Source organism: Myotis myotis, unplaced genomic scaffold, assembly GCF_014108235.1.
Source record: "Myotis myotis isolate mMyoMyo1 unplaced genomic scaffold, mMyoMyo1.p scaffold_m19_p_3, whole genome shotgun sequence".
Classification (NCBI taxonomy): Eukaryota; Metazoa; Chordata; class Mammalia; order Chiroptera; family Vespertilionidae; genus Myotis; species Myotis myotis.
This window is the reverse complement of record NW_023416335.1, coordinates 13612750-13684838: the sequence shown is the minus strand read 5'-3', so window position 1 is coordinate 13684838 and position 72089 is coordinate 13612750. Positions and strand designations below refer to the sequence as shown.

Here is a 72089-nt window from a genome sequence, read left to right as displayed (position 1 = left end):
GCGGACTGAAAGGTCCCAAGTTCGATTCCGGTCAAGGGCACGTACGTCGGTTGCGGGCACATCCCCAGTAGGAGGTGTGCAGGAGGCGGCTGGTCGATGTTCCTCTCTCATCGATGTTTCTATCTCTCTATCCCTCTCCCTTCCTCTCTGTAAAAAAAATCAATAAAATATATATTTAAAAAAAAAGAGAGAGAGAACAGGTTAATTGGTTTTTCCAAAATCACCCAAAACATTTAGTTTAATAAAGGAACACTGTGATCTTGGGTTGACAATATTCCTTCTCGAAGTCCTATATAGGAACTGGGAGTCTAATTCAGTCACTCTTCTATGTAGACTGAATGAAGTGTTTCTTTTAATCAATGTTTTACTTGTACAAGGCAGTCTGAAGGGGAGGCATTTTAAAAGACAATTACACAAAAGCCAAGTGTAAGACAAGCTCTCTATTCCCTGTTTCCCCTTTATTACAAACTAGAGGCCCAGTGTATGAATTTGCACACGGGTGGGGTCCCTCAATCTGGCCAGCGATCGGGGCTGATGGGGGCCGGCCAGGGGGAGGGACCACAGGAGGTTGGCTGGCCGTGAGAGATTGACTGTGGGAGCACACTGACCACCAAGGGGCAGCTCCTGCATTGAGCATCTGTCCCCTGGTGGTCAGTGTGTGTCATAGCAACTGGTCAACCAGTTGTTCGGTCATTTGGTCATTCGGTCGCTTAAGCTTTTATACACACACACACACACACACACACACACACACATACTTGAGTTGTTCCTAATTAAAATGCATGGCTCTCTCTGTTTTTGCCAGGAGTGGAGAATTTATGTTATGGTGAGTTGCTTACCTTTAGTTAAACTGCAGCTTTATGCATTGCTTTATGATTTATTTATTAAGTTTCTATAGTACTTTTCCACATAAGAATTCACAGTACTGGTCATGTAATCTTTAGGATTCTATTTTTAGACATTTCTAAGCATCTTAATGTCTTGATTAACAACAGGAATGATTCAAAGTGTAACTAAAGAAAAAGACAACAGGCTTGGCCAGTGTGGCTCAGTAGTTGGGCATCAACCAATGAACTGGGAGTTCATGGTTTGATTCCCAGTCAGGTCACATGCCTCCAAGTGGAGTGTGCAGGAGACAGTCAATCAATGATTTCCTCTCATCATTGATGTTTCTGTCTCCCCCACATTCTTGCAATCTGAAATCAATAAAAATATATTTAAAAAATAAGAAAAAGACAACACAGAAATTATTAGAGTGACATGAATATGAACTATGAACATATATATGAACTACAATGGAGATATGAACTAAGGTACAAGGAGAGTACAGAGGAAGCGAAAGCTGATTCTTCCATATGAAGTAGGGGAGAGCAGAAATCAGGAAAGATCACAAAGGAAGTGATATTGGAGGAAAGTTTTAAAACATAATTAGGAGTATTAAGATAGATAGGAGTGGAAAGAACACTTATTTTTAAAGCTATCTTGAAGTATAATTGATATGTAATAAGCTGCACACATTGAAATTTCAGATTTAGTAAGTTTTGACATAAGTAGGCACCCATGAAATCATGCCACAATCAAGATTGTCACCATATATACTTCTCACTCCCCAAAATTTCCTGTGGCCCACTGTAATTCCTCCCTCCTGCCTGGCCTCACCCATCGCATGATCATCCTGTTCCCAAGCAGACATTGATATGCTTTCTTACCACATTCATTGGCATTTTCCTAGAATTGTATGTAAATGGAATCATAGAACATGTATTCTTTATACTCAGCATTAATTATTTTGCGATTGATCTATGTGAATATGTATATCAGCAGGTTATTCCTTTTTATTGTTGAGCTGTTTTCATTGAGTGGATATACCACATGGTATTCATCACCTGTTATGTATACTTGAGTTGTTCCTAGTTTTATAAAACTGCTGCAAGAACATTCATGTACAAATCTCTGTAAGGACATACACCTTCTTTTCTCTTGGATAAATACCGAGGAGTAGAATGACTGGGTCATAGGGTAGATATTAGGTCAACTTCTTAGAACCTGCCAAATTGTTTTCCATAGTTGTTGTACTATTCTACACACTCACTGGCAGTGTACACATCCCAGTTCATCCACATGACTTGGCCTGGGCAATCTTTATCATCTTCATTTTACACATGTTGTGTGTGTGCAGGGGGCACATGTTCTGTGAGTCCCTTGGGAAAAAAATCATTTGAGGCAACAGGAACATTTAAATCTCTTATTTTATACTAGAGACCCAGTGCATGGATTCGGCCTGGCCTGCAGGGATCAGGCTGAAACTGGCTCTCTGATATCTCCTGAGGAGTCCCAGATTGTGAGAGGGCGATTCCCCCAGAATCAGGCTCCCTCCTCTCTGGTTCCAGGTGCATCACCCAAGAACCGCAGCTGCCAAGTCGCCGCAGCTCGGCAGCTCCTGCATTGAGCATCTGCCCCCCTGGTGGTCAGTGTGTGTCATAGCTACCAGTCAAATGATCAGACAGTTGGATGGTCACTGAGGCTTTTATATATATAGGTTGCAAATTGTCTTCCATAAACTTCTTTATTTATTTATCCTCCTAACAAAGCTTTCATCTTACCTCTTGAAATCCTCCTTCATTTCCCTCAGAATTCCTGTACGGAAAGACCTATGTCCCATCTTTCCTATGGAGCAGTGTGTGGAGAAGGGCTTAGGGGGTGGGGGTGGGGTGTTGTTTTGTTCATTTGGATATTATCCTTAGCCTCCCTGTGGTCCCTGCATTGCCAGGTATCTCTGCAGAGGTAAGGGCCCCAGGGCACAAGGTAGGAGGAGTGGTGAGGTAGAGAGCAGGACACACAGTCTGCAGCCGGGATGGGGGGCATTGTTATGAGTGTCTAGAGTAGACCATGGGCTGTGTTCTTGCTCAAGTGTAATGAACTACTTGCTGTTCCTTTAAACTTGAATAAAAACTACAACTTTCCTTTTTCCTCTCTCAGGCACCACCTCACTATTTGTGTCACTTGTAGCTATGTTTATTTTTCATCATCTGTCTGTCTAAAATCTTTTCTGAAAAATTTGGCCCAGGGGTAAGATTAGAGGGTAATCTGCAATGGGTTTTCCAGTTTTGTGGTTCTCCGGAGGGCTATTTCCCTTTAGAAAAACAAATCACTCCTGCTTCTGTCTATTGAAGCAGTGAAGGTTTCTGCCTTTCACAGATGTTAGAGAACTTGATCGTTACTGGCACCTCACCTTGACCTTTCACTTGGCAATGGAGGCATTTCTTTTTTCCGTCAAGTATTAACCCATGATGATTCTTCACACGGACCATCTGGAGGTATGCGGAGGTTTATTTCCCTAGAAAATGACTCACCCCAATCTAAAAAGGGACTGGGCATGACAATTCCTTTTAAACCCCAGCTAGACCCAGCTGAAAACCCTGCACAAAGGACAGGGCTTCCTGGCCCAGGGGGGACTCTAATCAGAGGGAAACGGATTCGATTGAGAATTAGTATCTGCCCCTTGGTTTTGACCAGAGCCTCCATGTGGTTGGTGGTCCTGGGTGGCATCTGAGTTGGCCTTTTCTTGTGCCCTGTAGGTGTTCTGAGGGCCTTGTCTGGGGGTGAGTGGGGAGGTACCAGATAAGCTCTTAATGACTGGAAGCAACCTGGCTTTTAACTTAAAATACACGAGTGGTTAAGATCCTCTTTCTCACCACCATTCCTCTGGAACACACGCCGTAGGCTCTGTGCTCAGTTGAAGCATTTCTCCAAGAAGCGGTCTTTCTCAAAAGGACCGAATGGCTCAGAGGAGGAGAGACTACTTTTCTCCTGATGATGAGCCTGTCTGCCCTGGGCATTGGTCCTTTCTCCTTTCCTCTTCTCGCATTATCTTTCCCTTCCCCCTCTTTGGCTCTCTCTTGATTTCCACCTTTCATTAGGGCAGACATCCCCTTGTTCCAGTGCTGCCCTAAGAGTTGCCCTGTCCATAGGCATTGCCCATCCATCCCGTCTAGGTGGCCAGCCCTCAGGGGACACTGCATTTCCTTCCTGAATGGGCCCCGAAGAACAACCGTCTCTGATAAGGGTCACTGGCCAAGTTCCCAGGAAAGTTGCCTTCTCGCAGACAGAGGGTGTGAGGGAAGCAGGAAGCTGCTGTGGTCACGAACCAGTGCCCTGAGTGCCCTCCGGAAGGGGTGGTCAGGGCCGACTGCTGAGGTCAGCCCACGGGAATGTTCCCAGGTGACACCCCCTCCTTGACGAGGGCAGTGAGTCACAGGGAGAGGGGAGCCCTTCCTCCACGCGAGCAAAACTGCACACTAAGGGCAAGACCAGGGAGCAGGAGGTTAGTCACTCCTCGGCTTGGCACAGGTCCATCTACTGAATCCCTCCCATTCTCTTTCTCTAGCACAGTGGTTCTCAGCCTTCTGGCCCTTTAAATACAGTTCCTCATGTTGTGACCCAACCATAAAATTATTTTCGTTGCTACTCCATAACTGTAATGTTGCTACTGTTATGAATTGTAATGTAAATATCTGATATGCAGGATGGTTTTAGGCGACCCCTGTGAAAGGGTCATTCGGCCGCCAAGGGGGTCGCGACCCACAGGTTGAGAAGCGCTGTTAGCAAATCCGAGTTCTGGTTGCTCCTTGCATGGATGGGCTCTTCCAGGCTGTTGGGAGTGAGTGGGAGGAAGCCGCTCACCTTCCCCGGCTGCCTCCATGGGAAGGAAGAGTCCATTCAGTTGAGGACAAGGGGAGGCGGTGCCTTGCCCCTGCCACGAGCTAGAGAATCGGCAAACATTTACTCACTGAGCTGAGAAGTGGGAGTCCGCATGGCACCGCCGTCCAGAGCTCTCTCCTCCACACTCCTGTAGAATCGCATTTTCTCAGCAGAATGGATTGGGATTCAGATCAAGTCTCTCACTCAGAAATGGCACCAGTGGCCTTGGCTGGCTTGGCTCAGTGGATAGAGCGTCAGCCTGTGGACTGAAGAGTCCAGGTTCGATTCTGGCCAATGGCGCATGCCTGGGTTTGGGGCTCAATCCCCAGTGGGGGGTATATAAGAGGCAGCTGATCAGTGATTCTCTCATCATGGGTGTTTCTACCTCTTTCCTTCCTCTCTGAAATCAATAAAGAAATATATATATTTTTTTTAAAAAAAGAAAGAAATGGTACCAATGGATTCAGAACTTGCTAAGTGGGCTCTGGCAGCTGGGAGAAGACTATAGTGGCTGTAAATGTGGGCAATCACTAAGTTAGCCAATGAATGACAAGATCTGACACAATGAATGAGAAAAAGTGAGGAGAAATAATAATAACTAACACTAAAGTAGCCGTCACTATACAAGCCCATTTCTAAATATAGAACATGTATTAACTCATTGAAGCTTCATGGAAACCCCGTGAGTTGAATACTATTATGAACCCTGCTTTACAGATAGGAAGACTGAGGCACAGTGAAATAAAGAAAATAAAGAAGCAAAATATAGCTACATGCAATATAAGAATGAGTAGTCTGCATATATTATAACAGAAGGTCAGAAAAAAATAATTTACCTACGGGGTTCGGGAACATTCCCCCTTCCTCCCTCTATCCTCACCAGGGAGGGCTGCATTATATGGAGTGTCATGTCCGCTTAAGCTTGAGTGCCTCCACCTCTGGGACTCAGACCTGGACAAGTAGCAGTCTATTTACGTGAAAACCAAAACGACTCCTGGGGCAGAATAACACACACATAACACTGGTCCTGAGGGAGAGAGGGGCAGGCAGACCTGCTTCTTACAAGACGCAAGAGGGAGTGAGCCAGGAAAAGGATGGCTGTGTTGATCTTTCAGATCTGTCTCCTGGTCCCGCCCATGGACGCATGCCTGACTCTTATTTTAAACAGAATATAAGCAGAGTCGCGTAAGAAAAGGGATACAGCTGCTTCACAAGACCTGGGCACAAGCTGTCGGACCAGTTTAATGGCCCGTAACACTAAAAGGGAGTCAAGAATCCGCTCCCACTTTCCCAAGGAACATTATGCACCTCAGCGCCCTTTCCCTCTCCCAGCCCTGAGGTTTCCACACCTCAGTACCTGCTGTATGGGCTCCGGGGTGTCTTGGGCGAAAGTGAACCGTGGGAGGCAATGATGCCACGGGATGGCCTCGCAGTGCACAGTGGTGTGGCCTGGCACCCAGTACGTGCACGTGCTATCCAAGAGAGGCCGCAGGCCCCGACCAGAACCCTGCTACCAAATAAAAGCTTCTGTGGTATCTGCAGTGATGGTGGGACTTTGGAGTTAGGTAGGCAGAGCGTCCAAACAGAGCAATGGGAAAACAGAGAAATAATCTTATGTTCAGATAAACAGAAGAACAAACCCCACGGGATTCCTGAGAAATAATTGTTGCAAGAGCAATAAACACAAGTGATTGCTGTGACTATAACCTTCAATTTAAGAAAAAAATTTAAATAGCCTCATAGAGAAGTATTTGAGTTGCTTTTATTTTAACTTCGATTTTAGGCAAAATCTGTATTTTAACAGAATAACATGTTCGCCAATAATAATTTTCCTGAAGCCAAAGAATATATTTTAGGTTATCACAATATCAACCCAAAGGAGACTTATTGTTTTAAAAGGCAGTTTCTTAGGAATTCGTGCTCATTTTTGTCTTCTTAAAGTTTTGCTAACTCCTGGTGAATCTTTTCTGTTTCCTATTGTTTGAGTAACATTGGTGTTCCTGTGGACGAAATCCAAAACTCTACACGAAGAAAGTTCATGGCATTTGGATCAAGGTTTGCTACTTTTCTCTTTTCCCCCTGATGTTGATTCATTGTGGTCTTGGAGGCATGACCTTATATATTAATCTGAACGACATTCTGGTTTTTGAAAGGGCAATACTCCGAATGGCAAATAATGAAATAAAAGTATGTAATCTCTTTAGTCCACCTGTGTAGCTAGAAGACTTTATCTGAGAGGGAATATGTGTAAGCAGCGCTCTCAACTAACTCTCTAGGGATCACTTGGGTTATACCTAATGCAACAAATACTATTTAACTTCTACAAAATAAGAATTGTGTACTGTCTGGCTTGTCCTTAATTCTTCCCTAAGGGTCTATTTGGTTTAGCATCAAATATAAGATTAAGAGACTCCCAACTTCAGCTAAACAGCCACTCAAGGGATTTAGAGATGATCTCTTTACACAACAGAGAGTTAGCAGACATCTGACATCCCTGCATGGAGAACACAGGCTATGCATAGAATAAACCCACTTGTCCTAATGCTGTTTATTTGAAAGCAAAATAAAAATTACTGTTACTATCCACTCAAAAACTCAACTTCAATTGTGTAAAATTTTGGGCAAGACAAAAGTCTCTATCAATTTATACTAAGAAAGAAAATATTGACCATTACAGTGACTAGGTGATCACATAAAAATGTGTGTATCTACATGTGTGTGCGTACATGTGTATACTGGTATTTGCATATATCTTAAATTCGCAAAGCATAAGTGAAATGGGAAAGTCAAACCTCGTAACATTCTCAACAGGAATTCACGCTTGGGTCTTCTAAGACCGATTCTAGTGTTCCTTGCCTCACCCTACCAGTTGTGGGCAAACTACCGCCTGCGGGCCAGATCCGGCCCGTTTGAAATGAATAAAACTAAAAAAAAAAAAAGGCCGTACCCTTTTATGTAATGATGTTTACTTTGAATTTATATTAGTTCACACAAACACTCCATCCATGCTTTTGTTCCGGCCCTCCGGTCCAGTTTAAGAACCCATTGTGGCCCTCGAGTCAAAAAGTTTGCCCACCCCTGCCCTAGACAGTACCCAAATGGGGATAGAAACTCACAGGGCAGAGGAGAAAAAATGCAGGGGAATATGGCTCAGGCCCACCTACTGGCTAAGGATGAAGTATTTTTGCAGAAGGAGTGAACCATAATATGCATTTTTCTCATGTATTCAGACTTAATGAAATTGTTCTCAGAGTTTTTTTTTTATTTTCCTTATTGATTAAGGTATTACATATGTATCCTTATTCCTCCATTGCCCCCACACACACACTCATGCACTCACCCCCCTATTGTCTGTGTCCATTGGTTAGGCTTATATGCATGCATACAAGTCCTTCCGTTGATCTTCAGAGTTTTTTTTTAATGTATATTTTTATTGAGTTCAGAGAGAAAGGGAAAGGGAGAGAGAGATAGAAACATCAATGATGAGAGAGAATCATTGACTGGCTGGCTGCCTCCTGCATGATCCCACTGGAGATTGAACCCGCAACCAGGTATGAGCCTGCAACCGGGTATGTGCCCTGACCAGGAATCGAACCATGACCTCCTGGTTCATAGGTTGACACTCAACCACTGAGCCACACCGGCCAGGCAATTCTCATAGTTTTAAAGAGAGGAAAAGTAGAGAAACAGGGAAGGAGAAAGAGATAGATGGTAATAGAGAGAATAAAGGGATATATCTCTTTCTCTGTGTCTTTCTATCTCTGTCTCTCTTAGAGCTGCTTTTCTCCAAAGATATCATAGAACTATGTAAAGAGCTGCAAAATTCCACAGTATAGCACCACAAAGTTACAAACTGGAGAAATGGACTTAGACATGGGAATGGAGGAATGCAGTAGGAAGGTTCAGGAAGGCAGAGGCGCCTCAGCAAAGACGCCCCAAGCCCGTTGGCCAGACCTGGCTCAGTTGGAGTGGTTTCCATGTCACGATGCACTGGCAGAGCAAAGTCACTCCTGGTTTATCTGCAAATGAGAGAAAAGACATAGTTTAATATTTGCATTGTGTGTGCAGGGGCAATGCAAATATTTGTGTACAAACACGTTTAGATGACAGCGATTGATTGTTACATTTTCTAGAATTAATCATTTCATGTTCATAATGGTAGACTGCGTGGCGAATTGTTGGGTGGAGAGCACAGCTGTTGTATCCAACCCCTTCATTTACAGAGGAGGGAACGGATTTGGGTATCCCATATGGTTTGCATATGCATAGCTTATGTAAAGTGATATTTTTAAATGTGAGGGCGTAACTAAGCATTCAGAACTATTTATTTAAACTCTCTTGGCTTCCTTTGATTCTCCAGAGTCCTAAGTTTTCTACAAGTGGAATTAGAGCAGTAATCTTTGTAACAACTTCATTTCCGCAATGTCAACTCTTCCTCTAGGCAGACCTCTTGCCCTAGGAAGAAATGCTGATGGTATGGCAACAGCAACCAAATAGAAGATTAGGTGCTGCTGGGGAAAGAGTATTACTCATAAGTTGGTATACATCCTGTCAATTATTGTGCCATGATGAATAGTATGTGACGGGAAACCAGGAAGTGGCAAAAGACCTACCAACCCCATCTCTTTGACAGGGAAGGTGGAGTGGTGAGTGATTGCATACCAGGCACCTTGCCACACTCACCACAGAGCAGGGCTGGGTTCATTCATCACGAAGACTGCAGTAGACAGCCTCTGCTCTGCTACAAAGGGTAGGCATAAAAGGGTTTGACATTCAGGGCTAAGAAGATGAGCCAATGGTATAAAGAGTCCAAAATGAATATCCTGTCTCAACCCAAAATATTAGTTAAGAGTGAGGGGAGAAGAAAAATCATGCAAGCAAAAAGGGTAGCTTTGCTTCAAAAATGCATCTTTTGCCCACTGTCTTTTCCCAGTTTGTAAATAACATAATCTAACCCAGTGGTTCTCAACCTTCTGGCCCTTTAAATACAGTTCCGCATGTTGTGACCCAACCATAAAATTATTTTCGTTGCTACTTCATAATTGTAACGTTGCTACTGTTATGAATCATAATGTAAATATCTGATATGCAGGATGGTCTTAGGCGACCCCCATTAAAGGGTCGTTCGACCGCCAAAGGGGTCGCAACCCACAGGTTGAGAACCGCTGATTCTAACCAGTGTGTCACCATTAGAGAGAAAAAAAAATACTTTTTTCATATCTCTGTGTTGATGAATAGTGTGTAACTTGATTTTAGAGCAGCAGGCCCTGAATTGCAGGGATCCTGGTGGCTTTGACATGGAAGATCTCACCCAATGGAGGGACTCCTCCAATACCCCAGGGACTGACACAGATACAGTTCGTCCCTGAATGTTGCCAGTGTTACTGGCAAGTCGTGACCTACCCAGGCATGTCATTCTACCTTCAAACAGTTCTAATTATTACAAAGTCCTATATAATAGGATGAGGCTGGGTTTTAGATACTTCTAGAAGTTCACATGTCCCTCACCAAGTATATTGTGCATGAAGTAATCTGATTGGGAGCTTTGTTTGACCAAAAGAAGGAGGTAGAAAGGGAAGACAAAGAGAATAGAGACCACGCAGAGTTCCATTCTAGCCCTTTGGCCTGGTTGGAGCCCTGATAGAAGTGAGGATTAAGGGCCGGAAAATGATAAACTCTGAGCACAAGCATGCTACCAACTGGGGTCAGCTGAGAGCCTTTCCCTGCCGTTGTCATGGAGCCCAGCTCTGCTGTGAGCCTTGATGACAGGCAGCTTGGGGTTGGGGGTGGGGGGGCATTGATCAAGGGCACCTGTGCAAAGACCTTGGCCTTATTTGTGGCCCAACCCCTGTAGCAAGTACCATTGTGAAGCCTCTGACATGGAGAAGGGAGACAGACTAGGAAATGAATGCAGCAAGTGTCTTGGGGGAACTGATGTAGACAGGCTGGGTATTGGGAAAGTTCTAGAAATATTTTGGTTGGGAGTCAGGGGGACAGGAGATGTGGGTGCAGGGAACTGCCTGTGAGTAGCAGTGTGGGCAGACCGATCCCCTGGGTCACAGGTCTGAGTATCCAGGCTGGTGAGCCAGAGGAACGCTTGGACCGCATTTACAGAGAATCACAGTCGCTTCCTTTGCAACAGAAGCTAATTAAATTGCTACTCATTTACAGAGACTGTGAGGGTCGAATGTGTTATTAACTCTGAGCAGTTGTCTTTTAAGTCACAGAGTGCTTTTGTCAATAGAAATAATTAATGACTTCCATATTTTCATAATATAAAGCATACTTTAATCTCAAACAATATGAGCAGTGAGAAGCAATCAAGTTAAAAGCTGTCAGTTAAAGGAAGAATGACCATATAATATATCATCCAAACCAGGACACTTCTGAGAGTGAGAGTGTTATTATTATGCTGAGACAAGAAACAATAATATGAACTGTTCTGGGTAAACTGGGCCATATGGTTACCCTACCTCCAAGTGATTCCTGCTTGGTAAGACACATATGGGCACTGAAATCAAACTTGTATTTACCCAACCACCTGGAATGCAGCTTGAATGTGGCTAGGTCATCTTGAAGCCTTGGCATCCTCTGCCAGCTGACGCCAACCTTCTCCACCACCAACAACAAAGAAAGGGGTGGGGCGGAGGACAGAATATTCTAGAAATCTCGGAGTAATATAGATTTTTTTCTTGCAATTTTATTTTGTATTGGTTTCAGATGTAAGCTTAGTGGTTATGGAAGGAGGGTGCTGAGCTTTCATGCCTTCTTCAGTGGCCACTCTCCCCAAATCTACACCCAATGTTCATCAACTCAGAAGCTTGCCAAACCCAGTCCCTTCCGGTTTTTATGGAGGCCTCATCACATACCCATGGTTGACTAAATCATTGGCCATTGGCTGTTGATTCAACCTCCAACCCCTCTCCCTGCCCTAGATGTCAGGGTGTGGGACTGAAAGTTCCAACCTGCTAATCACATGGTTGGTTCTTTAGGCAATCAGCCCTTATCTTTAGGTGAGGTCCAAATGTCACCTCCTTAACATAACAGCACTTAGGAAATTTCAAGTTTTAGGAGCTTTATGCGAGAACCAGGGATGATGACCAAAAATATATTTCCTTTTTTTAATTTTATTTTAAATCTTTATTGTTGAAAGTATTAAATATGTCCCCTTCCTCCCTCCCCCATTGACCTCTTCTAGCCCACCTCCACCCTCTGCCCCAGCATATTTCTTATTATAAACTACTAGAGGTCCGGTCCACAAAATTCATGCACAGGTAGGATCCCTAGGCCTAGCAGGTGATCAGGGCTGTTTGGGGACTTTCTTCCCCCAGCTGCCAGCTGCTGGTCACCGGCTGGGGCCTTTTTTCATTCCACGCTGCCCCTGGTGGTCAGTACACATCATAGTGAGCAGTCAAACTCCCGGTCAGTCAAACTCCCGAGGGGACAATTTGCATATTAGCCTTTTATTATATAGGATAATAAATATCACACAATCAGGAGTAAGTGGAGGGAAAAAGCCAACTGAGGCTCTTATATTTTTTGGAGGAGGGTAAAGCTATTGATTAACTGTATATTTTTAAAAATTAAATATGCATGTTCTATTTTCTGGGTCAATACTAAAAAATGGAAACAGTGTATCACTTAAAAATACCAGAAGGAAAATATTAAGAAATGGAACAAAAACTTAGTCCAAAAGAGAGCAAGAAAGAGTATGAGGGAGAGAAACCTAGAAGGAGAGAAAAGGACAATTAGAAAATACAAACTAATAAGCACACTAAATATAAATGGGCTAATTAATATCTCCAGTTCAAAGATAAAGATAGATTAGATCTTTTCAGATATACAATTGCACTCTGTTTGCAAGAAATCAGCTTAACACTTTAGAACACAGTATGGTTGGTTAAAAAAATAGAAAAACATATGCTAGGCAAATCCTACAAGAATGAAAGTAGGATAGCTATTTAAATACAGATGAAAGAAACTTTAAAGCTGAAAACATCAATGACAATGAAGAAGATCACTACAGAGTGATAAAAATTTTAACTCACCAGGAAGATATATCAATACAAAATTTGTATAGCTTCAAAATATATAGAGCAAAGTTTGGAAGAATTACAAATTATACATCAATCACGACAGTGACAGATTCTAATATAACTCTTTAGCAACTGACAGATCAAGCAAGTAAAAAGGGGTAAGCTTGATCAAAAAGTCATTATATCTAAAAATCATATTTGAGGCCATAAAGCAAGCATAACAAATATTTTTTAAAAATCTATTTTCTATAGACAATCTCTGGCCACAGCACAATTAAATTAGACACCAGTACTAAAAAATTAATTCCACACTGCACCTCTCAAAAACCAACTTGGGGAATTGAAATAAATAATCTATGGGTTGACTTCTTAGAAAATACATAGAATTACAAAGTAAGGAAAATGCTACATCTCAACACTTCTGTGTTTTGCAGTTAAAGCAGTTCTTAGCAAACTAAAAGACTTAGTACATTTTTTAAAAGATGAAAATATATGAGCTAAGCATTCCATTTAAAAAGGTAGACAAAGAATGTCAGAATCAACCCAAATAATACAGAAGAAAAGAAATGCTAACTATTCCTTCCCTGCTATTTTATGGTTATTACGTAACATTGTGGTCCCTGTTTTAGTTTTATTGGTCTGATCTTGTTGCTTTGCATTTCATATTCATCTTGTTCATTTAGAAGTTCTGCCATCGTATTCCATTCCATTAATGGCCGGGGGGTTTTTTCTGCCCTATAAATCAGAACAAATGCCTCTATTGCTCTATTCTTTCAAAGCTATTTCTCCCACTGAGACCCACTAGTTCCCCCACTGATTTCCTCCTTCTCATTTCTCCACGTTTTGCTCACAACCTAATGGCATGAAATCTGTAGAATCCTTTCCTTTTCCCCCTTTCTTCCCTCCTCCCAATTATCCCTCCCCTCCTGATTAAACTCTGTAAGGTTTTTACTTCCTCCTGCACTCTTAGTTGTAAGGTTTTGCTGAAGTAATTAAACACGGAATTTCACTTCATGCTTGTTTGTTTGTTTGTTTGTTTGTTTTCAGGGTGCACAAGTGGATCCATTTCATGTTCTACCTCTATTCATCAATATTTAATGACATATTTATAAAATCAATGAATTATCTCCAATTCTTTCCTACTTTACCTTCCCCACCTTGAAGTCTCTGTTTTAGTTCACTGGGTCTTTGGAAAGGTCCTTTTCTCAAGTGTTTACCTCAGATGGGGAACACAATGGTTTAGTTTCTGATTAGTACATGTCTTCCAATATCTTTCACCTTAACAGATAAGCAACTGTAAATGCCTAGTGTAAGATTCTTGGGGTTTCATTCAATCACCTAAACGTAAGAGTCCACTGTCCTCTAGCTTCCTGTGTGGCAGATAAGAAATCCAATGATGCCTGGCTGGCATAGCTCAGTGGTTGAGCATTGACTTATGAACCAGGAGGTCACGGTTTGCTTCCCAGTCAGGGCACATGCCCGGGTTGTGGGCTCGATCCCCAGTGTGGGGCATGCAGGAGGCAGCCAATCGATGATTCTCTATCATTGATGTTTCCATCTCTCTCTCCCTTTCCCTTCCTCTCTGAAATCAATAAAAATGTATTTTTTTAAAAAAAAGAAAGAAAGAGAAATCCAATGACAGTCAAAAGGGAAAAGCCTGGAAACTTCTTTTACGGGATGTATGTTTGTCTCATCCATCAAGACTTCTGAGCCTTTTTACTCTGAAAGCTTACACCTTTCTTTGGCTTAGAAAAATTTCTCCTAAGTTATTTCAAATTAGTTCTTCCGCTTCATGTGCTCCTTCCTTTACTTTTAGAATGTGTTGTCCACATGACAGGCATCCTGCGCCCGTTTCCAAATCTCACCTCTTCCCTGGTGACTTCGATCTCTGCCTGCTTTGCTCTGTGATTTGTGATGCGAATGGTGGCCCATTTTCAGTCAACTCATATAGTTGTCATCTGTCACCACTCACCCTCTTGACTCACTTACTGAATTCGTCAGCTTATTAAAAAGTCTTTTTACTTTATGTGCAGTTTTATAGTTTTGTCCTTAAGTGCTCTTTTTATAAGATTTTTAAAAAATATATTTTTATTGATTTCAGAGAGGAAGGGAGAGGGAGAGAGAGATAGAAACATCAATGATGAGAGAATCATGGATCAGCTGCCTCCTGCATGCCCCCTACTGGGGATCGAGCCTAAAATCCCTGACAGAGAATCAAACCATGACCTCCTGGTTCATAGGATGATGCTCAACCACTGAGCCACACTGTCTGGGCATTAGTACTCTCTTTAATTTTTTATTTAGGAACCCATTTATCTACTCCAGCAGATCTGTTCCGTTGGGGGTGTGATCTGATCATTGTATTTATTTGTCCTCTCTTTGGCTCTGGACACCTTTGAATAGATGAATATTTTTCTCTGTTGGCCAATCGGAATTGAAACCTTTCCCTTTTTTGATACTACTCTAAAAATCAGAAAACTCTCAGACCACAGGGTCCCCTCCCTGTGAGTGTGGCATAGAGGCTGACAGCCCCTCGGAGGCACCACAGGAAGTGCCTGCTCTCAGATCACTCTGGGCTCTCCCTGCACGCGTGGCAGAAAAGATTTGTCCAAGGCCTTATGTCCCTTAAGAGATCCTGGTATAGTCAAGGAGGACAGAGTGCTACCCCAGGGAGCTACGCATCTTGATTGACAAGCCCTGACCCTTTCCCAGAGCTCATCTAGCTCAGCACCAGTTCTTTTACCAAGAAAAGATTTTTAGCCCTAACTGGTTTGGCTCAGTGGATAGAGCCTCGGCCTGCTGACTGAAGGGTCCCAGGTTCAATTCCGGTCAAGGGCATGTACCTTGGTTGTGGGCACAGCCCCAGTAGGGGTTGTGCAAGAGACAGCTGATTGATGTTTCTCTCTCAACGTTGTTTCTAACTCTCTATCCCTTTCCCTTCCTCTCTGTAAAACAAAACAAAACAAAACAAAACAAAAAAACAATAAAAATATATGTTTAAAGACATTTTTAAAAGGATGGGATGGAGAACAGTATTTACTGAGAGCCCACAGCTACTGTAGGCCCCAACTCTGTAAATGAGGAAATTGAGACTAGTGTTAGATAGTACTTACAGGCTTTTCAACTCCAATATAGTATTTGTGAATCAGATATTAAATTTAAAAAAGGGTTCATGATTATGATCATTTATGGGATTAGGAGTGTCATGCAAGAAACACTTTAGAACAAGTATTTTAAGGAAAAGACTAGTTTTTGAGTTGTAACGCTTTTATGAAAAACAAACTAATCTGGAGTCCGGAGACTGAGTTTGAAACGATGGCAAGATCCTCTGAGTTTTCAAACTTCTTCATCCTGATCCTACAGGAAAGGAAAATATTTGTTCCCATAACCTAGAACAATGCCTCTCAAACTTACTGTACATATGAATGACCTAGAGATGTCCCAACGCAGGTTCTGGTCCGGGGGAGTGCCTGAGAGTTTGCATTTCTTACCAAGAGCATGCCCTCACTGCCTGTCTGAGGCTCAGTTCAGGAGCCAGGCTTGGAATATTTGTGGCGGTGAGTAGAGACCTCTGGCGGCCAGAGTAGAAATATACAATCACGTAGTCATACAGCTATAAATTCTTTTTCTGGAAATGTTAAAAAATATATATCCCCCAAAGCCAGCAACTGATATATTTCTATCAGACATGATATAGGCAAAGCCAACATTTTATTAATTTAGACTTATTAACCTGGAATTTGGTGTCATTCCAACAGACCACACTGCTAGTGATAATCAAAGATGGAATGAATTTAGTCTATTAAGTGCTAAGGCAAATTCGTTTCTTCTTAAAAAAAAATGAAAGCAAACCAGTAGTAGCTTTTATATACAAATAATGAATGAGTTATAGATGATTGTCTTTGTTTTATTGAATTTTTTATTTTCTAAGGCTTTTAATTTGTTTCTCTTCCCCTCCCTTGTTAAGGACTGCCATAAATTACATTTCTTATAAAGTGTCCTCTGATTCAGGCCCTTTTCTGAATCAGACAAGCCTACTCTTTAATTAGGAAAAATGACAGCGGTTTCATAGTAGTTTTAAGTTTCTCAGTCTTCTGGCTCCTCTCAGTCTGTACTTCTCAACAGAACATAAAAAGTGCTCTGCTGTTTGACTAACTCTTGTCAGGGGTTCAAATTAAACAAAGAAAGATATTCAATTTGGGGAATTATTTTTTTTCTATTGTTATTTTTCTAGCTACAAATATGTTTCTTATTTTGAATGTCAATAGACATAGTCCCTGGCTTTGCCATGGTGAGCCGATAAATGTTCCAGAAATCATGCCTTCTTTCTGAGATAGCAAAGTTAGTAACACTCTAGGAAGGAAGATAAACATACTGCACGAAGGATGTGTTTATTCTCAAACGTGAAGCTGTTTCATTAACACAAGCTTGCTAGCTGATGTCAGTAGGAAGTTGATGTTGATATGAACCTCTGTCTCATGAACCAGTCACTATCGCTAGACCGGTTCATGGGACAATGCTCAATCCACTGGGCAGTTACTGAAAAATGGTCCCTTGGCTAATGGAGATTTTCCTGAGTCTGCTCATGTTCCAGTGTCCTTGCATTTGGATACTAAATGGGACCCCAAAGCAAGTCTGTTTCCCTTGCCAGCTTCCACAGGATTATCATACTCATCTATAATAATAAAAGTGTAATATGCTAATTAGACCAGACATCCTTCCGGACATCCTACCAGATGAAGCAATAGTGGTGGAGGCCAAGGCAGAGGAGGCAGAGGCAGCAGAGGCGGCAGAGGCCCCCAGCCCCCGCCACTGCTGGGGCAGAGCCCGTTGCAGGAATTTTGTGCATCAGGCCTCTAGTTTATTTATAAGAGTTATACAGATCTTTCCTATTGTAGGAAGTGATGTATGTCTATGCAACCTTTTTATCAACCAGCTTTATAACAACATCTAGAGTTGTTGCTACTAATGATCTGGACTTGGCAGTTACCAACAGAACTGCCTGTGTAGATCATTTAAAAGGTGCATATTCTGGGGTTCAGGGCTATGGGGTGCTTTCTCAGTAAAGGTTTGGTGGGAAGTGCAGGTACGTGGTGAGATGTCAGAGCAAGTATTTCTGTATTCTTAGTCTCCAAAACTACTCAAAAGTTCACATGCATCTCTGACTCAGGGATAGGCATGTGTTTCATTCGGATAACCACCCATCACCTGGCAACAGCCCCTCATTGGTTTGCTGGAGGGAAAATACCATCCCTCTGCCCTCTGCTCACCATACGTTGACAGCAGGAGTGGGGTTGTCCCCACATCCACCAATTCTCTGACACCAGCTGGTGACCTGCAGTTCAGTTCTGTCCAACACCATCTGCCTGGAACTAGTCAGATCGCACAGGTGAGAGACAGAGTCCCACCCATCGCCCCCACTTCGGATGCCAATTCCCCAGGGTGGCCCCAGCCTCTGTCGGACTTGGCTACAAATTGGGGTTCCAATGACCCTTTCCTTTGGGTTCAATAACTTGCTATGATGTCTCACAGGACTCAAGGGAATACTGACATTTACTGATTTTTCTTTTAAGAGAGAATATGATAAATGATAAATGAACAGTCAGGTGAAGAGACATATAGGGTGAGGGCCGGAAGGGTCCCAAGCATAGCAGCTTCGGTCACCATGGAATTGGGAAGTGCCAGCCTCCCAGCCATGTATCCATGAACTTGAAATCTTTTGAACACTGTGGTTTAGGGAATCTTAAGGCAGTTTCATCACAGAGGCATAATTAATTAGTAACTCAATTTCTGGTCCCTCTCCCCTGCTTGGAGGATGGGGAGTGGAGATGGAAGTTCCAAGCTTCCGACCCAGGCTTGGTCTTTCCGGTGACCAGCCCCCATCCTGACGTTATCCAGGAGCCCACAGAGCGTGACCTCATTGCGCCAAAGATGCTCCTATCACCCAGGAAAGCCCGAGGGATTGAGGAGCTCTTTGTCAGAAACTGGGGTGAAGGACTAACATTGGAACAAAAGGTTCTCCTAGCACCTTTACGGCTTACAGAGATTTGGAGAGCTCTGGTCTGGAGCCAGGAACAAAGAGCACAATATATTTATGTATTTATTATTATAACACAGTACCCCCACGAACCTTAATAGTTCATTGCATTTTAAAACCCCTGCCGTAGAGGTTAGTGGGGGACTGTTAACCAGCAGGTTTTGTTTACCTGCAGTTCCCAGCATTTCATTACCAACAGGTCGAAGGAAGGAACAGAACCTCAATCGACATCTACTAAATTCAAGACACCGATTATTTTGCATCTTAAGGTCTAATTGATTCCTTTCTTAGGTTTAATTTATTCTCCTTCTTGTCTTTCATTCTGTAGGGCTCTTTTCTACCGAGTGAGGCAGAAAGCACGAAGGTAATCATTGGAAGCGAATCGCTCTGCACGCCGGCCCTTGGCGACCACCAAAAGGAAAAGCGGAGAATCATTCCTGGTTAAAGCGAATCTATGTTTTGGTAGCAGAACACCCAAATCACACACACAAAAGAACAGAATATCTAGATCCTGTCATATCTGTGTGCCCACTATGACAACCACGGAAGTCATTTAAAACTGGAAACACTTAACGGGCTCTGTGATTTCAGAACCGAGTGAGGGAGGAGGTGAAATAATAGGCAGCTCAGGGAGATGGGACACTCCACCTTCCCGGGGGGGGGGGGGGGGCGGGGGGGGGGCGGGGGGGGGAGAAACTCACCACCTTGAGACTTCTTGGGCCCCAAATATTTTACTTTGTGTTGTTACATTTATATACTTCTTTAATAAATAAATAAATAATAAATTGATTGATTTTTTTTAGAGAGAGGGGGGGAGAAGATAGAAGCATCGATCGACTGCCTTCTGCACCCTCCCTACTGGGGATCGAGTCTGAAACTCAGGTATATGCCCTGACCAGAATCAAACCAGCAACCTTCTTGGTGCATGGGACGATGCTCAATCCGCAGGCACATTTGGAAGAGTGGGCCAGACCATTTATGTACTTCTAAAAACTAGAAATATATTTAAGATAAGCTTAAGTGTTAATTGGGTATGATTAATTCACCCGTGAGATGGAATCAATTCAACCAGATGGCTTTCTTCTACCTCTTCAGAACAGCCACGTTCAGAGGGCTCAGGAAAGAAGGTGAGTCTGAATTACAGAATTCTCCTGGGCAATCGCCCTCCTGGCGGGTGAGGCCGGCAAAGGGGCACCCTCAGTCTCTGGGCTGGGAGAGGTCAGAGGAAGGAGGCCTCTATTGCTGAAAGTTGCGCAAGGTGCAGACAGGTAATTCGGGAAAGTCAGGTCCCCAAAGGAATGCAAAGTCAGAGCCAAAACAAACCTTCTAAAGTGGGTCAGCAACCCCAGAGGCCAAATCGTGAGCGACAACTAAGATAAGACGCCAAATGGGTTAGAAAAACAAAACAAAAGAGGAGACCTGAGAAGTGGAAGGAGCAGGCAGGACCCAGGCAGGCAGCTTTTCGAGGTCAGGCTGACGGCATTTAGAATTAAAGTAGCTCAGAACTAACTCCAACCTCACCTCCCCCCGGCTTCCTCCCGTGGGGGTTCCCTAGCTTTGCCTGGTCCGCGGCTCTGAAGTCTGGATCATGCATTTCCAAGGCGATGGAGGTTCCTTGCCATTGTCACGGGGGATGTTACTGGAGCTCTTGTTGGGATCGAATGTTCAGGTAGTTTGGAGGGTGGGTTGGGTGTAGCAGGGGCCTAGGGGGCACGTGGGGATGTTTGCAGAGAGGAAGACAAGAGAGAAACTCACGGGGATGGTGGCCTCTGGCGGCTTGAAGACCCCAGTGCACCTCTGGTTTCTGACGTGTCAGGTCTGGAAGATTCTGGAGGAGCCCCAGGCGTCGTCCACTGAGATGCCCCCCTTTAGGAAGAACAGCTACCACTTTAGGGCTTAACTTTGACCCTGCACATCCTACAGCATTTTCTAGATCCTTTCTAGGTGGCACAGTGCCTCCCACTCCAGGTACTGTTAGGGTCGCCGAAGGAGGAACACATGAGGCCAAAGTGGTAAAGGATTATACATTTATCAGGTCATCTGGAACCCAGATGGGCTGGGCCCCAAAATGGCGTCAGCACCCGGGGATGGGGAGTCGGAGGTTTTAAAGGGCGCTAGGTGGGTGTTCTCTGGGCAGAGAATTGACTGCGCGGGTCCGGATTCTGGGCAGGTCCGGAGGGGAAGGATAATGGTCTTAGCAAGTGGAATGTGGTCTCAGTGGAAGGGAATGTCGATGTGAAGTGGCCTGAAGGTCAGATCCCAGGGGAGGAGGTATTGATTAGATTATTTGAACAAACCTAACAGGTCCCTGCCAGGCCTGTGGCTACCGATGGGCTACTCTCGGGGGAGGGATACAGTGGAAGCAAATGCCACTGCGCTGAGGTGAGCGCACTGGTTATTTTGGCTTCTGTTCTCTGCAGATGCTTCCTACGTGGCCCTTTCCCCAAAGTAATGTGATTACTTCTTTATGTGAGTCAAGCACAGCAATAGTGCTTGGCATGCGGTTCTCACAGGCCCTCCCAGCATCCGGGGCCCCGTGCCTCCTTCCCCAGAGCCCTCATTCTGTCCCATGGTCACCTCGTCCAGCCACGAGGCCCAGAAGTCACCTCTCGCTCAGCACCTGGGTGGCCCTGATTTGTCTAAGGGTCCTCCCTTTCCTTTCACCAGTTTCTGCTTCAGGAATGAACATGTGACCAACAAGACGTGAGGGAGACGCGCTCACGTTTCTGACAGGGTTCCCTCACTCCTGAGGAAGCCTGTTCTTTCTCTGTTCCATGTTGAACGTTGACCTACTTCCCGGAACCTGCTGCTTGCCAGAGGTCGCACACAGGGGGCTGGGTAGATGGAGATAACCACAGAGAAACGCAGCCAGGGTCCTGATAGAAGGTCCATGGAGCAGACTGCTTTTACTAGTAGCATGTGATAACAAATGTCACTGTTTACGCCGCTTTAATCAGGGCTTTCTGTGTAGTGCCTTCAAATCATCCTATGGATACAACAATATAAGTCAGATATTTTTCTCCCTGTTCTATAGATGAGGATATTGAGGCTAACTTAACATTAAGCAATGTGCCTAAGGGTCGACAGTTCTTCAGGTAGGGTAGAGATTTGAACCCAATGTGGCCCTTCTAAGACTGTTTTCTTAACACTGAGAACACAAAGCCCCTAGTTCAGTGGTCGGCAAACTGCGGCCCCTTGAGTGTGGCTCTTCCACAAAATACCACGTGTGGGTGTGCACGTACAGTGCGATTGAAACTTCGTGGCCACACTCAAGGGGCCAAAGAGCCGCATGTGGCTCGCGAGCCGCAGTTTGCCGACTACTGCCCTAGTTGATGTGATTAATCCGACGGTGGGTCAGAAGGTTATGAATGCAGAGGGCTTTGGTTCTCCCAGGGCTCCCAACCCAGGTGGCTGACACTTCCTCAGTGTACTTGTCCTGGGTTGGCCTGGTGAGGACGGTGCTTTCCAGGGATAGAACCCCGGACAGCTTGACCCAGGGATTTACCTGAGACAAAGAGAAGTTCCTGCCAAAAAATAGAAATCTCTCTGTTACATAGACTCCTTAAACACCACTTTCTCGGTGCAGGTTTTCTCCTACATCCCAGGTTTGCTCAATCACAGTGCTACATGCTCTCACCAGACCCTTGTACTTCTCCAGTTATAAGCAGGTGTCCACTATCTGTCTTCCCTGTAGACCAGTGGTTCTCAACCTTGGCTGCACATTAGAACCACCTGGGAATCTTTTTAAAATCCTGATTTCTGGGCCTCATCCTCGGGATTTTAAAAAGATTCCCAGGTGATTCTAATGTGCAGCCAAGGTTGAGAACCACTGCTGTAGACTATAGACTACCCCTTCCTTGCCCTCTGGGCTTCCTTTCCTCCACGCCCACCTCCAGCCCAGCTGTCTGTTTGATTGTCACAACAGGTGACAAGTGCATCTGCCAAACAGATAGGACATCTATGGGGACGGGACAGTCCTGAGCGCCGTGTTGCGTGTAGGCAGGGGAGTGGGTTCCGAGGTTGGGCCGCCGGGGGATGCTGCCTGCCTGCGGGTCTAGGGAGAGCGTGCCACGCTGACAGGACATAGAAAGGAGATAGAAGGAAGCTACAGGTGAACCTCATCCATTCCAGAGTTTGGCTGGAAGCTCCATACTTAGAAAAGAAGTAGTGCAGCCCTAGCCGGTTTGCTCAGTGGATAGAGTGTCAGCCTGTGGACCAAAGGAGCCCAGGTTCGATTTGGTTGCAGGCTCCTCCCTGGCCACCAATTGATGTGCTTCTCTCACATCGATATTTCTCTCTGTCTTTCCCTCTCTCCTCCACTCTGTCTAAAAATCAATAGGAAAATATCCTTGGGTGAGGATTTAAGAAAAAGAAAAGAAGTAGCGTACAACTTGTTTACCAGCAAGACAAACAGACACACACACACACACACACACACACACACACGCCTAAGGGACCTGAGCTAGTTCTTTCATTACTTCCTTCAGTTACATTTGATTTTCTGGACTGGTTTAAAAAGTTAACTGTCATTTGTAATTTAGTTCTGATTAGAAAATACTTTGAGAGTACCCCAAAATATGTACTTCATACAGACTTTCAGTAAAGTGTAACTATTGCTTTGTATTGAAGTGTGTTTTTTGGGGGGGAGAAGGGATGATTTTGGCTCCTTCTAAAGACAGATGTATTGTATGGAAACTAGTAGGTATAGGTGTTCAGTAAACAATTATTGAATTTAGGAAAGAAAGTTGATCATTAGTTATACTTTATTTCTATGCAGAAAATAAACAGAAATGAGTTTACTTTAACAAAGAGTGTGTATTACGAAGGATATTGCTGCAACCAATACTGGCTGAAGAAGACACCAAATAGGGAACCTCAAGGTTGTCAGAAGCAAAGGGAAAGTGTTAGGTGCTGTGTTCAAGGCCAGCTCAGGGCCTGCTGTTTCTTCTTCCTTCACCATGAATAGGCATCTGTTTGGCACAATGCTCCTAGTACTGCGCTGGGCACATGGGGTGCACATGAAGAGGTGTACTATTCAGTTCCCATAGGGAAGACATCGCCACAATCCCACTGATCTTGGAAAGTCAGAATACGCTCGTATTATTCTCCCACTTAAAGACATCCATTGCCTATCGTGTAGCGAGAGCAATCTCTAGCCTATGTGTGGTACCTAACTCACAAGGTATTCCCAAGTCACTCTCCTCCCATCTGTCCTACGTCCCTATTGGTCCTGCTAGCCTTTGAATTCCCAATTCTCCCATCCATACAGTTTTATCTGCCTGAAGTGGCTCCCCTCTTCCTTACAGTTAATGCCCACTCATCCCTCAGGTCAGATCAAACTATTCAGGGAGACCTTCCTGGACTCCCTAGACTGGGTCTTCATTGTGAGGCAACACTGATCAAATGAGACATAGCTATCATCCTCAAAATAAACAATGTCGTAAGCTCCACTTTCAAAGAATTGGTGGGGAGTTGGCAGGATTCAAAAGACAGCTGAGCCCAGCTGTCGTTGCTCAGTGGTTTAGTGTCGACCTACGATCCAGGAGGTCACGGTTCGATTCCCAGTCAGGGCACATGCCCAGGTTATGGGCCCAATTTCCAGTAGTGGGGTGTTCAGGAGGCAACCGATCAATGAGTCTCTCATCACTGATGTTTCTATCTCTCTCTCCAGCTCTCTTATTCTCCATGAAATCAATAGAAACTTATTTTTTTTAAAAAAAAGGATCAGGGAATGAGAGTAACCCTATGACGGTGGTTGGCAAACTGCGGCTCGCGAGCCACATGCGGCTCTTTGGCCCCTTGAGTGTGGCCACGAAGTTTCAATCGCACTGTACGTGCACACCCGCACGTGGCATTTTGTGGAAGAGCCACACTCAAGGGGCCACAGTTTGCCGACCACTGCCCTATGATAATGCAGGAAAAATAACATTCTACTAGCCTACCACTCTTTTTTGGTTTTGTTTTATTTTTTGTTTTTTGGTTTTGTTTTTCTTGCCTCTCTTGAAAATTAGTTATTTTTAGGACTTCGGAGGAGAAACCCTATATTCTACTTTCTATAGATAGAGTCAGCACTAAAGAACTTGGGTGTATCTGCTAGATTTGAATTGTACTGCAGCTAGTGAGTATGGCAGCGGGGTGCACATACCTTGCAGAAGGTGAAGCTTGGGGCCTGGTAAACATGCTTATCTGTTTTATTTCATTAGATTCTTTCATCAAAATTATCATAGATTCTCAAATCAAAACCCTCTCATCAAAGCCAACAATCACCTCTTAACCCATGGCAGTGTTTAGTGTGGTAAGTGAGACTTGAGGCAGATTCTAGGGACTGCTTCATGTAAGGAATTACAATATGATGAGTAGTTATATACAACAAATATGTGAGTAACCCAGTGTGACCCACTCCCACCAGGATCAACATTTCCCTACATGAAATATTCATGCAGTCACTTTCTAAAAGAAACATTCTATGAAGCACCTGGGAAATTATTTTGTGATTTGTCTCTCCTTTGGCCATTTATCATCTGTGGTTTTCCCGTGTTTTATATCCTTTTGTGTGCATTCTTTCTAAATTAAGGATTCTAGCAGAATTAAGTCTGATGCATGTTAATGCCATTCTCCATTGTTAGTCGTTCTCAGAAACTTATAAATATTTCATGTTGGGTATTGCCAAATGTTAGGCATCATGGTTCTACATGAATAATCTTCTGCTGATAATTGCTAGCAAGGCTTGTGGTTTACTGCCTTGCTGGGGTTCATGGAGATTTATTGACTTAGAGCTAATTAAATTGTTGCCTGCTGCTTTCGAAATTCCACCGCAGAAACACGCCTGTCATTAGGCAGCCTTTGTGCCCGAGGGCCGAGTCGGATCAAGACGCTGACTTCTTTCCTAGGTGCTTGTTGGGGTGGGCGTGGGGACACGGGGGGCTTTTCACAGGTGAAGGTTGTGTGCACACGAAAACTGACGCATGAGCACTGGTGTTCTCTGTGTGTTTGTGTTTGTTTCTGGGGTTTCTGAGCTATTGGAACTCTGTATTTAAGTTGCTACGTTTTCCTTCCAGAATCGCTTTCTGAATAGGAGGGCTAGTTGGTGGTCATACCGATTTCTTTTACCAAATTGCATTTAGGGAACATTCTAAAACCACGTGTTTTGATGCAGGATTGTGACTACATGAATCATTTGGGATCATTTTACCTCCCTGAATAGGTTTTTATTTATTTGTTTGTTTGTTTATTTTTTATTTCAGAGAGGAAAGGAGAAGGAGAGAGAGATAGAAACATGAATGATGAGAGAATCATTGACCGGCTGCCTCCTGCACGCCCCACACTGGGGATTGAGCCTGCAACCTGGTCATGTGCCCTGACCAGGAATTGAACTGTGACCTCCTGGTTCATGGGTCGATGCTCAACCACTGAGCCATGCTGGCCGAGCTAAGTTTTTCAGAAAAATGACTGAAGAAGTTTGAAGAGTAGGACTACCCATCATCTGTGGTCACATTAAATCTCTGAGGTCCCTTCACATCAAGTTTTAAGGACTAGAGCTGATGCAGAAGCCAAGCTTTGCCCTGGGGCCTTCTGACTCCTGCCACGAACCCGGCCTCTTGGTTGGTCGTGCCATTTCGTGTCCTCTGCCTCAGTTTTCCCCTCTGGGAAGTGGGGATTGTCATGTACTATCCTATAGGGTTGTTGTGAAGATGAAGAGACATATTCACATGCTTTAAAATAATAAACGGGTATTGGTTGGTACTATTTATTTTTATTTTCGTCATCGTAACTATAGTGACAAAACTCACATTTATACTGAGCCTCAGAGTTTTACAAAGTTTAAACATGTAAACCTTCACCGGATGTAAGAAAGTCGTGTAATATTTTCACCATTCCATTTTAGAGATGAGAAATCTGAGATTAGAAAGGCTAAGCATTGTTCTCCGAATCTCACAACTATGATGTGATGAAGCCAGAACTCACACCCAGCTTTGCCGAATCCCATCTGCCCCATTTCTTTCCTATTTCACTCCGCTGTCCTTCCATCCTCAGAGTTAGGACTGGAGGAGGTCTCAGAAAACATCTAGCCTGAGCCCCTCCTTACGTGGATGGGAAAATGAGCCCCCCCCCCCCCCCCATGAAGTGTTGCCCAGATCACTACTGCTTTGGAGAAGGGCCATCTTTCTTGATTAGCATCTGAAACCCTTTGCCGCCCCCAGTCATCAGATCCTAGGCATCCAGGGCAGCCCTGAGGAAGTGGTCAGAGCATTCATTCCCAGCATGAAAAACAGGGCTTCTTTTTGGTAACGTGAGCATTTTAATACCATTGCTTTCCTGCAAGCCAACTATTGTGGCATTGCAATAAAAGTTAACCAACATCCTCTCCATCAATGAGTTATTGTCATAGCCAGAGGGTCCCTTTAACTTCCGCTTGGTACGACTTTGGTTTCGGCTGCTGATAATGTGTTCCTTCCGCGGGAAAGGGGAGCCCCTTGCAGCTGCCCTTCCCCCCCCCCCCCCCCCCGCCCCGATTATTCTCGTGTTCAGCGCTGCCATGGGCCACGAGGTGTGGCTAGAACACAGGAGGTCGGCGTTCACAGGCGGCTTCTGGAAACAGAGGAGCGAGGCCGAGTCGGACCCCAGCTCCCCTGGCAGCCCCGGTGCAGGGACGTGTGCGGTGAGGCGGCGGCTCTTATGCACTTCACAGCACGGCCCAGCAAGGGCCAGCTTCGCGCAAAGAGCAGGGACCACGCTCTGTGAGGTCAGCTCCCCAGGCCTGGCCTCGTTATGGAAAACGCAGGGAGGAAGCGGCCGGAGGTAGGAAGCGTGTCTGTCCATCCCGTACCTGAGGGGGCGATTGCAGGGCCCGTCAGAATAGCGGCTCAGCGGCTGAGTGAACCGATCGGCCGCCTGTTTGATTCCTGGTCCGGGCACAGGCCCGGGTGCAGGCTGGATCCCAGTGTGGGGCGTGCAGGAGGCAGCCAATCAATATTCTCTCTCGTCATTGATGTTTCTCTCTCTCTCTCTTTCCCTTCCTCTCTGAAATCAATAAAAATATATATTTTTTAAAATAGGAACATTTCTGCCAAGGGCTTCCCGTACCAGCTCCACACCATACGCCTCTCCTCTTGGCTGCATTTCCGAAAGGCAGCTCCTGGCTCTCCCATAGGACAGGTCTCTGCCACCTCAGAGCCCTCACGCCTTCCTCTTCTCACCTGTGACTCTCCGTCCGTACCTGGCTGCCTCTCACGCTCTCAAAAACATTTTCCATACTTACCTGGCAGGGGAGATACCATGATCACAAAAACATTTTCCTCCAGCGCCGTATCGAGAAGAGGCCGCTCGGCCTGTTTCTTACAGCCACGTCCTGTGCGATTCCTGCTGGAGTCCAACCCCAGCAGGTCCAGGGGTCCCCAAAGGTGTGGATGGAGTCGGCGAAGAAGGAATGACACGGAGATAGCGCTCAGTTGATCAGCAGCCTAGCCAGGATCTCTAGCCAGGATCTCCAGCCAAGTTCTGGTCTGGATCTCCAGCGAAGTTCTGCTTAGGATCTCCAGCCAGGTTCTGTAGCCATGTTCCCTCGCTAGGTTCTCCAGCCAGGTTCTGTCCAGGTTCTCCAGCCAGGTTCAGTCACCAGGTTCTAGTCAGGTTCTCTTGCCAATTTCTGTAGTCAGGTTCAGTCCAGGATCTTTTGCCATGTTCTCTCCAGCGAAGTTCTTCTGTGTGTGTAGGTTCCTTCTTCTGAGTTCTGTCTTCTTCATTCTGTGTTCTGAGTTCTGGCTCTTGCTGTCTTGTTGCATCTGTATTTATACCAGTTGATTCAATCCTATCAATCTCTATTACAAAGGTTAGGGCGTTTCTTATCTTCATTCCAGGGAGTAAAGATTATGTAGCTTAAGCATGATTGTTCCTAGTTAAAGTGATTAATTACCCACCTGGCACTTAGTTAAGAGGTTTTATTCCCTCCCTAACTTCAGGGGAAAATCCCTACTTGGGGAAACAACCTTTCTCAGAGAGGAGACCCTGGTTAAAACACATAGTGCCAAGAAGGTGAGAAAATATTTTAAGAACAGTATGCCATATATGCCAGGTCCTTTGAAACAGCAAGCATGGACCGGCTCCCAGCAGATTCCCTGATGGCGCTGGTCACACTTTCACACGGCTTATTTGCTGCTGCCGTAAATACCCTACCCCTCCCGCTAGACCTTAAGACCCAGGAAGCTGGGCGACGTTCAACTCTCAAAGTCGGTGCCTAGAAGATGCTCAAGGTGCTGAGCACCTGTCACCTGTGCGGGCCCAACAGACTCGGCCTGTCAGCGAGGGGATGACTGAGGCCATGACTAAGGAGTTCCACTGAAGTGGAAAGTTTAGGAGGGGAAAAATCTAGCAAGGTGACAGTAAGCTGTGACAATAAAATAATGACTGGTGGTTTTAAACCCGAAAATTCATTTGTGAACATTTGTGTCATTCCAAGGTCAGAAGTAGCCTTTGGAATAAAACGGGTTTAAATCTTCTCCATGTGCCCCCACAGCTCTGAATTGTCTAGCTTGTGGGTGTCGGCACTGCGTACGCATCCTGTCCCCCCCCCCCCCCCCCGTGGCAACAATCACTCAACACCTGCTCTCCCAAACCTGCCCATTACTTCCGTGACGCTCAGCTCTCTCCTGTGAGTTATGGCCGAGGAATTTTACCAGAAATTCTAAGCTACTTTTCAAGGTATTTTTCTTAGGCAAAAAAACAGTTCCATCCCTAAGAGATAGCCTGGCGCTATGAACGTAATGCATCGCTTCACTTTGCTGCATTCGTTACGGTTCATTTGGCCGGGAGTGAAGACTCCAAGCGAAGCGGAGGTGAGCAGGTTAAGGGATTTAGCACAGGAATGCTGTGGTTCCTCATGGAACTCGGAGAACTGAATAATCGGGCCTGGGGGCAGCGTCTCAGTGAAAACACACAGCCTCTGAGGACCCCAGACAATTTCCACAGGAGGGTAATCCGCGTGAGCCGGCCAGACGCGCCCACAAGTGCCTGTGATGTGACCTGCTGAGTGCACGCGATCCGGGCCCCTCTCCTCAGAGATGGTGGTTCAGATGGGTCATGGACTCCAGACACTTTGCAGTATGCAGAGCACTTTCACACATAACCATTTTCAATTGAAAGAAAATAAACCCACAGTCATTGCTTCACTTGAACACACACACACACACACACACACACACACACTCCTACTCCATTACGACTCAAGTCAGATGTGGATGGGAGGGAGTAAGAAGTCATTAAAATTCACTTTTAAACTACTCCTGCCAGACCTAGCAGGTTTGGCTCAGTGGACAGAGCGTTGGCAGGCTGAAGGGTCCAGGGTTAGATTCTGGTCAAGGGCACGTACCTTGGTTGCAGCTTCTATCCCCAGCCCTTGTCGGGGTGCATGTGGGAGGCAGCCAATCAATGTGTCTCTCTCACATTGATGTTCCTCTCTCTGTGTCACTCCCCCTCCCTTCCACTCTCTCTAAAAATCAATGGAAAAATATCCTCAGGTGAGGGTTTACAAAAAATAAAAACACAAACTACTCATACCAGAAATTATATTAACCTTTGAAGTGATCATCTTAAAAGCCTATATATTCTAACGTTGTCATTCTTAGCATTTTTATGCATCCATTATATACCCCTGTGAGATATGTAGTAAATATTTAACTTCTATAAAATATAAAATATAGTTTTTATTTTCATTATCTTATAGAGAACTGAGGCTCGGAAAAGTTAAATAGCTCATCTAAGATTTCACGTCTAGGAAATATTAGTAAAAATGTTAATTTCCCTCTCAGTCTCTCTCAAGACTATGGTTTTTAAAAAAGTGTTCCTCTTCTAATATGGAAGATGTTTTCCTAAAATGTATATTTTTTAAAAGCTGGTTAAAAAAACACTATGGCCTTATCTAAGAGCATGTGTGTTTTTTTGTCCCTCTGAAGCTAACTGGCCCTGTTTTATCTTCAGGTGTGGCAGCACCATCTAGTGGTGAAAAAAGACATAGCCCCATTGAGTGATTTTCTTCATTGGACATCTAACCCCATTTTTAAGGGTGACAGATCAATTTGGGGCTTCCAATTAAAAATAAAATGAGAAAATGTGTTTATTTTCTTTACCTGGAAAAATTGCATTAAAACGGAGCCAATGAAAGGAAAAACTTTATTAATTCACAGAGGTAGAAAATTGGAGACAAACGCATAGGGGACAAAAGACTCGTACAAGTACTTCGAAGAAGGAAAGAGGATAGAAGGTGGTGACCTAGAACACAGGAAGTTCATGTTTTTTGTTCTCATCAAATTCAACTCCTAACAAAAGGAAAAAGAAAAAAATCAGCTCCTAACATTTCCTTTATCAGTAAGCTGCCTAATATGTACCCCACAACAGTTAAGTTTGAAGCAGAGACAGACTTACATATTTCTTTGTCATTATGAGATAAATCAAGCATCGTGCGTTTAAAGATGCAGCGAATTTGATGAAATTTCATGGTATTTGAATAATTTCTTTTTTAAAAAATATACTTTATTGATTTTTCACAGAGAGGAAGGGAGAGGGATAGAGAGTTAGAAACATGGATAAGAGAGAAACATCTATCAGCTGCCTCCTGTACACCCCCTACTGGGGATGTGCCCGCAACCAAGGTACATGCCCTTGACCAGAATCGAACCTGGGACCCTTCAGTCCCCAGGCTGACGCTCTATCCACTGAGCCAAACCGGTTAGGGCTTGAATCATTTCTTATTTAGGAAGTTGGCAGAACCATCTGTTGGTGCCCAAATGGAATAAGCGTACCTGTTGTCTTCCTTAGTAGTTACTGTTGTTTACAGAGAATTCTAGTTCATGCTGTTCCCTCCATCTAGTTCATTTCCTCCCCTCTCCACCTGATTAAACACGACTCATCTTTAAGACAGCCTAGAGTCCCCCTCCGGGAGCCTCGCATAACACTCCATTGCCACCCAACCCTCCTATAGGCTAAGTGGCCCTCTTAGAGTTTGCAGAACACCCCAGGCGAATGCCAATCACTGCACTGGCCCTGGTTTTTATCACCTCTTTCTGCATTTATCTTCCCCACTCTAATGAGAGTCGCTGAGGACAGGAACTTGGTGTTATTTATTTCTGTCGCCAAGCATCTGGTGTCATAGTAGAGGCTTATTTCACGAAGGAACACAGAGGCGTAACTGTGGCTTCACAGCAGAACTAGAAGAACACTTACAGATGCCCCAGTAGCTGGAGCTCTCCTGGCCCAGATCATTCTCAGGCTGCGGGGCCAAGGCCTGGACTGAATTTAAGATGTAAGAGCGTTGGCCCGGCCGGTGTGGCTCAGTGGTTGAGCACTGACCTATGAACCAGGAGGTCACGGTTCAATTCCCTATCAGGGCACATGACCAGGTTGCAGGATCAATCCCCAGTGTGCGGCGTGCAGGAGGCAGCCGATCAATGATTCTCCCTCATCATTGTTGTTTCTATCTCTCTCCCTCTCCCTTCCTCTCTGAAATCAATAGAAATATATTATTTTTTTAAAAAAATATGTAAGAGAGTCAGAGTGGAGTGCAGGAATGTCAGTGACACACAATCAGTAAGAGGCATAAAGAAAAAGAACACGGTGATGGAATGCTGAGGGAGTATCCTCTGGTGACCTTCCTCAGCCAAAACCAGGACCCCTCAGCAGTACCAAGCAGTAAAAGGAGAGAACTGTGTAGACTCACCACAGAGGTGCACACACGCTTAGGGCCAGAGAAATGATGAAAAGCTCCACGTGAAAATCAACTCCCGACTTTTCCTACCTGAACGCCAGTTAACTGATCTTCAGATGCGGCGGCACCACCTAGTGGCGAAAAATTCAGACACAGACCCATTGAGTGACTTGCTTTATCGGACGACTAACCCCATTTATAGGGTGACATTGATTTGGGGCTTAGGAAGTCTCAACCAGATGAGGAACAAACTAGTAAAAAAGAAGTAGTGAGGGTGACAGTGTGCTACACATCGCCTTTACAGGGTACGGTTTTAATAGCATGGAGTTTGAAATGTGGTATGTATTGATATATGTCAGTTGTTACACATTTTGGATCTGTGAAAGCTCATGGGGGGAATTTCTAGATTTATTGAGACGTTTCTACAACTGAGGAAATGTGGCAGATGGTGCTTCCTGCGGCATTGTTTTCTCCAGTTTCCTACTAATTTGGCACGAAGACACCTCCCGCAGGCCTCTTCTAAAAACAGGTCCACAGTGTAAACACAGCGCTTAGGTGACTGGGTAAGCGGTGAGACAATTTTGAACTTTGCTTTTTACACGTCCACATTATTTAATTTTATTTTAAAATGTGCAGTATTGTTGTAATTATATTAAAACAAGCCACCAACACAATCATCTAAATCAGCGTGTGGTGAGCAGTCAACCCCACCCTCCCTCTGCAGGGTGTGGCAGTGTTCTCCACTGCATCGCAAGTCCTTCTGGTGGCCAGTGGGAGGCGGGAGGGAATCTGAGCCCAGCTATTTACAAGCAAGTCCTATTTCCTCCACTTTTCTTTCTCCAGGATTGTGCAGGAAAATAGGCTGGAGTCCGACGGTTCTAAAAGCTGGCATCTCAGCCTGCAGTTGATCTTACTGGCCACCAGGTGACGCCTGTGTGCCTCTACTGGGAAAGATTTGAGTAACAATTTTTAGAAGTTTGGGACAATTGACAAGTCATGAGATGAACTCATAGAGAAAGGGAGTCTAGGTGTTTCTGGACACATTTTTATGAACAGATCAGAATCTAAGTTTCTAAAGGGCTGATAGTTGTATTTCAAATACCTCTCCGTGTTGGGCACAAGGTAAATGCTAATAAATACTTTTGGAACCAAAGATATGTGAAATTAGTAGTCTTTTATGTAAAGAGATCTAGAGTTTCTCCATTTGGCATTCTTAATTGTCATATGTTAACAATATGGTGCAGAAGTAGCATAAGAACCTGTAAAATTAAGAATGAAAATCGTGCTAGCCAGGTAGCTCAGTTGGGTTAGGGCATTGTACCAGGGTACGGGCACATACAGGTAGCAACCAATGAATGCCTGAATGGGTGGACAAATCGAGGATTTCTCTCTCAAATCAATGAATTTTAAAAAAGAATGAAAATAACCTACGGACAGACTGCATTGTCCCAATAAATACCTGGATACCTTTCACTTCATGAAATTTGTTTCCCTGCAGACCCTACTGAGCTCTTAGTTTTGAAAAGCGAACAAATTGGTGGTAACATGAAATTATCTGCTTATTTGTCTCGATAGGTGGTCATTCTATAGGTACTTATTGAGTAACTGCTATGTGCCGGGGTCCAACCCCAGCAGGTCCAGGGGTCCCCAAAGGTATAGACAGAGTCGGCGAAGAAGGAAGGACATGGAGGCAGTGTTCAGTTGATCAGCAGCCTAGCCAGGATCTCTAGCCAGGATCTCCAGCCAAGTTCGGGTCTGGATCTCCAGCGAAGTTCTGCTTAGGATCTCCAGCCAGGTTCTGTGTCCATGTTCTCTTGCTAGGTTCTCCAGGTTCTCCAGCCAGGTTCTGTAGCCATGTTCTCTTGCTAGGTTCTCCAGGTTCTCCAGCCAGGTTCTGTCCAGGTTCTCCAGCCAGGTTCAGTCACCAGGTTCTAGTCAGGTTCTCTTGCCCATTTCTGTAGTCAGGTTCAGTCCAGGATCTTTTGCCATGTTCTCTCCAGCGAAGTTCTTCTGTCTCTAGTTCTGTCTCTTGCTGTCTTATTGCATCTGTATTTATACCAGTTGATTCAATCCTATCAATCTCTATTACAAAGGTTAGGGCGTTTCTTATCTTCATTCCAGGGAGTAAAGATTATGTAGCTTAAGCATGATTGTTCCTAGTTAAAGTGATTAATTACCCACCTGGCACTAGTTAAGAGGTTTTATTCCCACCTTAACTTCAGGGGAAAATCCCTACCTGGGGAAACAACCTTTCTCAGAGAGGAGACCTTGGTTAAAACACATAGTGCCAAGAAGGTGAGCAAACATATTAAGAACAGTATGCCATATGTGCCAGGTCCCTTGAAACAGCAAGCATGGACAGGCTCCCGGCAAATTCCCCCTTTTTCATTTTTTAAAAGCAGGCATTAAAAAGAAAAACCTGAAATGCTCTCTTGTATCCATTTTAAGAGTAGGATTGGCGCTTTCCGCTATTACCTGAGTCCTGATCTATCACCCCAGGGAGAGCTTGCCAATCCTGCACTTTCCCAGGGTGGAAAGGCTGCAGTGGGGTTAAGGATAAGGCTCCTTGGGCCTACCTTCTCCCATGCCATTACATTTACCTTTCCTTCCTCAGAAAAGCATGGACATATTTCTTGTATAAAATGTTCTGTCTGACTGGGAGTAACCTTAATTCCTCTGCTAGCAAGCATATATGTTAAAAGATCAATACAGAGTCTTTTTTCTTTGGACTCAGTATGGCATATCTTCTCAATCTAAGGATCAATACAGAGTCTTCTTTCTTTGGACTCAGTATGGCACATCTTCTCAATCTAAGTTCTGTACTATCCACCTTCTTACCCTACTTATCCTCTATAGGGGGGTCTGCAGTACCCTGGTGGAGTCCTATCCGTCCTGAGTGTGGGGTTCTCAATGGGGGGGGGGGGGGGCTTACCTAGGGGAATCCTGTTCCAGGGGTTCCCAAAGGTGTGGACGGAGTCGGCGAAGACTATCCACCCTCTTCCTGCGGTGGAGTCCTATCCGTCCCGAGTGCGGGGGGACTTACCTAAGGGGTCCCTGTTCGGGCGCCAGATGCCGGGGTCCAACCCCAGCAGGTCCAGGGGTCCCCAAAGGTATAGACGGAGTCGGCGAAGAAGGAAGGACATGGAGGCAGTGTTCAGTTGATCAGCAGCCTAGCCAGGATCTCTAGCCAGGATCTCCAGCCAAGTTCTGGTCTGGATCTCCAGCGAAGTTCTGCTTAGGATCTCCAGCCAGGTTCTGTGTCCATGTTCTCTTGCTAGGTTCTCCAGGTTCTCCAGCCAGGTTCTGTAGCCATGTTCCCTCGCTAGGTTCTCCAGCCAGGTTCTGTCCAGGTTCTCCAGCCAGGTTCAGTCACCAGGTTCTAGTCAGGTTCTCTTGCCCATTTCTGTAGTCAGGTTCAGTCCAGGATCTTTTGCCATGTTCTCTCCAGCGAAGTTCTTCTGTCTCTAGTTCTGTCTCTTGCTGTCTTATTGCATCTGTATTTATACCAGTTGATTCAATCCTATCAATCTCTATTACAAAGGTTAGGGCGTTTCTTATCTTCATTCCAGGGAGTAAAGATTATGTAGCTTAAGCATGATTGTTCCTAGTTAAAGTGATTAATTACCCACCTGGCACTAGTTAAGAGGTTTTATTCCCACCTTAACTTCAGGGGAAAATCCCTACCTGGGGAAACAACCTTTCTCAGAGAGGAGACCTTGGTTAAAACACATAGTGCCAAGAAGGTGAGCAAACATATTAAGAACAGTATGCCATATGTGCCAGGTCCCTTGAAACAGCAAGCATGGACCGGCTCCCGGCAGCTATGCATATGAGGTGCTAAATCATTCCAATGCTTTGACTTGGGGTGAGAGGAGGGCCTTTATGTGTCTTGCATTTACCAGCTGGTTTACATGGACTTATGAATGTGCCTGAAGTAAAAGGTGTAACTATTTTGAGTCTGATCTGCTGATTTGTCCCTTTCCTCATTTCTGGCAACTTTATTTCTACTTACAAATCCTCCAACTCTAGAATTAATTATATCAGATGAGTTACTACAATCAATTTTAACCAGAAAATGCGTGTTCAACCAGGTCCAGTCCCAGTTGCACATGGCCTTTGCATCACAATCCGTCCGTCTGAAATGAATGCTATGCTGGTTTTCCCAGGCTGCCCCCCTTCAAACGGGGTGGCTTTAAACAGTCTACAACATGCATTCTCTCACAGCTCTGGAGACAAGAAGCCCCAAATCAGGATGTCACCAAGGTCATGCCCCCTCCAAAACCTTTAGGGGAGGGTTCTCTCTCGCCTCTTCCAGCTTCTGATACCCTCAGGCATTCGTTGGCGTGTGGACGTATCACTCAAATCTCTGCCTCCATGGCCACATGGGCTGTCTTCGGAGTCTCTGTGCTTCACATAGCATTCTGCTCTGTGTCTCTCCTCCTCCTCTCAGAAAAACATCAGTCATATTGGACTAAGGACTCACTTTACTCCAGTATGTCCTCATCTTAATTACATCTGCACCCTGGACCCTATTCCCAAATAAAGTCACAGTCTGAGGTTCCAACAGTTTAAACTTCAACATGTTCGGCGAGGGAGAGGGGGACACAGTTCAACCCATAAATTACTTAACTACATAGTGTTTCAGTTTCCTCATCTGGACAGAAATACCGACTTTATGGGATTTTCTGAGAATTAAATGTGGTGCTTACCACATTTTGAAATTAAATCTATATTCTTTTCACTACCTTAAGTTGTGACAAAAAGCTTAAGGCTACATTTATGTTGGTGACCAACCAAAAGCTATTTGGAGACAGGTATGCAAGAGAGCTCATATAACTACTAGTAAGCTGGGTCATAAATGTCTCCTCTATTTAAAAACATATATAGTGTCACCCAAAAGTGTATACACACTTTAACAGCTGATAGCTCAAATTTGAAAATTAAGTGTATTTTAATAAACACTGTCTTTATAATTATTCAACGCGTGTATACATTTTGGGGTGACACCCTGTATATTAAACACTATTTAAATGTTGGCATTTAGACATTGGCTTAGGTCTTAGGAAGAAAAATCATGTGATCCAGCCAGTAACCTCATTGCAGAGCAATGCCAGTCAACTGAGTTATTGCTGTTTGTCCCTGGTCCACCTGCCTTCTTGTTTCCCTTTCGATAGAGGAAGTTAGCCCCTAAGAAAGATTATTTTTAGTCCTTGAGCTCTGGGAAAATTACTTGTTACTTCTCTTCCTTTTTTAAACTTCTATTACAAGGACGTTAAAACTTTGTCTTCCATGTCTCAGTTTTTCCCTTCTATTTTGACTGCATTGATTTCTGCACTGTGTTCAGGAAAGCGCCCCCACTCGACTCTCCATTTATTCTTTAATTCATTCTGCGTAGCTCATCTACTTGCTTTTTATGATTCACTCATTGAATGCTTCTATGGTGTCAGGGACTATGTGAAAAGTATTGAATTCACAGATCATTTTGGAATTGCACCTTCTCAAACCTAAGGATACTGAGTTTCTGTGAAGCTATGTTCTCCTTTGGTCTCCTGTATCAGCTGTTTCCGTATCTCATAAGTTCCTCACAGCACTGGCCAATGGACAGACTTTCGGTTTCACAATGCCATCAGACTTCATTTCATTACTGTCCCTTTTTCTATTTGGGGAGGAAGGGAAGGCAAAGGTATTTGCAGTCTAATCCTCCTCATCCAATTTCCCTTCTTAACTGGCATTTATTTCAATTCTGCTCAGTGGTCAGCACATGTCTTAGAGCTCAAATCTGTCTAAATGCTGGACACTGGCCCTAGCATTTGGGAGAGGGGTTTGTATTTAATTCAGTTATCCTGTGAGTGCCAGGAGCAGAGAAGAAGGAAAATGCTATGGAGTTCAGAGTTCCCGCTGAGGGAAGGCCTCCCCGCTGGATCTTGGAGAGCAGGAAGAACTGGTGTAAAGACAGGTGTAACGGAGACAAGGGCAGCAACTAGCTACTTTGGCTTGAAAAGTCAAACTCATCATAGAACTTAGTCACTTACCGTGATAAGGAGGGAAAGTGTCAGATTCCTTTGCTCTTTCTGTAAGGATACTTTTAAAAATATATTTATTGATTTCAGAGAGGAAGGGAGAAGGAGAGATAGAAACATTAATATTGAGAGATAATCATTGATTGCCTGCCTCTTGCATGCCCCATGCTGGGGATCGAGCCCACAACCTGGACATGTACCCTGACCGGAATCGAACTGTGTCCTCCTGGTTCACTGGTCAATGCTCAACCACTGAACCATGGCTGTAATGATATTTTTTGTTTAAATCTTTAGACAGCAACTATCAGAATTTATCTATCACAAAATTAAGGTCAGATGATAAATAAAACCCATGGAATTCCTATTAGTACATGTGTATAGAGACAACTTAATGCCCATTTGTGTTGGTGTGAGCTCACATGTGTGCACTTCAGGCACACGTTACAGATGTAGACTCAAGACCATTAACTTGTACTGCCACCTGATACATATTTGAACTATACAGGTAAACTCTGCACTTCTACTGCCCAGACACCACTTAACAGCATTTAATAGTTTATTACAAAGAAGTGTAACCTACCACTTCAGAAACTATTGAGAAGGTGCTTTTGGGAAATCGCCCATTCTTTAGACAATATTTTCTGCAGAACTAATGAACATTCTCAATCAGCATAATTGAGGGGCAGCGGGTGGTCCTCAAGGCAGTCATTTCTGAGCATATTTTTTACATCAACATTCAATATTAAAAGATGTTTGGAAAATCTTAGCTGGGAAAGGGGGGGGCGAAATGGTCAAGTCCATTTAACCAAGAGAAGCCTCTAATGGGTAATATGTATTTATCCTCATCCTAAAGGGACGTGGATTTTTAAAAGGTTGAAAAATAGTGCTTTAGAGGATGGTTCTAGGGCAGTGATGGCGAACCTATGTCACCTCTGACACGCGAACTCATTTTTTTGGTTGATTTTTCTTTGTTAAATGACATTTAAATATATAAAATAAATATCAAAAATATGTCTTTGTTTTACTATGGTTGCAAATATCAAAAAATTTCTATATGTGACAGGGCACCAGAGTTAAGTTAGGGTTTTTCAAAATGCTGACACACCAACCTCAAAAGGTTCGCCATCACTGCTCTAGGGCCTTAAGCCTCCTTAAGTCACTGCATTGTTTGGTGAAAATTTGACCAAGAAAAGCACTTTGAAAGCTCGTGTTAATGTCTCACGGCACAAACAGTGAGCAAAACCCAACGGTGCCTTCACTCTGTAGTTTGATACCCCCACTGACTGTTTTTTACAACGACCTAAAATTAAGAAAAAATTGTTATGAATTTAGCTTTTATTCAAAATTAAATAAGCAAAAGCAAGTTTTTCCGAAATTTTTACAAATTACTTACATAAAAGAAAGTTAATAGGGACAGTCCTAAGTTTGCAACAAATAATTACAAAAGTGTCTAGGGCAGCATGAGTATAAACCACGTCACAGCATGGTGCTCTAATTGTCAGATGAGTAAGGCATAACTAACATTTGCACCGCGACCAGAACTGGAAAACAAAACAGACTGTAAAAGCTTAGTTCTACATTAAGCTCCTTCTCGTCCCTCAGGTCCTATAACACATCATGTCAAACTATAAATTACATAGATGGGCAGTTAATGAGAAAAGCCCCCTAAAAGGTACAAACTAACTGGTACTGAATTGCGTCAGTTCTCCATTTGCCTTTATGTACAATTAAATGTAAACCATATTTTCACAGTTTTGAGTGTTTTGTGAATAGATGCACAGTACCATGTCAGGTTTGCAAATGTTCCTGAAAACTGGCTCTAGGTTCCGCACCCCTGTCGGCCACCGGGGTGCACGTATTTACATAAATAGGAAAGTATCATAGTCAATGGTCAAGACAGTTCAGCAAGAGCAGGATCTCCAGCAGAGCGATACGCAATACCACAGTTTACACACCTGTGCAAACAGAGCATTCGGACAGAGAAATCGGAGGCAACTGCAATTCGCAAAAACTCGTTTCGCTACTGTTGTAAACTTGGGCAGTAAATGGCCCTCGGCAAGCTCTGCTCTCTATGGCTTTTTTTTTTTCTTTTAAAATCTTAAAGCCAGAGAAAATGCACACATACTACCCACACGCTCGCGCACACACACTCCACACACACACACAGTTCTCGTTTCATTTTAGAATACGGTACATAGTGCAACTTCATCACAATGTAGAGGTTTAACACACATTTGCTGTGTGTTTTCCTGTGCAAGTTCTTAGTGGTCTAAATCCTAGTTGAGGGTATTCATTTGCAGAACCACATGATTCTGGAGGTTGAGGAAATAAAATAAAATAAAAAAACAAGAGTTTCCATACATTTTTCAAACCAGCACTGGAGGTGCAAAGGCAGCAGACAACCTGGCCATCAACAGAGCCAGGTTAGGGTAACTTTAAAGGAAGATCCAAGCAGTTAGTTACTTAGACTGGTCTCTAGAAAAATAGGTCAGGATATGCTGTATCTTTGTCAACCGTTCCTTCAAAGACTTCATTGACAGAACTGACAGCTGGTATCGGGGATCCACAGGGAGAACTGCAAGAAGCCACCAACACCAGGCAGGTCCATTAGGAGTCGCCTAAAAAATAAGCAACATTTTATAGGATTAATTCAAGTGTCCATGTGATAACAGCAGTAACAAACCACCAACAAGCTAGTCTTGACTGAGCATTTCTTCCTATTAAGTCCCATCTCAAATCCTTTACACAATCATGCAAGGAAGGCTATTACTATACCCATAAAAAATGGGGAAACTGGAGCTCAGAAGTGCAATATAAATTGTCCAAGCTCTCTCAGCTCACACGTGGCAGAGCCAACATCCAAACCCAGACCTGATTCCACAGCCCACACTCTTTCCTCTGCAGGAACTGCTTAGAGCAGGGTTTCCTCACGCTCAGGTGACTGGCATTGGGGCCCAGATGATTGATTGTTATGAGAACCGTCCTGGGCATCATGGCCTGCTGAGCAGCACCCTGCCTCTGTCAGCGGCACCTCCCTAGTTGTGACATGAAGTTGTCTCCAGATATTCCCAAATGTCCCACAGGGGCAAAACTGTCCCTACTTGAGAAATGTTTTCTTAACATGCATATTTAAAACTTTTTAAAAAATATGTTTTTATTGATTTCGGAGAGGAAGGAAGAGAGAGAGATTGAAACATCAATGATGGGAGAGAATCATTGATCGGCTGGCTCTTGCACGCCCCCTACTGGGGATGGAGCCCGCAACTCAGGCCTGTGCCCTTGACCAGAATTGAACCCGGGACCCTTCAGCCCACAGGCCAACACTCTATCCACTGAGCCAAACCACTAGGGCTAAAACACTTTTTTTAAAGTTAGTTGGTATTCTGAAATATCTTCAAAGAACTGCGGACTCCTGGGAAAGCTAGAAGTCCCCCTGATGTTTTAAGGGCTGACTACTGGCTATTGAAAGAACAGGAACTTATACAAAAGAATTGTTAAGCCACCTTTACTACAATTGAACTGCTTCTTATTGGACCTGAAAGTTCAGAATGACAAAAGGAGCTATATCAGTGTTGGTCTCAATGCACTCTTAGACTCAAACTAGATTTCTATATTTATGTATTGTCTGTGCTCTACTCAGCACCACGACCACCTCCTTCTGCATTATCAGAGACATCAGAAAACTACATTCCCCAGAACCCCCTTCCCCATATGGTTCCAGGTTAGACTGGCCAATGAGAGGCACTCCTGTGTGAGATGTGTAAGTTGGAAAAGAGGAAGCCACTACCCTCTGGAGATTGTTGCCCAGTGTGGGCAGATGTGAGATTTACAGAAGCTTCCAGAGAACTCCTGAAAACCACCTGCTCCGCGGCTACAGCTGACACTGAGCAACACCGGGGCAGGCCCAGGTCTGTGGTGGCAGATTCTCTGAGCACTGACGATGTCCCCGAACTTCTCCAAGCTGGGGCGTTAGATCTACATCCTAAAGAAACCCTTCATTCCAGGAGCAGACTGAGGGGCTCTTCTTTTCCTCGCCGAATCCTGCCTCATACAGACTAACAGACGGCAGAGGCGGAGGATAGGGTAACAATGGGGGAGGGTGGTAAAGGCCACAGGAAAGCAATGCTGAATTTTTCTACAAGTTGGGTTTGTTAACACTTAAACTTTATTAATTTTGTGCTTATCAAAAGCTCTTCTATGAAATTTAATCAGATTTAGGTAGACAGGATAAAACAAACATGCTAGACACAGAGTAAGTGCTCAATTACAAGATGGTCTAATGCTGAAATTTCGAGTTCAGGTGAAGGACTCAGCTGGGATTCAGACAGACTTGTACTGACCTCTGAGCACGGACCTGAGAGGCAGTCTGCGTCACAGCGGAATCTGTTTTCTCTCCAGATTCGTATTTATTTATAGTCATTCCTTTATGAAATCTATCACCTTCTGACCACAAACATTTTCTTCTATGCAATTCAAAACACTTGTGCCTAAAAGTCAGTGCTTTGATGCATCTAAGCTCAGACTTCCCAGGCTGGGGACCCTCCTTTCTTGCCTCTCACAGTGCCTACTGCACAGATCGCTTGCCCAGAGTGCCTGCTACACATTAATTAGATTAAGCTTAAAAGCAAACCCTAAGTACCTGAGCTAGGCCATAAGGACAGCAGTTTCCAAGGAGAGTAGCATTAAACATGAAGAGACAGAAATGAATTTAATTGCCAGGCTGAAAGTTGGGAATAAAAGGTGGTGAGAAAAAAATTTTCAAAGTACAGAAAATGATACACTTCATCTCTCAACTGTCCCAGAACGACAGCTGACTGGCTCGAGGTGCAGTTGTCACAATTTACCCGATGGTACCACGTCCCATTTTGGATGTCTTACTTCTCCTTCTGAAAAGGGCCCCTCAGTTAAGGGTTTGACCTTTCCTGGACCTCACTCCTACGGGCATTGCAGTGACACCTACACACCCCTCCCACGTCAAATGCAGCGGGTACCACTGTGCTAGGGAATACAGGCACGATTCCAAAGACGGGGACAAAGGAGATGCGATGTAAACAGGACAACAACAGCAAAACCTTAAAAATCTACTCACTTGGGTTTATTTTAAAAAGTGAGACTTTTGGAAACAACATCAAAGCCATCTTACCTGAAGGTTTTCCTCCCTCCTGGGCATTGAGCCAAAGTGCTGAAGAATTTGGCTTCGAAATCTGTCTCTTAAATTCTGAAACCAGCTGCAGGCTTGAGAGTAGACCAAATTATGAAGCTGCCTGAGACTCTCTAACTCATCTTCATTCTCCACCTAGAAATACAACAGTTAGTAAGACTTCTGTGTCTAATATCACCAACCCCACAGACGTGGGAAAAATCGAAAAATAGGGACTACCTATTTCAGTGCTGGATCATAAGAGTATTATTCTTATACAATACGTATCAAATATTTCTGCCTCACATAATACAGTACTATACGACCCTCCTAACAGCCCCAATCAGGAGGAGGGGTAAGATTGTGAGGGAGTTCTTTGTCTTTATGGATCAGTGGTTTTTGAAAACAGTGGAATGAAAAGAGCAGGAGTTCAGCTACTACAATAAAAGGAAAGACAGGGAAGGGATTAAGGTGCAGATGACAGGGATAGAAAGCGGAACAGGATTTTCCACCACAGAACGGGGTCAAAAAACAAACAAAAAATTTTAGAAAATCACTTAGCATATAAAAAGGTAGAGAATAATTTATGCAGTGATGAACGTCTCCTGCTGTAAAGGCCCAAGGCTGTGGTCACCTTCATCATCCCTCCGGACACCCTGCAGACTGCTGGATCATGGCAGCACCAATTAGATGCTCAGCCTTGCAGCCTGCGATCGAGTGGTCTCACAAATGCAGGTGGAAGATGGAGCATTAACTCACCCCCTCACACTGACTGCCTTAATGCACACTTCTCTCCCACTCACTGCCTGTCAGGGAGCGCTCTAGACCACACACATGCACACATCTCAGCAAACACCAGGCTTGACTCAGCCTTTCACACTCAAGGATGACGCAAGAGAAAAACAACAGAAGAACTCTAAAAACATCTGAGCTATAAAAGGTGAGTCTACAGCACAAAAGAGACAAAAAACAAACAAACATGCTTTTTATTTTTTAGAGATGCGAAATGAAACACAAAACAAGTTTAAAAGGCATCTACTTTTGCACAACAATGAGAATACATTTAATGCCACTAAACTGTACACTTAAAAAAGGTCAACACAGAGCTGCCTCAAACAGATTGTCAAACTGCAGCGGGAAGGCCAGGGAGGGTTGGGAGGGGCAAAAGGGAGGGAGGTAGGAGATCAACTGAAGGACTTGTATGCATGCATATAAGCATAACCAATGGACATAAGACACTGGGGGGTAGGGGAGGCCAGGGGATTGTCAAGGGCAGGGGGGAAAAAAAGGACACATATGTAATACCCTTTGTAATACTTTAAGCAAAAAATAAAAATTAAAATTAAAAAGGTTAACATTCAACCCTGTTAAGTGCCTGCCTTGCCAATACACACACACACACACACACACACACACACACACACACACACACTCTCACACTCTGGGTGCTGTGCTGGCTGCTGAGCCTGGAGAAACAAAGAGTATCTAGGTCTGGTCTCCCAGGTTCTCTGGGAACTCACAATGATTAAGAACAAGATAAGAAAAAGATAAGTCAAAACTAATTTGCATAAGTATTGGTGAGGGTCTCTGAGAGGAAGAACTGTTTTATCTGCCCAGATGCCTGTACCATGCCCAGGACAGAGCACACCAAGGTGTGCTGGAAAACAACACCGTGTAATACCTTAACATCTTCCAAATATTCAATGTCTGCAGTACAATATCCATCTTTCATTCCTCTTTTTAAAACCTTAAACCGCTTTCCTCCAACAGTATCCACCACAGACCTTCCATCAGGTAAGAAGTGTACATTTCTAATTTGTAACATACAACCATAATCTGCAAAACTAAAAGAAAAATTCCAATTAACATCAAAGTTCAAGCGACAAGCACGCACGTTCTCAACAATATTCAAGGAAAGTTCCAAGGTAAATACAAATACTTAAAAGAACACAAAAAGCATACCCATTCTGCTTGTCACTGACACACATCCCAAACTGTTTCGTTCCAGTTTGTATGCTTCTTCGAATCATCAATCTATATCTTGGCTCAAATACATGAAGAGGGCAAGGCACAGTGGGGTAGGCTATAGTGCAAACAAATATTGGGACATTCTTGGTCAAGCTGAAGAAGAGAAAAGTGTCATTATTATATGTCAGAATTTATAACCAAAATGAGTAAAGCTTGCAACAGTAATAAATTCATATAAAAAAAAAAAAGAAAGCAGACCCAAATAATGTAACTTTCATTCTTGGCAAGAACAAGAATCAGTACACTCACACGGATACGTTAGCACTAAAACAGTGTTTGTGATCCTCTTATGCACACAAGTCAAGCAAGTCAATCTGTATTCGAGCTGCCAGGTTATCATATAGAGCTAAGTTTCTTTATGAATCAAAAAGAAATGGACTAGAATTCTATTCTATATTTAAAATCTGTCTAAAATATCTGTAACATGACAGAGTTAATATCCTTTCTCCGTAAAACACTCTTAGTCACTCTTAGATAACAGTAAAAAAAAAAAAGAATTCCCAGAAAAGACAAAACACAAATCATTAAAAATTCTTAGGCATTAAAAATATTTTCAAACTATCAAAATAGGTAATTCAAAAACATTTTTCCAGGTAATTAAAAAGATACATTTTCCATTGCCAGATTTGCAGAAAATAAGAGGATGCAGGCAGCGCCCAGCTTTGACAGGGCTGGGGAAGCTGGCAGTGCAGGGGGCAGACTGGAACAGGACAGCCACGCTGAAGGAGCATGTGGCAATCAATACACATCAAAAGCTTTTTTAAATGTCCACATCCTTTGAACCAACAGGCTCCCTTTTCCCCACAAGTACTGAGCATGTTCAGTGTAGCACTCTGTACAGCAGCCACAACTTAGAAGCAAAAAGAAGATAATAAATCATGACATAGCCATCACATGGTATACATTTAAATGAGAAAAGAGGTTATGGAATTATATGAATAAAATGACCCCATCTATGTTTAAAATGTATTTATATATATTAAAACATAAAAGGATATATGCCAAAATGCCAAAGGAAGCTCCCTTTGGGTTGCCCATTATGGCTTTTTTTCCCCCTGCTCACTTATATTTTCTAATTTTTCTTCAAAAAGATCATGTTACAAAAATTAATATTTAATAAAAACATGTTTAATGTACAAGTGCTAGTTACTCTACTTTTAAAACTGTGTTTTACCATCATTGTACACTCTCCTTATGAACCTGAGAACTTGGAAAAAACCCAACAGACCCATTAATTAGCAAAACTTGTAAGTCCAGAGGAGGACCCGTTCCTCAAGGACAACAGCCTCATCAGTGAGCAGCAGGTGCCCTCAAGCTTCCCTCCCTCACCTCAGCTCCCCTCCTGTTACTGCTGCTGGTCATTCACCAATTGCACTGCTCTGTGGGGGGTCGGGTGTGGCACCGTTTTAAGATTTTAAAGTATATCTGCAGCTTTCCTATAAGCAGCTTCTTGCAGTGTTGATCAAAAAGCTTCATAATCTGCACTTCCGAATATTTTCTACCATAGAACCACACAATAAACTATCAGTTCCACGAGAAGACAAATCATACCGATTTCCATAAAGATAGGAAGTCTCTCATTGACGGCCCCGGGCCCAATGAAGACATTTGGAGGGCACATACTAAAAAAAGAAGAGTCCATGCCCTAGCTGGTTTGGCTCAGTGAATAGAACGTCGGCCTGTGGACTGAAGGGTCCCAGGTTTGATTCCAGTCAAGGACACAAGCCTGGGTTGCAGGCTTGATCCCCATTAGGGCATGTGTAGGAGGCAGCAGATCAATGACTCTCATCATTGATGTTTCTCTCTCTCTCTTGCGCTCCATTCCTCTCTGAAATCAATAAATATATTTTTTTTCTTTAAAAGGCAGAATTTTAAAAAAAGAAAACGAAAGGAAAAGAGCTAAGAAATTAAAAACCTATGAAAAAAATGTAGAGACTCCAAAGACTGGTCAAAGAGGGAAAGACGTAGGTGAAGAAAAGTACAAGAAATAAAGGTTAAGAGCAACAAGACTAGGACCAGCCTCCCATCCCCAGTCGGCCATGAAGTCCTCAATAATGGTCTCTCCCACCAGCTCTCAAAGCTACCCCCAGGGCTTTCACTTTCCTGTTTCTGACTCGATTCTGCCTCAAGTCAATATTTTCATTAATTGAGAATCTGGCCCCTAAGTCACCTCCTTACCCTTTTCCAATTTCAAGACTCAACGCCCCACCTTCCAAACCTCTAATTGGCTAAACCCCCTGCCAATCCTGACCATTTGTCTCCTGCCTTCCTCCTACACTGCCTTGGTACCTGAGGGTTGCTGTTCCCAGCAACCACTGTTACTAGCTCCACCTCTCCATTCCAGATTCCACTGCCTGATGTCACTGTAAGAAACCCTCCCCCACCTAAAATGCTGCTTAAATGAGTCAATAATTCCCAGTAGAACATCTGGAAGTTACCAAATGAACTTTTAAAAAATCCTGTTTAGGACAGGGGAAGCTGACCAATATCTGTGTGAAATATGCCTTTGACTGTATGGGTTGAACTACAGGCGGGATCCAGCTTGCCACGAGAAGGCTTCTCCTATTTCCAAGGGTAGTAGTTTGTAATCTGATTGCGTTTTTATGAGAAGAAACTTACTGTGAGAGTTCAGCAGTTTCTTCATCATATATTTTTTTTCTCTCAGACAGCTCATCAGGCAGATACTTCACTATTAATTCTTCCAACAGCTGTGTGACACAGTACCTCCTATCTGCTAGATACTAAAAGACAATATTATTTTACATTCCAATTCTTTTTTCCTACAGTATAAAACAGGCAAAACAATTTAGCTGATACAGTCAAGCCCTTATTACATATTTATACAGTCTATCTGAATTAACCGAATTAGTGAGGGGAACCTTACAATGGATGATGCTAAACAGGCCACCTGTCTGAGGCTTCGCTCAAGAGCATAAAGCTGCATGGTGGCAGCTGGAGCCACACCCTATGTAAGGACTGTGTCTTGCTCTGATCACAGATCCTTTAGCAGCTGTCAGCCCTGCCCCTGCATCTCCCACACAGAAGGCCAATCTCCATCTGGCAGCTCATGGGTACCTGAAACTAGCATTTTGACTGAAAAACAAAAATAAGGTAAGGAATAAAGAAAATGGTGCATTTGCCTTATTTTTAAAAAGCAAAAACTACACATACACCCTTTTCTGTTCCCTATTTCAGTAGCAGAGTTTACAGCAAATTTTTTCTTTCAGATTCTCCTTTCCCTGTCACCTTACTATACTCAGACCCTCGTCAAGAGGTTGTTTTTCCCAGATGACCCCCTGTATGTATGAAGGGGACATTTTACCACTCCCTTCAGACTCTGAGAAACCGCCCCTCATGCATTTGGTGTCATTGTTCCAACTGCTAGAAGCTATCTCTTATACTCTTGCCTGTGAAAGGCCCATCTATCTTTTATGGTCTGGCTCCAATTTTACCTTTTTTATAAAGTCTTTCTAATTATTTTTCTGTCTCCCAAGAACCATATAAAAGGCAGTTACCACACCCTACACTATACAACATGGACAGGAAATACATCACGTCTCTGTAACTGAACTAAACACTGCACAGGGGAAGGGACCAGGTCAGAGTGTACGCACAGAACTTTGCGCAAAGCAAATGCCCAGTACAAATCTAATCTAATAAAAGACAAACATGCAAATTGACCGTACCTTCGCTACACCTTAAGCCATGCCCCCAGCCAATCAGAGCTACTATATGCAAATTAACCCAACCAAGATGGCAGCCGGCAGCCACAGAGCTGGAGTGAGCAGGAGGCTTGGTTGCTCCAATGATGGAGGAAGCCAGCTTCCTGCCTGCCGCAGCCGGCTCTGAGCTTCACTGAAGGCAACAAAGTTTCAATTATAGAAGATAAATAAACCCCAGATACCTGCTTTCAGCTGGCCGTGGCCACAGAGCTGGAGCGAGCAGGAGGCTTGGTTGCTCCAATGATGGAGGAAGCCAAGCTTCCCGCGCGTCCTGGCCGGCTCTGAGCTCCACTGGAGGCAACAAAGTTTCAATTATAGAAGGTAAATAAATCTCAGAATAAAAAAAAAAGAAGAGGAGGAGAGGCTGGTAGCTTCCATTGCCCAGGGGCTTGGCCAGCCTGAAAACAGCCCTCAGCCCCTCACCCAGACTGGCCAGGCAACCCCACTGGGGACCCCACACCCTAAAGGGGGTGTGACCAGCCTGAAAACAGCCATCAGGCCCTCACCCAGGCTGGCCAAACCTCCATGGGGTGAGGGTCCCCACTGGGGAAAGGAGGGGCTTGACTAGCCTACAAACAGCCATCATCCCCTCACCCAGGCTGGCCAGGCACCCCAGTGGGGACCCACACCCTGAACGGGGTGTGACCAGCCTGCAAACACCCATCAGCCCCTCACCAAGGCTGGCCAGGCACCCCAGAGGAACCCCCACCCTGATCCGGGACACCCTTCAGGGCAAACCAGCCGGCCCCCACCCATGCACCAGGCCTCTATCCTATATAATAAAAGGGTTATATGCAAACTGACCCTAACAGCAGAACGATTGGGAATGACAGGTCACTATGACACACACTGACCACCAGAGGGCAGACGCTCAATGCAGGAGCTGTCCCCTGGTGATCAGTGCGCTCCCACAGGAGGAGCTCTGCTCAGCCACAAGCCAGTACAGCCGTGGTGGCGGGAGCCTCTCCCACCTCCTCAACAGCGCTAAGGATGTCTGACTGCAGCTTAGGCCTGCTCCCTGCTGGCAAGTGGACATCCCCCGGGGGCTCCTGGGCAGCCAGAGGGATGTCTGATTGCCAGCTTAGGCCCAATCCCGTGGGGAGCAGGCCTAAGCCAACAGGTGGTGATCCCCCAAGGGGTCCCAGACTGCAAGAGGGCACAGGCCGGGCTGAGGGGACCCCCCCCCGCCCCGCCAAGAGTGCACAAATTTTTGTGCACCAGGCCTCTAGTTTATTTAATAAAAGTAGTGAGGAAAAACCATGAGGAGGTAAGATAAAGAGAGGCCATCCTTTAATCTGTAGATCCAGCATAAATAAAGGTTTTGTCGTTATCCAATGAAAAATAGAGTAGTGCCCGGCTGGCGTGGCTCAGTGCTTGAATGTCAACCTATGAACCAGGAAGTCACAGTTCGATTTCCGGTCAGGGTACATGCCCAGTTGTGGGCTCAATCCCTAGTATGGGGTGTGCAGAAGGCAGCTGATCAATGATTCTCTCTCATCATTGATGTTTCCCTCTCTCCCTTCCCTTTCTCTCTGAAATCATTAATAAATACACACACACACACACACACACACACACACATATATACATACACACTAGAGGCCCGATGTACGAAGATTCATGCAAGAATGGGCCTTCCTTTCCCTGGCTGCCGGCACCGCCTTCGCTCCGGCCAGAGCTGCCTTTCTGCCTTCACTCAGGCCCAGAGCAGCTGGGGCGGTGTGGAACGCCTGTGTCATCACTATGGAGATGATGCAAGCATCCTGCCTTGCCCCGGGCCGCTAGGTGCCTGTGTATGCAAATTAACCTGCCATCTTTGTTGGGTTAATTTGCATACTCACTCCTGATTGGCTGGTGGGCGTCACGGAGGTATGGTCAATTTGCATCTTTCTCTTTTATTAGTGTAGAGATATATATATATATATATATATATATATATATATATATATATATATATATTTTTTTTTTTTTTTTTTTTTTTTTTTTTTTCTTTTAATAGAGTAGAAAATATGAGAATTTAGGAGAGGGGTAGTAGTGGTTTTCAAATCTTAGCATGAATCAGGGCTTGTTAAAATGCAGACTGCTACGTCCCACCAGAGTTTCTGATTTAGTGGCTCTGGAGTGGGGTCTAGGTGATCGGATGCTGTTGGTCAGGGGAACACACTTTGAGAACCACTGAAAAGTGGTACTCTTGAGCAGATAATGTAGATACAGTTAACTGATGAGTTTACCGTAAAATGAATCAAATTATAGGCATTAATAAAGGCAATGTTATTACCATTTTTCTATTAAATTATTAAAAATGTTTTAAAATTTAATACTCATGTATTAAATTTGGGAAAATATGGCCTCTCTTACATGCCTGGTAGGAATCTAAATTTGTACATTTCTAGGGACCTACAAAATTTGGCACTTGGTTTTAAGAGTCTTTTAAAAATAAGATGTTTAAGCTAATAATTTACCCTAAGGAAAGACTCAAAGACATAACACATGGTACATAAAAAAAGAGAAAACAAAGCAATTTACAAATCCAACAATAGGGAAATGTCAAGGCATTATATTATTATACTGCTATAAAATGTATTCAAATGAAAAAATAAGCAAAATAAAATCACAAGTAGGAAAGATGCAAAACTATGGAGCATTTCAATTTAATTCTTTAAAATATATATTTAGCTTATGCAAATTATGTTATACAAGGTATTTTCAGTCAGGACACAAAATAAAGTTATTTTTAAATAGTACGCTAGTTACGTTTTTAAATATGCTTATTTTCTTTTAAACACCATTTTTTTTAGGGTGAGGTATCTAAATTTAAAGCTACATACCTAGTTATTAATCTAAAATAAAGCATAATAAATATATTAGAGCCCTGGCCAATGTGGCTCAGTTGGTAGGAGCATTGTCCCATACACGGAGAGATGGCAGGTTCAATTCCCAGTCAGGGCACATACTTAGGTTGCAGGTTCAATCCCAGGTTGGGGCACATGCAGGAGGCAACCAATCGATGTTTCTCTCTCTCTCTCTCTCTCTCTCTCTCTCTCTCTCTCCCCCTTTCTTGCTCTAAAATCAGTAAAAATATAAAATAAAAATATATTTCAGAGTACTAAAAACTCTGGGAAATATAAATATGCTTATATTTAGAGTACTTCACCTGAAAACAGTATTTAGTTGAACATGCAATTAACAAATTCTTTAAGAATAAGTTTATCTTGTTTCTTGATTTTGTGAACATTCTGTACGTGGTTTTGTTTTTTACATATCAGCTTGTTCTATAAGACACATATCAAACATAATGCACATATAGTATTATGATACCTACACAGGGCTATATTTTGTATATAGGAAATAGCTATGTATGTTCAATAGCAAAATGTTTTATCACTTTCTTATTCATATCTGGAAGACACTTTTTCTTTAAACAACCCTGCCGACCACCAGAGACGGGGTCGCTCTCCCCTGATCAATGCTACCAGCACAGCTGGAGTGCAGAATTCCAAGACTTTGGCCTCACTTAGGGGGTCTCCAGCTGCCTTGCACGACTGAGCAGGTGTTGTCCTCCCACCTGGGATCCGCTGCTTTCCTCACACAGGCTACTGGCGCTGACTACTGACTCTACAAGAAGCGCTGGGGAAGCTGTGCCTCCCCTCCTTCCCAGCCTCCTCTTTCTAGAGCTGTCCTGTCCAACATGGTGGCCACCAGTCACATGTGCCTGCTTAAATGCACATGAGTTAAAAATACAATTCCTCCGTCATATTAACCGCATTTCAAGTGCTTAATATTCACATGTGGCTGGTAGTGACATGTTGGATAGCACAGAAAGAGAGCATCTCCATCAATGCTCAAAGTCTACTGAACAGAGCTGTTCCAGATGTTAATGGGACTGAAGAAGGCCAGAAATCCAGCCTAGTATTGGGGGTTCCCTCAATATTGTCATCAGTAATACTGAACCAATTCCTGACCTGGTACTTGACCATACACCCTCTTTGCTAAAACATTAAGTACCGGGGGCTTGGTCTCCAGGACCTCTCTCTTTCCCTGCCCTCTCTGACCTCGCCTTCTCCAACACTAACATGTGGTCCTGAGGCATCATCCTTCGCAGTCACTCACTCAGCATATATAATGTAATTCGTTCTGAACATCATAGTCACTGTTTCTATGACTGATCAGAAATAAAACCATGTTGCCAAACTTGAGACCAATAAACAGATAAAATGTTTACCTCTTTTAAGCTTTCTTTGCAAAGGGGACAATATGGTGTATGATCTAAACAACGCTCAAGACAATTCTTACAGAATGAGTGTCCACAAGGGGTTGTTACTGGCTCGAAAAATAACCTGAAATCAACCAAAATGCATGAAGTACATATTAGTTTTCACATTAAACTGTTTATTAGAAAAAATGGACAAACTATTAATAGAACCATAACACTAATCCCTATTTAGAGAAGGAGGAAGGAGAGTCTGATGGGTAGAAGAGGAGGAGGGGGGCAGTGATTAATGCAATTACACAAAATGTTCCTAAAGAACTTTTTAAACATTCTCTACCAACAGAGGTGCCCTGCCAAGCACCCAGAGCTGCACTAACAATACAACCACTCGCCCAGTGGCGCTGACCACTTGAAATGTGGCCAGGCCAAACTGAGATGCGTAGCAAATGTAAAATACACACCAGATTTCCAAGACTTATGTAAGATATTTCATTCATAATCACTAAATAGCTTTCCTATAGATTCTTATTTTCTTCTTTGAAATTCGTTTTCTTAATAAGCTTATAAAAGGCATACTCTATAAAATTCATTAAAAGGAATAATCCAATAAATATTACAGTTAAATCCTAAAGAAATATTAGGCTTAATACCAAAGGCAATACTCAGATAATATGGGAAAACTAATTTTACTTACAGTATGATTATTTCCTGAAACACATCTGAATTTCCTAGAAGTATTATTAGATATATAGGTACTTCAGAAACTGTCTGGTCTAATCCCCCCCTCCTCATAAAGAAAGGAACCTAGGCTCTGATTAGAGACGTGCTTGGGAATACAGCCAGTTGCCACCAGCCTCGTGGGGCCAGTTCCAGGTCTCCTGACTCTTCAGGCCCTGTTCCTTTGACGCCACACAACTCATGGAAGTGGAAAACGTTCTTTCCAAACCACCAGTCTTTTAGAATTCTAAGCATTCCACATAATGAAAATCCTTATCTAATGGTTCTTTAACGAGCCAGACACATACAATACAGAATTAGAATCCTTACCCAAATATAAAATGATGGATATTTCTAAGTTCTAACAATAATACGTACAGCCTTTATAGAACTTCACAATTTTCCAGGTACTTTTTATATTTAAGTCATTTGATTCTTATAACACTGTGAGAGAGGCTATGCAAACACTGACCGCACTTTCTAAATAAGGAAACCAGAGGTTCATATATTAAAGTTATTTGTCTAAAGTATGAAAGGTCCAGCGAGGAGTAAAATTAGCACATTTAGTTCACTTACATTATCTATTATTACAGAGTAGGTTATCTTTATCTACCCTGTATTTTATTTATGTTAATATAAAATATTCATCTTGTAAAAAAATTTTACATACCTCATGCAGAGAGAACACTCAAAATCTGAGACGTCTATTAATTCCTCTGGGATGTCACCATAAGTTAATGAAAACGTACAGACCTCATTGGGCATTTCTATTTAAACAAAGAAACAACAGGGTTATTTTGGTGGGAAAGTTTAAAGGTTATTCTAAATAAATAAATGTTTTTATGAGTGCAGTGAAATGTTTACCTCCTTGCTTTTTAAGCTTATTTCTTCCATCTTCATTGACAATCACATCCTGTTCTAAGAGAGACAGCTTTCTTTTCAGGAGAGCACCTTTTTCTTCAACAGAGAGCAAAGGTTCTGAGGACACGCGTTTTAAGCAATCCTCTCTGGTGGGCATTTCTGTGGAATTGATAGCCTGTGCTGACCGAGCACGGTTTAAGCTTCCTTTGACAGGTTCTGCCGGGGTCTCAGGTATTTCTTCATTCTACAAAAATACAATAACAAGAGTATCTGTATTTCTTCACTATCCTTACTGTTCTCACCAAGAATCAAACCGAAATGAAATTTCAATAATTTATAATGTCCACTTTACTGTTCATTTAACAGCACCAACTTTTTAAAATATGTTTTTCTTTACTGACTTCAGAAAGAGGAAGGAAGAGGGAGAGAGAGAGATGGAAAACATCAATGATGAGAGAGAAATCATTGGTCAGCTGCCTTCTGCATACCCCGAACTGGAAATCGAGCCCATGACCCAGGCATGTGCCCTGACTGGGAATCGAACCATGACTCCTGCCTGGTTCATGGGTCAATGTTCCACCACTGAGCCACACCCTGGCCAGGCCAATAGCACCAACTTTTAATTCTAAAACCCTGACAAGCAAATTATTTTTGCCAGAACTTATATAACCCTAGACATCCAGCTAACCAGTATTATAATGAGGCTTAAGCAGTTATGCTAATACTAGTGGCCCGGTGCACGGATTCGTGTACATTGAAAGGAAATTAATTAGAAGAAATATTTTAATATTGCTATTCGCCCTTTCTCTATAATAAAAGTGTCAACCAAATTCATGATCAACAATGACAGATTGAAATACATGCGTGCGATTGGTGACAGCAAGAGCTTTATATGTATCAGACATTCACAAGTCAATGTTTATTTTTCAGTTGCCAGTGCACGTCCTATGTACCAGACGGTTGGTTGGTCGGATGGTTGGATGTATGTATGGTTGTGCACTTAGCCTTTTATATATATAGATAATTGTTCCTACTCTGAGGAAACTAAAATAAATACAATGTTCCCCATTTTCCAAGAGACTAAAACATTTCTAACATTCAGGTGATCAAAAATTGTGATTAATGAACAAGTCTTTTCACATAAAAGTTTTTAGTGTGAAATAAACGTTTACAGACAAAAAATGTACTAAGACAACATTAAGTAGCTTAAAAGTACCTAAACAGATTCTAGTACTGAAAGGAGGGAAGTGCAGATCTTAACTTGTAAAGAAGCGGATACACTAAACCCATGGTGATCTTTTCTCACTCTTTACCTGCTCTGGGCTGAGCTCACTGGCAGAGTGAAACTCTTCCATTACTGATGGAAAACCAAAAGGTTTGTTCTTAGTACATGGCAATGAACTCCAGGAAGAATCCTTCAGGCCTTCTTTTAAGTTTTCAGGTGATAATAAATCAAATAAAATCTGTAAGAGAAATATTAAAAAGTAATACAAATATAAAATATTTGGTTAAGGATAGTTTAATATAAAGTTACCTAATATTTAAGAATTTTGAGAAAATTTGTAGCGGACATTATTTTTTAATGAGCAGCAAAAGAATAGATTAAGTAATAAGCAGAACTGCCAAGTATTTTTAGAAGTCTTGCAAAACCAAAGTGTCCCTCACTGGGGAAAGAATCATCTCAAAGAAAAGGCTCAAAAGGAAGACATGGGTGTGGTTCAACTGGATACCTGAGGAGGGGCCCAAGGTGAAGGCTGACTTTTTAATGTAAGGACTGTAAAAAGAGGAGCTCTTACGTAGAAAGTATTTACCTCTGAAGATCAGCAAATCCTATCCTGTCAAAAAGTTCACAGTTCACCCCTGATGTATATTTTAAGGCTGGGCTTGGAGTGTTTATGTGAACTAAAGAACTTGGACTTCTAACTACAGAACTCTAAAATCCCATCTATTTACACTGAAGTTAGCTTCTTGCTGAACTAACCTGCTTGGGCAGTCACCATGCCAGCTTTTGGTTGAGAGCACTAAACAGCAGCTGCCCCATAACAACTGAGAGTTACAGCTGCAGGATCAAAATATCTGGGCACTTCTATCAGGAATACATGTAAAACTCAAAGAAGCAGAGTAGGTCAAGACAGGGGAAGAACCAGGCTCAAGGAAATGAGAGGGATTCGTTTTTTTTGTTTGTCAAATAAGCTGTATTTATATGTTCAGTAGAGCATTTCTTAAAGTCCAAATTTAGAGGTTTGATTATTTTTAGCTATACTAGCTCTCAAATACACAAAAATCAGATTTTTTTTATGATCATTACAATGTAAATAAGAGGAAATATATACAATGTAAATAAAAGTGTGCATATCTGGTAGGTGCTCAAGCAATACCCCATTTAATAAACATTTAAAAATCTGTATATTTCACATTTCCCTTGATTTAAAAACACGTAGTAAACACACAACTACCCTAGAACCCAGTCACTCCACTTCTAGTTGGTTACCAATGAGATGTAAAATATATGTCCACAAAATGACTGGTACAAGAATGTTCATAGCAGTGACTGGAAATAATCCAAATGAAAATCACTATTAACTGTGAACACCACAAATTGTGGTATGTTCATATAATGGAATACCTGGTGAACAATAAAAACTGTTAAATTACTGGATGTATTTCAAAAATACTATGTTGGAAGGAAAAAAGTCAGACACAAAAGAGTACTATATGATTCCATGTATATGAAGTTCTAGAACAGGCAAAACTACTCTTATGGTGATAGAAATCTGAACAGTCGTTGCCTCTGGGAATCTACTGGAAAGAAGACAAAGTAATTTTCAAGGGTGATGAAGATATCTATATTTTGATTGGGGTGCTGTTACATGAGTTTATAACTTCTCAAAACTCATGGAACTATAAAATCCATGCATTTCAATATATGTAAATTATACCACAATTTTACAAGAAGCTTATTGGGGAAAAACAAATATTTCAAAGCATCTGTTATTTTGCATTCACCTGACCTTATTAACCAACAAAGAAATATTTACAGATAGATAAGGATATCTAATAGCATGGAAAATACAAATTATAAGCCCTTACTGCAATCTCACCAGGAGGAAAGGCTAACAAATATAGATTTGTCAGCACACAACAGTAAACATAAGACTCTGCCGAGGTGCTTCTTAAACTATGTCCCAGTTGCAGAGACTCCAAAGGTGTGTGGTGGGGCCCAGGAATCTTTATGTTTACCATGCACCCAAGATTCTGACAAAAAGCCATTCTCTAAGAAACACAGCAAAGGGATTAAATAATGTAGCATGTTTTGAGGACATTGAGGAAAGAATCATGACTAGGCATTGAAATTGTATTAAGGTTGATTTCCCCCCCCCCCCCAAATTTTCAATGACTCTAGTCCAGGGGTCCTCAAACTTTTTAAACAGGGGCCAGTTCACTGTCCCTCAGACCATTGGAGGGCCAGACTATAGTTTAAAAAAAAACTATGAACAAATTCCTATGCACACAGTGGCGGCAAAAACACCTGGCGGGCCGGATAAATGTTTTCGGCGGGCCGCATGTGGCCCGCGGGCCGTAGTTTGAGGACCCGTGCTCTAGTCTTTCCAAATGCTCTGTGAGTAAGTCCGACAACATCTGAATGCCGCCGCCATGCTAGTATAGCGAAACCTCTGAGTTTTGAAGAAGCCTCTTTAACTTGGTTTAACCCAATGTTTCCTAAAATCATGTGATCAGAGAACCCCTTCCCTTTTTCTTTTAATTAACACCTACTAACACAGTACAGAATAAACTTTCAAAGTGGAATATGGACTGCTGAGAAAAATCAGGGAAACAATTTGACTAGGGCAATACTCCTGGCACCCGTAGAGAGTAAGCAAAGTTTAGACCTGAAATGAAAGGCAAAAGACAGGCCAATAAAAATTCCTGAGCAGAAACATCATGACAACAATGTTAATTAAGGATAACTCGTCTGGCTCAGATTAAACAGACTATTAGGGAACATCTAAATTTAACTAAGTAAAACGAATGCATTTAAATATCTGTGAATGAAATATTCTGCTTTCAGTAAGAACCCAATTCACTACGTATATGAACCTGAAAACCACCTGTCCAATTGCCACTAAATTTGACTTACAGATTCCTTATGTTCTTATCCCAGTTTTCTAATTAGGGTTTTTCAAAAGAACTGTGTCTTAGCCCTGCCTTAAACTATTAAAGTTGGCGAACCAATTACCTTTTCCACTTCCAGCTTTGCAGGTGCAAAGTCTTCATCAAGGGCTAAGCACTGCAGGAATAGCTGTAAGGCGTCACCTAAAAAGCCAGCATCATGGAGGACTTTTCCCTTCCTGAAGTAGACCTTCAATAAAGCACAACGCACAACTTTTATTTGTAGAGTTGTGTTGTTTTTTTAAAAATCAATATCAAGTAAAGGTGTGCTTGGAAATGCTCATTTTGAACTCTGAATGAGTCTGAGGAGCTCAGAGCATTTAGAGGTACAGTCACACTGCCCTGGAGAGGCAGTTACAGAGGAACTGAGGCTGAGAAAATGACTTCAAATCACATTTCTAATTGTATCACTCCAGTGCTAAGTCCAAGGGTTCTTTCTTTTTTCTAAGTTTTAAAGTTGTCCATACAGATCATTTTCCCTCTTATTCTTGCCTTGTACTAACCCATCATGCCAACATGGGATTCTGCTTAATTTTTGTTATTAATTTATAATTTTTGGAGCATCCTTACTATACTGTCTTCTAAGGCACAGTTTTGAATGGAGGAAAAAGTCACAAGAGTAACTTCTAGCTTAAAGAACATACGCGGGAGACGGACTGATGTGCCGTGGCAACTTGATAAAAAGGACAACCAGTAAACGGATTGTATACATGCACAAGTCTTTTTTAAAAATGGCAAGGCCAGCTCCGTGGCCCCCTGATCATCTGGTTCCCATCATAATGCCCCAATCCATTCTCCAGCCTCGAGGGCCTCTTCTCTTTCCATTAATAAACCCCAGGCACCAATGGCCAGTTTGTATCCATCTTCACAATATGGCCAGTTGTCTCTCTTTGAGGAAATTCTATATACTCAAGTCTCTTCTGTGTCTTGAATTCAGTTGTTCTTTAGCTAGGAAACACATTTATTACAATTTAAAAAACTATCAGATGATAGTTATCCCAAGTATTGATCTTAGATTTTGAGAACTTTCTATATTTTTACTTAGAGTCAACCACACCCTCCTGTTAAAACTTATAACCATAACTGAATGCATGTTCCTTACAGTTGAGACTTTAAAATGTATGTAAAAGAGTCATTTTACCTCGGGCCAACCTGGCAGCTGGAAGAGCACTGCATTCAGGTCCTCTATGGCTGCTTTGAACTCTCCGAGACCAGCATAGGATTCAGCGCGGTAGATTTTGAGTGTCAAGTTGCTGGGCTCTGAAATAAATATTTTATAAAGGTTGACTGCTTTTAAAAGATTACTGTACAATCCACAAAATGCATCATACTAGATTTAATAACTGCTCGAGTGATGCCAGTCAATAACCACCAAGCCAAAGGCTGTGAGCCCAGCACAGTACAGGTGCAACCTACTCACATGCTGAATTGTATCTAGAAGTTTGATGAAATCACTGTAAGTAGACTATTTGAGTGGAGGAAATTACGGTTCTTAAGAACACTGGAAATATTTTTATAATATGAATAATCACCTCTAAGAAAAGAAATGTGTTGGTTTTTTTAAAAAATAGGGCATTCTATACAGATTTAAAAGACGTCTTGGATGTTTCGAAGATTTGCCTTTTTATGGTAAGTTGTAATTATTTTATACCCTAGTTTCTAAATCCTTATTTATAAACAACTGTATGTGTCACTACTGCACATGGAATTTCCATAGTAACAAAGAGTGACCAAGGCTCTATCTCATGAGGTATATAACAGTCCCTATTTGGGGAAAATGGGTGATGATTACGAGATCAAAATTTTAATCCCTGCCTTAGCAAGAATGGTATTGAGCCATCCCAAAATAGATTTAATTTAAAATATTCCTGAGTGAAAAAAAACTTTTTTTTAAATGTTACTGTCCTTTATGTCTCTGTAGGAGAAACCAAATTAGTATCCAATGGCAATCAGAATTTCAGACACTTAGCTGGTTCACCCAATACAATAATCAATGACTACTGGTATATAGATTATGACAGAAGTCTAGCCCAGCCAGCGTGGCTCAGTGGTTGAGTGTCATCCTATGAGCCAGGAAGGGGTTCGATTCCCAGTCAGGGCACATGCCAGGGTTGCGGGCTCGATCCCCAGTGTGGGACATGCAGGAGGCAGCGATCAATGATTCTCTCATCATTGATGTTTCTCTCACTCTCCCTTCCTTTCTGAAGACAATAAAAACACTTTTTAAAATATATTTTTACCAGTATTGACTTCAGAGAGGAAGGGAGAGAGAAAGAGAAGTATCAATGATGAGAGAGAATCACTGATCAGCTGCCTCCTACATGCCCCTTACTGGGGATGGAACCTGCAACCCAGGCATGTGGCCTTGACCGGAATCGAACCCGGAACCCTTCAGTCTGCAGGCCGACGCTCTATTCACTGAGCCAAACCAGCTAGGGCAAAACATATTTTTTAAATAAACTACCAGGAAACTCCTCATAGCTCCATGGTTTACTCATTTATTACAGAAAACTCTCGACTGAACAATTAGGCCTTTTCAATGGCTGGTGCTCGAGAAGTGGAATGATACTGTTCCCTCACATATATACCAATGAAAAACTTTAAAGAACAAAACTTATATTGCATGAAAATATTTCTTACTTCCTAAATAAAAGACATCTAGGGCATCTTGTCTTTTTTTTTCTTACAGCAATGTAATCGGAAATCACTCTGAACAAAAGCACACAAAAGGATAGCTCACTGTGATTAAACAAGGATGAAAAGTTCTAGCACAAAGCTAGCCCCTGTAAGTGTTCAAAAGATTGTACTTTACCCCTGTCTTTGAGGAGCTTATTATCAAATTAGAAAAAATGGACTTTATTGTGAAACAGCGTCATGTAATCCTGATTTGACAAGCCCAGCTGGAGTTCAGAAAGTGGAGAGCAGCGTGCGCCAGAACAGTCCCAGAGAGGTGTAAATACACCAGCATCAAACCCCGGACTGGAAGGAAAACTGCGCCAGGACGTGCGCTTCCCGCCCACAGCTGGGGTGCTTCCAACGGCATCCTTGAGGCCCGCCTCCGCTCAGCACCAGAGAGGGACTTCACTGTGGCAACAAGCAGCCCGTTCCACTCCTGGATCCCTTACTGGGATTTTTTAAAAATGTCCCCCTTTTTTTTTTCTTGTACAGCGAGTCCCCATCGCCTCATACTTAATGCACATTCAGAAGTAGTGAATATCACACCCGTTCGTCAATGCCTTCACTGCTCAGCTGTCACCAGGACAGCACTGGAGGAAGTGACTGAGAAGATCTGTCTTTGAGAAAATCCAGTCAACCTATCAAATTGCTCCACTCTGACCAAAGCAAAAAGCCTGTCCCCTCTTCCCTCAACACAAAACACTCAGATTATGAGTCTAAGAGATGACAAGGGGGCCAGATATTACAGCTCTTGCTCCCCAATTCTACATAGGTAATGTTTTATTGAGAACTTCAAATATTAGATGATTATATTGGGTGAATCTATTAGGGAGAAAAGTATCAGCTGAGTTCAAATTCAGTAATTTTTGAGATCAGGGCCGCCTCTTCTTAATTCTAAAAAAAGAGCCAATGCACTTACTGAGGCCTCTGACCGGCTGAAGCATATAATACATACTAATACTTAGCCCAGGGCACACTACAGCACCAGCAAGTGTTCTATTATGACTGCGTTCCTTCACCGTATGTGCATAGCATTAATTTTAAAATCTATTTTTTGTGCTTTCTCCATCATTTCCTGACTTTGTATCCTCAAGTCCTGGCTTTCCTAAATGCTTACAAAAATAGGAGAAATTCATTAGAATCGGCCCACAGTTCATCATCTCTTTCTCTTCTCCTGGCCTAGGCCCAATAATATTGTTAATTGTTAGGCAAATAAACAAATGAACTGAAATTCTGCTGTTCACCTGGGGAAACTAGTCTTAGGCTGCTCAAGGCGTTCGTGGGCTGAGGACAGAGCTCTCCTGTCATGATTCCCTATCTTTTTCCAATCGGAGAAATATGTGTGGTTACTAATATGTCGTTTCCTTAGCTCATTTTCAAGAAACAAACTTTTTTTTCCAAAGTATGTTATTGTTTACTTATAAAATTTGAAAAATATAGAAAATTAAGAATTAAAAATATTTTTCCCACCACAAAGAAATAACCAGTATTGGCATAGATTGAACCTGTACTTTTTCTGTGTTTATAGATTACATTTTTATGTAGTTTTATAAAATATACCCCATATACTGTTTAAAGCTTGCTTTTTTGTCAATGTAATTAAGTCAACATGATTTTTAATGGTTGCAAAGTAGTCTACTCTATACACAATCTTAAAAATTCCCTGCTCTTCAATTTTTTTTTTTTTTAAATATATTTTATTGATTTTTTACAGAGAGGAAGGGAGAGGGATAGATAGTTAGAAGCATCGATGAGAGAGAAACATTGATCAGCTGCCTCCTGCACACCCCCCACTGGGGATGTGCCCGCAACCCAGGTACATGCCCTTGACCGGAATCGAACCTGGGACCTTTCAGTCCGCAGGCCGACGCTCTATCCACTGAGCCAAGCCGGTTTCGGCGCTCTTCAATTTTTTACTTCCAATTTTTGCTAATATAAAAAGTAGTAGCATAAACACCTATCTATATGCCTTTTTATATATCTGCTTATTTCCTTAGTTGTTTTTATAAAGCTGAATGACTATGTAGAAAAGTTATGTAGCTATACAGAATTTTCAATATATTCTAGCCCTTTTATAAAAACTTTACTTAGGTTACACTTCCACAAACTGTGTTTTTTGTTTCCTAGAAAAATACACATGAAAAACAGCATTATTTTAACATGCATTTCTTTCTTCAGTGAGTTTGACCTTTAAAACTACATATTTACACATCCTTAGACTGCATGTGTAAGTGTAAAAATTCCTCGTTCATATCCTTTTTCTCATTCTTTGTCTCATTTTTCTTTGACTTATTGAGCTATTTCACAAAGTTTAATGGCAAACCAAAATACCAAACTTCTTTGCTTCTTTTACTTTATCAAGTTCAATATGGAGTACTTGTTTATCACAGTTAAACCAGAAGACATCAATTGACAAGTTACTAGTGTGACTGATTAACGAAGTCCAAGAAGAGCAGTTTGGCATATTAAGATTATAAGCAGGGGATTCAGAAGGTCTGTGTTCAGAAACATTCCGGAAGTTTACCTAACGCTCAGAACCTCAGTCTCCTCACCTACAGGATGCTGGTGATACCCCAACTTAAGACTGCTGTGACGACTAAACAAGACAATGCGTGTAAACAGTTAAGGCACTGTCACCCTAGCCGGTTTGGCCTGCGGACCGAAGAGTCCTGGGTTCAGTTCCGGTCAAGGACACATACTCGGCTGCAGGCTCCTCCAGGGCCCAGGCCCTGGTCACGCTCCTGCAGGAGGCAACCAATCAATGTGTTTCTCTCACATCAATATTTCTCTGTCTTTCCCTCTCTCTTCCACTCTCTCTAAAAATCAACGGAAAAATATCCTCGGGTGAGGATTAAAATAACAAACAGTTAAGACACAGTCTAGCACACAAGTGCTCAATAAATAATAGTGATTGTTAATATTACAAAATATTTCAAAAGTTGATAGAAAAATAAGATTAGCTCTTGATACAATGTTTCAAGCCCTTTGTAACATTATAACATGTGTAAGTTTACTAATTAAATTCAAATCTTGCACTGTCCGGTGTTCTCAGTGGTTAGAGCATCGGCCCAAGCCCTGAAGGGTCTCGGGTTTGATTCCCAGTCAAGGGCACGTACCTGGGTTGCAGGTTCAATCTCCGGGCCTGGCCGGTGCAGGAGGCAACCAATTTATGTGCTCTCTCACATCAAGGTTTCTCTCCCTTCTTTCCCTCCCCTCCAACCTTCCCTCCACCCTTCTACTCTCTCAGAAAAGCATGGGAGAAAGAAAAAATACCCTTGGGTGAGGATTAACAAAAAACACACACCAAAAAATAAAAACTCAAATCTCCTCACATTAACCTCCTTGATTAAGATATTAAAACCCTTTACATGTTCTTTAAATGTATTCAGATAATTTGTCTAATCTTTGTTACCTAAAGCCTTGCAGTATCTATATTTTATTGATGTAGGCTAAAATGTTACCACTAATTAACATATATGCAAGCCAGAATCAGGATTTAACCCTCACTCTGGTAATCTATTGATGTGATACAGAAAAGAACAAGACTTGGCATCACAAGATTTAGATTTCAATTTTAGTTAAATCATCTGGTAGCTGTAGCACAACTTTTACATTTGTGAAAATACTATATTTTAATTGTTTTCTGGGTATTTACTCTGTCAAGCATCATTCAGAGTGCTTTACAGGTTTTGACTCAATTCTCACAGCAGACCTAGGTGGTGGTTGTTATTGCTATCTATCTATGACAGTGGTTCTCAACCTTCCTAATGCCACGACCCTTTAAATACAGTTCCTCATGTTGTGACCCAACCATAAAATTATTTTCGTTGCTACTTCATAACTGTAATGTTGCTACTGTTATGAATCGTAATGTAAATATCTGATATGCAGGATGGTCTTAGGCGACCCCTGTGAAAGGGTCGTTCGACCCCCAAAGGGGTCTCGACCCACAGGTTGAGAACCGCTGATCTATGAGGTGGATACTATTCTCACTTTTCAGAACAGGGTGTTTAGACCACAGGCCCAAGGTCAGAGAGTAAGTGGAGGGCTGCCTGGAATTCACACCAAGACAGTCGGCTCCCAGCATGCCCAGCTTTAACCACCAGCCCACACTGAATCTCTGGCTTGAGGTGCCATAATTTCCTTCTGAGGACAATAGTACTCTACAAGATTCTTTGTGAAGATCAGATACTGGAAAGAATCTAAAAACACTTTAATAGTCAAGGACTATATAAACAGAAACTATACTAAAGACAAAAATTTCCTTCTCCAAGTATTTTAAAATAAAGTGTTCTGCCCTTTACTATTATTATTACTTAAACAATTCAAACCGTAAATTATAATACAAAGGGAGGAGGCAAGCCTATAAAAATTCATTAAAATTAAAAGGAAGACAAGCATATCAAAATGGCATCATTTCAATATACTCAAGTATAAAGATTCAATGCAGACAAGACTTTTTATATAATAGCCTTGAATACTAAAAAGACAGAAGTTATGAAACATCTGAGAGTTAATATCAGAAGATCAATGGATTGTTATCTAAATATATTTCAATTCAACAGAAACTTATGTAATCTCAATGGGAAACTTCAGATTTTGGCAAAGGTTTTCAAGCTTTCCTTTCTTGTTGACAGATAAATTTCAATGTGTGGGCTAACTGTAGACTAGATTATTTTTTTCTATTTAATAGTAGTTACTTGTTTCATTATAAGAATTACATTAAGGAATTATAGTGGCTCTTTTTCATTGTCAACAATGACCGTATCATTAGTGACTATAGTACAATTATATAAATACATTCCAAATGCATATCTAGCTAACTAACCAACTCTCAGAAAAGTTAAGCCTAACTGTACAAATAGATTTATAACTCTAAATATTTTCACTTATGCGCACAAACTGTTAAACACATATTTTACCACTAAAAATTCAAAGGATAAAAAAGGTTATTCTCCTTAGTCTCATTCAGACATATTTTCAAGTAAGGAATTGATGCTCTTTGAAAGACCTAAAAATGAGGGGAAAATAGGCTAGTAAAGTGAAAGTCAGGAACTTGGGTTCTAGTCACAAAAAAGTAGGATTAAGTAGTTGAATAGGCAAAATTCCCATGTGCAATCTATGCAAATTGGAAAAAAAGAAAGTAGATCTTTCAGAGTCTATTTCGGTTAAAGAAAAAAATTACCCTAGGCCATGGCTGGGTCGCTTAGATTACTAGAGCATCATCCCTATACACCAGTGGTTCTCAACCTTCCTAACGCCGCGACCCTTTAATACAGTTCCTCATGTTGTGGTGACCCCCAATGTCACTGTTACAAATTGAACATAATTAAAGCATAGTGATTAATCACAAAAACAATATGTAATTATATATGTGTTTTCCGATGGTCTTAGGAGACCCCTGTGAAAGGGTCATTCAACCCCCAAAGGGGTCGTGACCCACAGGTTGAGAACCACTGCTAATCACCAAGTTGCAGGTTCAAATCTCCCGTCAAGGCACATACAAGAATCAACCAATGAATGCATAAATAAGCGGAACAACAAATCGATGTTTCTCTCTCCCTTTCTCTTTCTCTAAAATCAATAAAACTTTTTTAAATGCCCTCAATTCAAGGTTAATTAAAAGATTACTACCCTTAATTAAAAGATTACTGGTCACAGAACATTAAGCTAGACCTTAATTAGTAAAGGTCTCACTGTTCTTCCATGGAGTAGGGCCTAAATTCTTATGAAACACCTCATATAAGAGGTCCAATCATGAAATCATAATACTGGATAGAACTGACAATAAGTTTCATCCACTATTTTATACTAGTGACAAAAACTCCTTAGAAATGTATATTAAACATTTTCGTTAGATGAGCTACAATCTAAGATGAACCCTGGTCCCACATTTAGAACTGGAGGATATAGTGTTGTTGCCTCTACACCCAGTCAGCTGTTTGCGGACTGCGGACAAGGCATTTCACTGCCCTAGCTTCTGCCTGTTTTTAACATCAGGATGTGGCCTGGATGGTGTGTGCTTCCCCTCTCATACACTAACCATCCAGAGGCGGAGTTGTCCCTATCAGAATTTTGAGTACCAAACCGTTCTTTTGCGCTGGATCTGCCATTCTGTTCTATTTTATAACTGCCTGCTCCCCATAAAAATAAAAAAAATGTAAAAAAGTGAAAGTACTAGTATATGAAAATGTACCAGGTTTGTGCTTTGAACTCCAAAGGTATTAAATAACTTCAGATATTGCTACTAGTTCCAAATGACAAAGCACTTGGGTAAAAGAACCATAACAAAATACTTGAAACGGTAGTTTATGAATTTGCCTATTACCTAACATCAGTTTCTATTTTAGACATCTATTTTCTTAGGGATTGTCCCCCCGCGTATTATTTCATGCAAATACAGATGCTAAGCTAGAAATAGGCTTATTTAACACGAGGTTTAACAATGACACGCTTGACATTTGGGGCCTGATTATTGTGTGGGCGGCTGTCCTGTGCATGGTAGGGTGTTTAGCAGCATCCCCAGCTAGATGTATCAACACTAATCCCATAAGGGGTGGCAACTAAAAATGTCTCCAGATAATGGGGGCGGGGGGGGGGAGTAGGAGGGGAGGGCGCGTGTAAGATCTCCCTGGTAGAGAACCACCGATTGACAGAACAACTCTATATCGCACCCGGATCAGTCAGGCAATGTCCCCTTCCGCAGCCCAAAATCGCCGTAAGAAAAGTGCTAACCTAACTTGCGAGGCCGGAGCTGCTTCTCGGAGAAGAAACAGACAAAGGCCCCGAAGGCCGTTCCCCACAGCCGATCAAGAGCAGAAAAGCGAACAGGAGCCTGACAAAGAACTCCAGGAAACTACCTCTCTATCTTGACCCTGAACTAGGTGTGCTCCAAAGTGTTCGAGGAATGAGTATGATCTGAAATAGGCAGGTGGAAACCGCCGCCAGAAACCCATCCCGCAGGCATTTTCGGGTCACACCGCAGCACCCCTGGGCGCTCGGACACCCGCGCGGAGCCCGCGGACCCCCGAAGTCGGTGCGGGCGCCGGGCTCCGCCACGCCCACCGGACGTCACCCGTTACACAACGCCACCCCCCAGCTTATGCAATTCTGCCCTCCCGCGGCTTCCAATTGCCCCGGTGACTTTTGTGGGAGACCAAGGTAAACGCTGCCCGCCCGGCCTCCGCTGGGGATCCTCTCCCCGCCCCGGCCGCCGTCTCCCCGCGACGGGTCCCGCGGGGCCGAGCGGCCAATTCCCGGAAAGAGCGCGGCGGCAGGAAGAGAAGGGCCGCCCGGCCGCCCCCCTCCCCAACCCGATCCCGGCGGCCTGGCCCCGGCCCCCGCCCCCGCCTCTCCCGGGACGCGCACGCCCCGGCGCCGGGCCGCGGCCAAGGGAACCCCGCGCCCGTGCGCCCCTCCCCACGCCGCGTCACAGTCGGTTCCGAGGGCGATCCCCATTGTGACCAAAGCACCTCCGGGCGCCGCCCCCTCCCACACCCGCGGGGACCCCGAGACCCGCCACCGGGGAGTCGGGAGGCCTCGCGGAAGCCGAGGCGCCTCCCGGGGGCGCAGACGAGCTCCCGGGAGCCAGCCCGTCGGGGAAGGAGGGTGGGGTCGGCCGGGCCCGTGCCTCCCCGCGCCGTCACCTGCTCGCAGCGCCTCGCCGGCGGCGGCCAGGGCCTCCCGGTGGCGCCCCTGATGCAGCAGCTCCCCGAGCCGGCCGGCCGCCCGCGCTCGCTCCTGCTGGCTCGGGAACCACTTCTCCGCCAGGTGGTTGAGGACGACGCTGGTTCGGAAGCCCGAGGCGGCGATGGCGGCGGCCAGAGGCGGCGGCCGCGGGGGGGTGCCCTCAGCATCCGCGGCGGCGGCGGCGGCGGGCGGCAGCCGGTCCCGGCAGAGGCGGCAGCGGGCGCGCAGCTCCCTCCGCAGGCAGCGGCGGCAGTAACTGTGGCCGCAGGGCACGGTCACCGGCTCGCTCAGGAAGCCCCGGCAGCCCAGGCAGCTCAGCAGCCCGCCCGCGCCCGCGTCCGCCGCCCGCGCGGCGCTCCAGCCCAGCCCGTGGCGGAGCCGGTAGTTGAGCACCAGGCAGTCCACCAGGGTGCCCAGGCACTCGGGCCGGACCGGGGCCCCGCGCCGCAGCGCCGCCGCGTACGCCTCCAGCGCTCCCTTCAGGTGGCCGCCCAGGGCCAGCAGCTCGCCCCGGCGGAGCAGCAGCTCCCAGCGCTCCGACTCGGCGGCCGCGCGCTCCAGCCGGTCCCCGCTGCCGCCGCCCCCTTCCCAGAACCGGCCCCGGCTCCGCGGCCGGGGCGCCATCTCCCGGTTCCCTCTCGAGGAGCTCCTCGCCACGGCCGGGAAAGACATGGCCCGCGGAGGGCTGCGCCGCCGCCGCCGCCAACTGCCGCCACCGTCCCGGAGCCTGCGGGGCGCGCGGCTCCGCACGCGGCCGGCGAGCAGGGGGGCGTGGCGCGCGGACCCGGCGGGCGGCGCGCGCCCGGGAAGCCCCAGGGGCGGGGCCTGCGGGCGCGGGCGGGGCCGGCGCTGCCAGTGCGCGCGGGACTCCCCCGCACCGCCCGGGGCCGGGTCCCCCGGGGCCGACCGGCTGGCCCCGCCCCTGGCGGAGCCCCTCCTGGCGGAGCGCGCGAGGTCAGATGATGCCCCAGCCGGGATCTCATTGGCTTTTCCCGAAAGAGGGGCCTGGCTTGTCACTGAACAAAGCTCCAGGGAGCCCGGGTCTCCATCCCCCTCGCCTCCCCGCCGGGCGCCCCTCGCCTCCCCGCCGGGCGCCCCTCGCCCGCCCGGGCCGATCTCCGAATTCCTGCTTCGGCTTCCGGAGCGCCCGTCGGCCGGGTGGCCGGCCCTGTGGGAGGGACTGCGCCCCAAATCGCCATCCCTCCCCGGACGTACCCGCCCACCCGAGTAAGGACCCGTTCCCTCTTTGGCCCGCGGGGCCTCCCAGTGTCGTGTCCAGGTTGTCGGGTGCAAGGCTGCATTGTCACTGGTTTATGCCCAAGGGACAGATGGACACGTAGAGGCAGAGGGCCTAGGACTGCACAAAGGCAGTCCGATGACTTCGTGACCCAGCCACGTTCCTGGGGTGACTCCTTCCAGAGGCCAAGGCAATTTCCCCTGGTGCCAGTTATGGCTGCCTTTCCCCTTTAAAATGAACTCCCGCTGCCAGGGAGGAAGCCCACAGGTTCCCGAGGTGTCAGCTGTACTCTCCGCTTCTCATTAACTGCTCAGAGCTGGCTAAAGGCTATATTGGGGGGGTTTTAAAGAGAGAGCGCCAGGATCAATGCTTTCCACATGGCTGTCACCATATCACTGCAACCCAAGCAGGGTCTGCAGTTTTGCTGATAGATAAAATAGATATAAATATATATTTTTGTGCAATGGGTTATTTTTCTTAACTGCTGGCAGCGAGTTTAAAGCTCTAGGTTGAAATATTTATAGACTTAATTAAAGGGTACTAGATTGTTCATGCTGAAAGTGACTTAGAACTTTTTCAAATGGTTAGAAATAATGGCCCAGAGAGGAATAGTTATTTGCTTAAAATCACACAGCTAGTGTTATACGGAAGTTCTTAAGATCACCTAACTCTGGTTTCACTATTATGTTCCTATGTTAGATCTTAGAAATATTTTACATGAGATTTTCAAAAGAAGCTACTTAAGATGGAATGTTAGCCTGAGCATGTTATGTCTGAAACTGGCTAACGCTTCACATCCCTCTCTATACAGAACAGGCTGTTGGTGCTCAAAACTGCTCTGAGTTATATGTGTTTACTTCAGAGAGGATATAGCTCTGTTTCCCCAAAAGGAACCGGGAAAGCTAACTAGGAACAACTGAGGCTCTGGTTCCCACAGGGTGCAGAGGCAAACAAGTTTGTGACTCACATCACACGAAGCAAATTACAGCTAAGACGCCGGAGCAACTCCTCCTCATTTCAGGTGGGGAGTAGTGGGATTAATTCATGAACATAAGCTTGAGTCTAATTCTAACCCCCTAAAGGACCCCCTGGCTTCAAGAAGGGAAAGACTGACTTTAGCCAGACACCCACATACCCCTTTGAGACTTG

The 72089-nt window shown here is 43.7% G+C and overlaps 1 protein-coding gene and 1 long non-coding RNA gene across 5 annotated transcripts; both read right to left on the bottom strand.

The window, feature by feature from the left end:
- Positions 1-30922: 30922 nt before the first annotated feature.
- On the bottom strand, positions 30923-39471 carry LOC118651691. Its single transcript, XR_004966320.1, has 2 exons — positions 38503-39471; positions 30923-32601 (listed from the first exon to the last, which is right to left on the bottom strand). It is a non-coding gene; the product is annotated as an uncharacterized LOC118651691 (long non-coding RNA).
- A 336-nt stretch (positions 39472-39807) lies between these two features.
- On the bottom strand, positions 39808-70453 carry LONRF1 (LON peptidase N-terminal domain and ring finger 1). 4 transcript variants are annotated; one of them, XM_036297968.1, is made up of 12 exons: positions 69661-70450; positions 60480-60598; positions 59406-59528; positions 56482-56631; positions 55172-55412; positions 54978-55074; positions 53603-53717; positions 48278-48399; positions 45593-45751; positions 45312-45474; positions 43634-43786; positions 39808-41108 (listed from the first exon to the last, which is right to left on the bottom strand). In XM_036297968.1, exons 1-12 carry the CDS (start codon positions 70373-70375, stop codon positions 40950-40952), a joined length of 2316 nt encoding a protein of 771 aa, XP_036153861.1. In that variant the 5' UTR covers positions 70376-70450; the 3' UTR covers positions 39808-40949. The 4 variants fall into 4 exon arrangements, with proteins under 4 accessions (XP_036153861.1, XP_036153862.1, XP_036153863.1 ...); XM_036297969.1 differs by lacking the exon at positions 59406-59528; XM_036297970.1 differs by lacking the exons at positions 48278-48399; positions 53603-53717 and having other exon boundaries at positions 69661-70453.
- Between the last annotated feature and the right edge of the window lie 1636 nt (positions 70454-72089).

Excerpts from the sequence above, each read along its gene's own strand:
- LONRF1 (XM_036297968.1), bottom strand. The coding sequence starts at position 70,375 with ATGTCTTTCCCGGCCGTGGCGAGGAGCTCCTCGAGAGGGAACCGGGAG. Across the intron at positions 55,413-56,481 it reads GTGAGCTCAGCCCAGAGCAG|AATGAAGAAATACCTGAGAC; the intron begins GTAAAGAGTGAG and ends GTATTTTTGTAG. Across the intron at positions 53,718-54,977 it reads GAGTGTTCTCTCTGCATGAG|GTTATTTTTCGAGCCAGTAA; the intron begins GTATGTAAAATT and ends GGTTGATTTCAG.